This window comes from Neoarius graeffei, chromosome 13 (assembly GCF_027579695.1).
Source record: "Neoarius graeffei isolate fNeoGra1 chromosome 13, fNeoGra1.pri, whole genome shotgun sequence".
Lineage (NCBI taxonomy): Eukaryota > Metazoa > Chordata > Actinopteri > Siluriformes > Ariidae > Neoarius > Neoarius graeffei.
This window is the reverse complement of record NC_083581.1, coordinates 49,377,189-49,448,940: the sequence shown is the minus strand read 5'-3', so window position 1 is coordinate 49,448,940 and position 71,752 is coordinate 49,377,189. Positions and strand designations below refer to the sequence as shown.

The window sequence follows — 71,752 nt, the reverse complement described above, 5'->3', positions numbered from 1 at the left end:
GCAGCTTTGGGATAGGCAGTGGTAGTGGTGGCTTTGGGATAGGCAGTAGTAGTGGTGGCTTTGGGATAGGCAGTGGTAGTGGTGGCTTTGGGATAGGCAGTGGTAGCTTTGGCATTAGAAGTGGCCCCTATAAGATAGGTGCTGGTGGTAGCAGCGGCAGCTTTAGTTTGGGTGATGCCTTGGGTGGTGGCTTGTGTGGCGGTGGTACACTTGGTATTGCCTATGGCGGTGCCTCTGGAATCACTGCGCGTGGTGTTAGTGGATATTCCTTGTCTCGTCCTAGGCCACGTCTAAACATCCTGTGACCACCTAGCCCATCCATGGCAACCTCCAGATCCACGTTTTCCTTAACTGCCTTCAGTAATTAAAAAAAAAAAAAAAACCTCACTAATCGGCCACAGCCATAACACCACCATCTGTCATTCAATACCCCTTTCCCCACCATTACCACCACTCCTACCCATTTATCATGTCCAACCCATGCTATAGGTATTTATAGAGCATCTACTGACTCGTTTCAAATATGTTTACATGTGTCTCACACATAGCATATCATCTCAATGCAACATAAGAACAGTGGATGTTTTATATCTACAAAATGGTATTATGAGTTCAAGTGTGTAAAGAATAAAACAATTAAAGAGAGACAACAGAAGGAGCTTGTGTCTTTTTGATACCTGTCATTCTATTGCTAAAAAAAATTACTTGGCCAAAATATTTAAGTATAAAGGTTAGTTAAATTAGTTGGCACTCCATGCCTATGGGTTTCCGCATTTCTAACATACTCATGATGCAAAATGTGCAGTGAAATGCCCTGTACTCTCTCATGAACTGTAGTTATGTGATTTGACTTTTTCTTCTGACATCTGTTCTTCAATATTTATTTAAAAAAAAAAAACTTTACTGATGCAATTCAGTTGTGTTACATTTGTGTTACAAGGAAAGTAGAAGGAAAAAGACTCCAAACACTTAACCAAGTACCACATAGGTTTGAAATTACACATAAACACAAAGTTAAAGTGCTATTAAATAGCTTCAGAAGCCACTCACCAAGCATACCAGCTGTAAGGAAAGACCACTTGAAGTATGTAACAATGACTTATGGATCATCTCACTCAAAATGGTTATTTTACACGATGCAATCATTTGGTTGTGGATGAAAAATAAACCAGAAGTTTCTGGGGGTGAAAAAAGCAACCAGGAGAGGGTTTGGGGTGCACACCCATTAAGACCAAGTCATGTTTTATGCCATAGGCCTGCTTGTAACTCCCTTATAAGTGGCTGTCAAAGAAAAACAATACATGCTTAACACGACATACTGTACATCACAACAGCAATGTACATTATTGTCATAGTAATTTATTATTATTATTATTATTATTAGTAGTAGTAGTAGTAGTAATATTAATATTAGTATTATTAGTAGTATTAATGGTAGTAGTAGTACTTCAGTAGCATAATTACTCGTGCCACAATGTTTATTTTATGTGTTCACAGACTTTTATAGTGACTGCTTTGTAACTAGGTTTCTTTTACTATGGGATCCGCATTGATGTCAACATGTGTTACTCTTATAGAGTGTACTTTGAGATGTGTTTGCAGCGTTTTGATCACTGGAGCGCATTTTAAGCATAAAATGAGCTGTTATGCCAAACTGCTGGTGAAAATATTACAACAAGCTCCTGTTAGCTGTATTATAAATATCTATTTTGCATAAAACAGTTGTTCCCAACAGAGTTCCCAAGGAACCCTTAAAGATTAAAGAGCTGCTAGAGGCAACAACTTAATGCCTAAAGAAAAGTTCAGTGGAAGATTTACTGAAAAGCAATCATCTGTTTGTCTCTTTTGGAAATACAATTTTTAAATCTTAAAATGTTTTCCAGAAAATCTATAAGGCTGCTTTTGCTGGAGCATTATTTTTTCAGTTATGGCATTGAAATGTACTTGAAATCTGTGCTTATAATCAAAAGGATGTTTAATCGTTGCAATTCAAAAAGGCATCATGTTGGGTTTCATTGAGTTTTTGTAAACAGTGGCAGGAAAAGTATACGTCATATACAGTGCCTTGCAAAAGTATTCATCCCCCTTGGTGTTTATCCTGTTTTGTCGCATTACAAGCTGGAATTAAAATGGATTTTGGGGGGATTAGCACCATTTGATTTACACAACATGCCTACCACTTTAAAGGTGCACATTGTTTTTGTTTTTTTATTGTGACACAAACAATAATTAAGATGAAAAAACAGAAATCTGGAGTGTGCATAAGTATTCCCCCCCAAGCCAATACTTTATAGAGCCACCTTTTGCTACAATTACAGCTGCAAGTCTCTTGTGGTATGTCTCTATTAGCTTAGCACATCTAATCACTGGGATTTTTGCCCATTCCTCAAGGCAAAACTGCTCCAACTCCTTCAAGTTAGATGGGTTGCGTTGGTGTACAGCAATCTTCAAGCTATGCCACAGATTCTCGATTGGATTGAGGTCTGGGCTTTGACTAGGCCATTCCAACACATTTAAATGTTTCCCTTTAAACCACTCCAGTGTAGCTTTAGCAGTATGTTTAGGGTCATTGTTCTGCTAGAACGTGAACCTTCGTCCCAGTCTCAAACCTCTGGCTGACTCAAACAGGTTTTCCTCCAGAATTGCCCTGTATTTAATGCCATCCATCTTTCCTTCAGTCCTGACCAGCTTTCCTGTCCCTGCAGATGAAAAACATTCCCACAGCATGATGCTGCCACCACCATGCTTCATTGTAGGGATGGTGTTCTCAGGCTGTTGGGTTTGCACCACACATGGCGTTTCCCCATAATGGCCAAAAAGTTCAATTTTTGTCTCATTTGACCAGAGAATCTTCTTCCATGTGTCTGGGGAGTCTGCCACATGCTGTTGGGCAAACTCCAAACATGATTTTTTAAGCAATTACTTTTTTCTGGCCATTCTTCCATAAAGCCCCACTCTGTGGAGCGTATGGCTTAAAATGGTCCTATGGACAGATATTCCCATCTCCGCTGTGGCTCTTTGCAGCTCCCTCAGCATTTTCGGTGGTGTCTTTGTTGCATCTCTGATTAATGCCCTCCTTGCCTGGTCTGTGAGTTTTAATGGGCAGGCTTCTCTTGTCAGGTTTGTAGTGGTGCAATATTCTTTCCATTTTGCTATAATGGATTTAATGGTGCTCCCTGGGACATTCAAAGTTTGGGATATTTTTTATGACCCAACCCTGATCTATGCTTCTCCACAACTTTGTCTCTGATCTGTTTGGAGGCTCCTTGGTTTTCATGTTGCTTGGTTAGTAGTGTAGCAGAGTCAGGGTCCTTCCAGAACAGGTTGATTTATACAGACATCATGTGACAGATCATGTAACACTTTGATTGCACACAGGTGGATCTTAATCAACTAATTATGTGACTTATGAAGTGAATTGTGCCAGGGAACAGACAGGAGAGGAGATCAAATGCGCTCAAACCACAGTTTATTAGTAATAGGGAAAAGGGGAGTTGGAAGAATGTATGTGGGTGAAGTCCAGTGGCAGGAGAACTGAGAAGCAGGGATAGCTGGTGGTGACATCTGAGGTCTCCCATCCAAGTACTGACCAGGCCCAACCCTGCTTAGCAGCAGAGATGAGACAGGACCAGGTGTAGTCAGAGAGGTGTGGCTGTAGGGCTGACAGTGCTAGGGTTACAGGCAGTCTCCCAGCAAACAGTTCCTCAGCAGGCAGGAGATAGAGAGCAGGCTGGAACACAGAGTCACAAATCAGGTAGCAGGATAGGAGGCAGAAATGCAGGGTCAGGTTACCAGGACAGAAGAGTAGGACTCCAGGCAGGGTAGCTCACACCCGGCAGACGGAAAGGCAGGCGAGCAGCAGGGCTGGGCGAACTGGAGATCAGGCGTAGGTACAGGAGGGGCAGGCAAGAGGCAGAGTCGACAGAACAGAAGGCAGATCAGGTTACCGGGGCTGGAGAGCAGACAGAGTCAGACAGAACAGGAAATCTTCAGGAGTCAGAGTAGTAGGAACACAGAGCAGGTATCAGGCTGAGAGTTGCAGACGATCTGACACAGGAGCTAGGGAGAACTGCAGCTTAAATACACACGGGGGAGAGCAGGTGATCGGCAACAGCCAATGACAGTCACTGAAAGATAATAAGAGGAAGTGAGTGCGGGCGTGGCCGGTAATGCTGAGTGGAGATGTTACCTGAAGAGAGAAGCCCACAGGTAGGACCATGACAGAATTGGTTGGACCAGCTCTTATTTAGGGGTTTCATACGAAAGGGGGTGAATACTTATGCACACTCCAGATTTCTGTTTTTTCATCTTAATTATTGTTTGTGTCACAATAAAAAAAAGTGCACCTTTAAAGTGGTAGGCATGTTGTGTAAATCAAATGGTACTAACCCTCCAAAAATCCATTTTAATTCCAGCTTGTAATGCAACCAAGGGGGATGAATACTTTTGCAAGGTGCTGTACATCATCACAAAGACCAAGCTGTTAATCTGCTGTTCTCTTCCCATAGCAAACTGCTGCTTCTTTCTGGACCACAAACAATATTTACTTGCTCGTATGAATGCACAGAAATAAGAACATGTTTATAATATTGCTTAATATTAACTACGTCATTTTATAGGTGCCATCTATTGGGGGGGGCATGGTGTCAGTTCCCCTGACCCCCCCCCCCATCCGCACTATACAAAACAACTGAAAATTCATCATTTTAAAAACAATCAGCTAATATAATTCTCATGTCTATATCTACACCTGTTGTGTAGAAACATTATCATTGCAAGAGTGCCAAATCTGAGTACAGTATTAGTGAGTGTCCTTATTAAAAGACAGCGTTATTTAAGTTTTTGTTTTTATTGTGTAATTTTTTGCACCCCCAATATTTAACCCAATCAACACTCATGTCTCATTTACAGTGTATTATACTGTATAAAATCCTCCCCGAATTGTTAGAGGGTGTCCAAGATGGCTTTAGTAAATGATTAATTAATTATGTATGAATAGATTAAATGACCCCTGGTTTCATTTTTTTAGGTTTATCTACAACAACAACAACAACAATAATAATAATAATAATAATAATAATAATAATAATAATCTTTATTTATACAGGTGACACCCTTCAGCATAGCTGTTCTCCCAGGTGCCCCAATACAAAATAAAATACAAAATTATAATGAATAGGATAATTGCAACTATTTACAATATGAGATACGATATCAAAGAAGTATAACATACAATAATTACTCTATTAAAGTATATGCACTAGTAGGTATAGGTATATATACATGCTGCAGTGATGCTGGCATTTTTAAACACCTCAGTGTCAGTATTGGGTTGACAACGATGAAGGACTACAGGATGATTTACACAAACTGTGCATGGGAAAGATGAGCTGTAGTCTCTAACTGTACAAACCCCATTTCCAGAAAAGTTGGGATATTTTCTAAAATGCAATAAAAACAAAAATCTGTGATTTGTTAATCCATGTGAACCTTTATTGAATTAACAAAATACAAGGAAAAGATTTTCAACAGTTTTACTGACCAACTTAGTTGTATTTTGTAAATAGAAATGAAGTTAGAATTTGATGCCTGCAACACACTCAAAAAAGTTGGGACAGAGGCAAAATAAGACTGAAAAGTTGATAGGTTAATTGGTAACATGATTGGATATAAAAGGAGCAGCGCCAAAGGCTCAGCCTTTTCAAGCAAGGATGGGTCGTAGCTTACTCCTTTGTGCCAAACTCTGTGACAGAATTGTTCGTCAATTCAAAAAGAACATTTCTCAACACAAGATTGTAGAGAATTTAGGTCTTTCAAAATCTACAGTATATAATATTGTGAAACGATTCAGGGAATTTGGAAACATCTCAGTGCGTAAAGGGCAAGGACAGAAACCACTGTTGAATGTACGGTACATGACCTTCAAGCCCTCAGGCAGCACTGTCTCAGAAACCGTCATGCTCATATAGCAAATATAGCCACATTGACTCAGGAGTACTTCAGAAAACCGGTGTCACTTAACAGAGTCCACCGCTGCATCCAGAAATGCAACCTGAAACTGTATTATGCAAGGAGGAAGCCATTCATCAATTCTATACAGAAACGCCACTGATTTCTCTGGGCCCAAACTCATCTCAGATGGACCAAAAGACAGTGGAAACGTGTGCTGTGGTCAGGTAAGTCCACATTTCAACTTATTTTCAGGAAAACCGGATATTAAGTTCTCAGTGCAAAAGGTGAATATGACCATCCAGTTTGTTATCAGAGCAAAAGTGCAAAAGCCAGCATCTGTGATGGTATGGGGGGCATCAGTGCCCATGGCATGGGTGAGTGTGTGAAGGTACCATTGACACAGAGGCATTGATTGGGATTTTAGAGAGACATATGTTGCCATCAAGGTGACGACTCTTCCCGGGAAGTCCATGCTTATTTAAGTAGGACAATGCCAGGCCTCATTCTGCACAGGCTACAGCAGCATGGCTTTGCAGACACAGAGTACGTGTGCTTGACTGACCTGCTGCCAGTCCATTGTGTCTCCTATTGAGAATGTATGGCACATCATGAAGAGGAGAATCAGACAACAGTGCCCACAGACTGTACAGCTGAAGTCTTGTATCAAGAAAGAATGGACAAAAATTCCTACTGAAAAACTGCAAGAATTCATATCCTCAGATCCCATATGATTAAAAAGTGCTATTAAAAGGAAAGGTGATGTAATACAATGGTAATAATGCCTCTGTCCCAACGTTTTTGAGTGTGTTGCAGGCATCAAATCCTAACTCCATTTATGTTTACAAAATGCAATTAAGTTGGTCAGTAAAACTACCGAAAATCTTTTCTTTGTAAATTTTTTAGTTAAACAAAGGTTCACATGAAAATATCCCAAGTTTTCTGGAAATGGGTTTGCACATCTGCAACACTGACCAGTTAGGTGTGTCTAACAAAATGGCTGAAAATATCTGTATAACAACAGATGATCTACATTACAAAGTTCACCTCTATGGCAAAAAAAAAAAAAGAAAAAAAGGCAACTGACTGAATATTCATAGCTTCTTCAGCTTACACAAACATATTAATGTCCTCATGGCTTCTTGAGTTGTGTTTAATTTTATAAGTAATATATTCCTTTCAACGAATATGCAGTGGTTTATTTTTTTCCTGAAATGTAACTACAAGTATTGGAAAGCTACAGAGGAAAGCAGGTATTCATGTATCACACTTTTATTGCAACATATGCATTCCCAGGTCTGATGAGGTGTTATGTTGCAGTCTCTCTGGGATTGTCAGGGTCAAAGGTCATTATATCCATGTGTATAAGACCTGTAAGAAAAAACATCCCACCAAAATTAGCCTATGTAACAGATTTTTATGATTATTTTAGGTATTACTAAGCAGGGCTTCGAACCAGAATTTTTTTCCTATTGGTTTGTTCCGAACAGAAACGGAATTTTAACGTTTCCGGTTTTGGGTTCCACCATTAAATAGACGTTCCCGAACCGGTTAGAACAAAAAAATTTCGTTCCCGGAACGGTTAATTACGTTCCCTGTCAGCTGTTTAACAAATGGCTATAAAATTATGTCTCTGTCTCATCCAGCTTAAGCCAAATGTAGGCTAATTCTATTACAACCTTCATTAAATAAGACAAGAAATAATTCAAAACTATTATTTCAAATGTTGGCGATTTGGATTCTCAGTATGTCTTCCCATCTACACAAACAGAAAAAGTGCTAAAAATGAAAGATAATTCATTTAGTGCGTTACCAAAGGCTAGTCAGACCCTATACAGGGCTTTCCACAAGCGCCGGCTGCCGGCCATACAGCCGGCACACAATTAAGTCCAGCCGGCTACTTTAATGACTATTATTTTTGTAGCCCACAGGTTCTAAATATTAATTTTCGATTTTTTTTTTTTTAATTGAAGAAAAGTTTGGTAGTACAGAACCATTATGGTACATATTCTTCTTGTTTTATAGATTTTTTAACAAACAGAGAGTAAACAGACCCATCCAATGCCCACCCCTACTTCCCACACACACTGCCTTGTGATGACTGAAATAAAAAATAAAAAAAAAATGTGCACATAAGATGTATTAAGGTAGAAAATAAATAAATAAATAAAATGAGTAAGTAAATAAATTAATAAAACTTAAAATCAAAATAAGATATAGCACGTCTCGCTCCTAATGAAGATGTCTGAGGACATTGTGCATACACTCATGTATATGTGCAGTTACATGTGCAGTACATTAACTTATCTTATACACAGATGTATGTATAATTTTTATAGATGCTAATGCCGGGTCGCAATATGTGGTCTTAGGGGAGAGTGGGAAGGGTTTGAAAGTATGAGATCAATGGGTCCCACAATTTATGAAATGATTTTTTTGATCCTCTGATGAAGTATTTGATTTTTTCTAATTTTAGAAAAAGCATTAAGTCACTGAGCCAAGTTGATGCTTTTGGAGGGTGAGGGGATTTCCACTGTAAGACAAGCCTTCTACGAGCCAAAAGAGAGCCAAAAGCAAAAGCATTTACTTGCTTGGATGTCATTGGGATCTCAGGATCCACTATTCCAAAAATGGCAAGTTCTGCAGTGGGTTGTATATTGGTATCAAACGCCTCGTTCAAAGTTTTGCAGACATCTGACCAAAAGTCTATTAACTTTGGGCAGGACCAAAATGCATGAGTCATGTTAGCTGAAGGTGAATTACAGCGATCACACCTATCTTCAATGTCTGGATATATCTTGGACAACTTTGATTTGGTGTAGTATGTCCTGTGCAAAACTTTGAATTGTATTAAGCTCAGGCGTGCACAAGATGTTGTGCCGTTGACTGTATTTTGAGCATATTCCCAAATAGTGTCTGAAATTTCTGTTCCCAGTTCTTCCTCCCAGTCATTTTTGAATTTATCTAGTGTTACACATTGAATGGAAGAGATTAAATTGTAGATGGATGAAATTTGACCTTTGTGTACCATGTTGATCCCCAGAACCTTCTCCAGCCCTGATTCCACTGGCAAGTGTGGGAAAGTTGGGCTTAGTGTCCACATGAAATGTCGAACCTGGAGGTATCTAAAATAATCTGAACGTTGCAATTGGTATTTGCCAGCTATTTCAGTAAAACTACCAAAAATACCATCTATATAGAAATCAACACACCTATCCAAACCTTTCCTTTGCCATTCAGTAAATGTATGGTCTAGCTGGGCAGCTGGAAAGAGGTGGTTTTTACAGATTGGACTGTATAAGGAAAATTCTGTGAGTTTAAAATGTTGTCTAAACTGTGCCCATATTTTGAGAGTTGAGGTTACTATTGGGCTGGACGTAAAATGTGAGGGTGATAGTGGTAGTTTAGCCGTTATCAAAACAGAGAGTGAAGTGGATAGACAAGAATTTGCCTCGATTTGGCACCAGTCTGCGTCTGGGGTTTGAAACCAGTATATAACTTTGTGTATGTTACAAGCCCAGTAATAATATTTCAAGTTGGGAAGTGCTAGGCCGCCTACATCTCTGGGCCTTTCCAGAAGTTCCCTGCGAATTCTGGGGTTTTTACAGTCCCATAGAAATGAAGAGAGTAGCTTGTTCAGTGATTGAAAGAATGACTTAGGAAGGAAGATAGGAAGACACTGAAACAAATATAAGAATCTAGGGAGCACATTCATTTTTATGCAGTTCGCTCTACCTGCAAGTGATAATTGGAGTGCAGACCATCTTTTAATATCAGATTCTAGATTATTAATAAGAGGGGTAATGTTTTTGTTGAAGAGATCAGGAAAAGAACGGGTGATATTTATACCAAGGTATCTAAAGCCAGATTTTGATATGCGGAATGGAAGTTCACTGTCTGAAAGTTGAAGTGCCAAAGTATTGATGGGAAAACATTCACTTTTAGCTAGGTTTAATTTGTAACCAGAAAACACACCAAACTCTTTTAAAGAGTTGATAATAAAAGGAACACATCTGACTGGATCTGAAATGTACAGCAAAAGGTCGTCAGCATAGAGAGATAGCCTATGCTCAGTTCCCATTCTATGGATGCCCTGTATGTTAGTAGAAGATCTTAGCTTAATGGACAGGGGTTCAATCGCCAGTGCAAACAACAGAGGGCTAAGGGGGCACCCTTGTCGGGTGCCCCTTGACAAATGAAAGAATTGAGAGGCTACCCTGTTAGTCAGCACTGATGCTTTGGGTGAAGCGTATAACAGGTTGATCCAAGAGATAAATGTAGTACCAAAGCCAAATCTCTCTAATACAGCAAATAAGTAAGGCATTTCTATTCTATCAAAAGCTTTCTCTGCGTCCAGGGAGACAACCACCTCTGGCACCCCCCTGGACGCTGGGGAGTGAATAACATTAAGCAATTTCCTGATATTTACAAAAGGATGTCGGTTCCTCATAAAACCAGTCTGGTCCATTGAGATAATAGGAGATATGACTTTGTCTAATCTTAAAGCTAGGAGCTTAGCTAATATTTTAACGTCTGTATTTAAAAGAGAGATTGGTCGATAGGAACCACACTCAAGTGGATCCTTACCTGGTTTTAGAATGAGTGAGATGGAGGCCTCAGTAAGACTATGTGGAAGAGTGTTTTGTTCTAAAGAGTAATTATACATTTCTGACAAGATTGGAGCTAGCTTTGCACTAAACTTTTTATAAAATTCGACAGGGTAGCCGTCAGGACCTGGAGTTTTATTATTCTGCATGTTCTTAATGGCATCTGCAATTTCCTGTAATTGTAGAGGTTTATCTAACTCGTCTCTCGCAGCGTCTTCTAGAGAGGGGAATTCAAGGTCATCTAAAAACTCTTTCATGTTTGAGGTGTCTTGTGGGAATGTAGATGTATACAATTCTGAGTAGAATTCTTTGAAGGTGGCATTTATCTCCCTTGGGTCTATGGTTAATACTTGTGAAGATGTACGAATCTGTGGGATCAGGCGTGAGGCAGCTCTACTTTTTAATTGATAGGCCAAAAGACGGCTAGCTTTGTCACCATGCTCGTAGTAATGTCCTTTGGACCATAGCAGGTGCTTCTCAGTTCTTTCCAGGGATAACAAGTCATACTGAGTTTTCAGTTCAATTCTAACTTTGTTTAGCTCCGGTGTGGGGGTTATAGAATATTGGTGGTCTATTTTTTTAATTGCTGAAATAAGCTCTTTCTCCTTCCGCTTCTTTTCCTTATTACGTGAATGTGGAGTATGAAATGATCTCACCTCTTATGACAACTTTTAGTGTCTCCCACAGAGTAGATGGAGAAATTGAGTCACTTCTGTTGAATTCTAGAAACTCATCTATGGCCCCTGAAATGTGTTTGCAGAATTTATTATCAGCTAGTAGGGCAGTGTTTAATCTCCAGGTATTATGTTGTGTAAGATTTTGTGAAAATGTTATATCAAGGATTACAGGCGCGTGGTCGGACTCTACAATGGCCATATATTCAACTTTCTCAACAGCAGGGAGAAATGTTTTGTCAATAAAGAAATAGTCTATCCTGCTGTATGTGTGATGTACATTAGAATAAAAGGAAAAATCCTTTTTCTGGGGATATAAAAATCTCCATGGGTCCACACAACCAATCTTATGCGTTAAGTCAGAAAGTATTTGAGACATTTTAGATCGGGTAAGGGTTTTAGGACATGAGCGGTCCCATAGACGGGTCAATTACAGTATTAAAATCACCAGCTAGGATAAGCCTGTGTGTGTCCAAGTCTGGCATGAGGGAGAAAAGTTTAGAAATAAAGCTGCTGTCATCCCAGTTTGGGGCATACACATTTACAAGTATTATGGGGATGTTGAAGAGAGAACCTGGCACAATTAGAAATCTGCCTTGAGGATCACAGATTACTTTGGATGGAGTAAATAATATGCTTTTATGGATTAATATTGATACCCCGCGCGCTTTAGTAGTGAAGCTGGAGTGAAAGCTTTGACCAACCCAATTCTTCTTGAGTCTAATCTGATCTGCAGCTGTAATATGGGTCTCTTGCAAAAACGCGAGACCCACCTTTAACTTTTTTAAATGGGAAAAGACACGTGCTCTTTTAATTGGCCCATTGAGCCCTTTAACGTTCCAACTTATAAATCGTATTGGTGAAGAGGAAACATTACGCCCGACATTATGTGTATTACCATCAGACATATCCAAATAAGACATACAGGAGAAAAAATGGGAGGTAATGAGACGAGTCTATAACTAAATAAAATGTTTTCATGTATTTAAATGCACATAAGAAAAAATAAATCCCTTTGGCAGTGTGTCCCCTTTTAATAAAACAAAAACCTATCCAAGCCCCTGAAAGTGCCCTCCCCATCTTAAACAAACTATATACAATACCTATGTCTGTCATCTGAACAGAGACAAACTGCAGGCGTTGTTCTAATAATATCAGAGTCTTCCGATACATTCCAAACCGTCTTATAGGCTGTGGAGCAATGACCGTTAAACTGTCATTGAGTTGGAGTGGAGATTAATGACCATGGTTAACAAAGTAGTCGTAGAGTTCACCAAAATTATCGTGAAAGAAGAAAAAAAAAAAAAAAGGAGTGAAAAGGAGAGAGAGAGAGAGAAGGCCAACTAAAGTGCACTAACCCCACTGTCACATTAAGGCTGTGGAGTAGGTGGGCACACGTCATTAGAATTAAATTACAGTTACAAAAAAAAAAAAAATTATAGAGAGAATAGAAGGACCGGTAAGGCCTGATGTGTACCAAATATGTCATTACAGTCAGTAGGGTAGACATAAGCATGGCGAGTTTAAGTCAGAGTTCAAGCACTGCAGGTTACTGTCCCTCAACAGGCTGTAAACCAGAGCCTGGGTGTTGTCATTCTGTGGTACCTGGCGCCATAACCCGACGGTGATAGAATGTCTGTGCCTCCTCCGGTGTGTCGAAGTCCAGGGTGTCCCCTTCGAAGAACACACGTAGTGTGGCTGGAAACCGGAGTCGGAACTTTATCCCCTTTGAGTAAAGTGCGTGCTTGATGTCGTTGAATCCCTTCCGTTTCTTCGATACACTCGTGCTGAAGTCTGGGTAAATCCGAACAGTGACGTTCTTGTATTGCAAGGTGTTCTGCCTGGCAAAATTTAAGAGACGTTCCTTATCTTGAAACCGGTTAAAGCACACCAGGAATGTTCGTGGGTTTTGCGCAGCAGTCGCTGGGGCATTCCCTACTCGATGCGCTCTCTCCAAGACTGGCGCCGAGTCGAATAGGTTTTCGCCTGTGAGCTCCATCAGCATTTTGGACATAAATGCCACAGTGTCTTGGTTGCCTTCACTGCCTTCTAAAACATTTACGATTCTCAAATTGTGACGGCGTGAACGGTTTTCAAGACCTTCAATGCGATCGAGCAGTGCTGCATTCTGCTTTTGTAGAGAGTCAATGGCTAGCTCCGCTGCAGTGACTTTCTCGAAATTATCACCTGCTAAAGTTTCTACGTCGGTCAGGCGAGTTTGAAAACCATTCACCGTTTATCGCAAGGCGTCGACAGAAGCTTGTAGAGGTCCGATAGATTCCTGGATGAGACTGGAAATGTCCTCCTTTATGCTGGCACGTTGTTTAGACAGTTCTTGCACTAACTGGGTCATTGATATTCCTTCTTCTTGGGAGGGACGGTTAGCAGGAGACGCCATTGCAGCTAACTTGTTGGCGATTGTATTTCTTGTGTTCGGTGGAGCAGAATTCGGCTTCTGTCTTGAAGATTTGCTCATCATCTGTTTGTAACTAAAACGTATATACTCCTTTCCCCGTTAATAAAATTGGGTTTTATTGGCCACTGGACAGTTAATTTAAAAGTTACTTTCAAGCGTGGTCAGAGCTCCTCACCCTTGCTGCCTATCTATCCATGGCACCGGAAGCCACCTCTCATTAATTTTCGATTTTAATAAAATTAAATGTTCATCTAATGGACTGACAATGTCAAACTGAACCGCACTCATTTAAGTTGTGATTCACGCTGTTTGTACCGATAATAACCACAAATTCCCTGCCGACTTCGTTGATCCGCGGCCCCGACATGCGGTGTGCGCGTGCGTGCACTCGGCGGAGTTAATTTTGTGTTTAACACCCCCCCCCCCCCCCCCCCCCCCCCGGCTGGCTACTTATTTGTCATGGCTGGCTAGTATGAGCCTTAGTGGAAAGCCCCGTATGCATTGTTAGGCTAACAGAGGTTAACGTCATTTAATGTTCGCGAGCCTCTCATTAACGTGGACAAATATATTGATATCGTGTTTGAAATTGACATTTTTGAATAACGACAGACTGCAATATTTACCTCTTATTTAAGATGTGGAGACGTGATAGTAGTCCACCCTCCCACTCTCTCCATTCAGTCAGCGAACGTCACACAGGAAGTGAACCCCAGCGGGTCATAGAAACTTGCGCAGGAGAAGAATGACTTTTTTATTTGTAGGCTACGGAAACTTTGAGGAACGAAATAAAAACCGGTATTAACTGGTTACCATTATTTTTAATAAGTGTTTCTGTTCCAGAACATAAAAAATAATAAAGTTTCTCTTTTCGTTTCTGTTCCATGTGAAATAGAAAAAGTTCCCGGTTTTCGTTTTCGTTCCTTGAACCGGTTCAAAGCCCTGTTACTAAGTGCTAGATTTGAAGAAAAAATACAACTCTGATTCCAGAAAAGTTGGGACACTGTGTAAACTGTAAATAAAAACAGAATGCGATAATTTGCAAATCATGGAAGCCGTATATTTCATTGAAAATAGTACAAAGACAACATATCAAATATTGAAACTGAGAAATTTTATTGTTTTTTGAAAAATATATGCTCATTTTGAATTTGATGTCAGCAGCACATTTCAGAAAAGTTGGAACGGGCAACAAAAGTCTGAAAAAGTTGTGTAATGCTCAAAAAAAAAAAACAACAATTTGGTTAATTGGCAACAGGTCAGTGACATGACTGGGTGTAAAAAGAGCATCCCAGAGAGGTAGAGTCTCTCAGAAGTAAAGATGGGGAGGGGTTCACTGCTCTGTGAAAGACTGCGTGGGCAAACAGTGCAAAAAATTAAGAATAACGTTCCTCAATGTAAAATTGCAAAGACTTTGGGGATCAAATCATCTATGGTACATAATATCATGAAAAGATTCAGAGAATCTAGAGAAATCTCTGTATGCAAGAGACAAGGCTGAAAACTGACACTGGATGCCTGTGCTCTTCAGAGCCTCAGGTGACACTCCATTAAAAGCAGGCACATGTCTGTAGTGGAAATCACTGTATGGGCTCAGGAACACTTCAGAAAACCATCGTCTGTGAAAACAGTTTGTTACTACATCCACAAATGTAAGTTAAAACCAGATATAAACAATATCCAGTTACACCTCCACCTTCTCTGGGCCCAATATTCCAGTGCACTGAAATATTAGCCCCTATAAAATAGTCATGGTGTGAGTGATTTTCTCTAAATATGAGGCTCTTTGCATGCAGTTCACGCCATTGTCACATCAACCACTAAATAACCTGGTGTGCCTAGAAGTAGGGAATAATAACTTGTCTGAGTGAACAGAAACCAATCTGTCTTAATGGATATTAGACTACATGAGAGAGCGAGATTGCATGCACTGTTATTGTCTGAAAGGCCTTCATTAAATATAAGCCTATTCAAAATTCCTACTGTTGTTTAAAACAGATTGCAATAAAGCCTGCAAAATATTTCTACTTGAAAAAAGTTTACCAAGAATATAAATGTATGAAAACTGACTTTCTCTAGTGTATATGATGCAGCAGGGTGTGTCAAAGACTCCTTCCCTCATAAACCATCTTACCTGTTGAACATGACACATGTTTACGCCAACCTGCTCAGAGGAGATGGGGAGGATGTGCCAGAGGCAGTGTGGGAGGGACTATGACTCCTCCTGCTTGCAGCATAGACTTTAAAAAGCTGTCCACCTCCACAGAGAAGGCACTCAGAAGGAATAGCCTCTTAGTAAGCTCTCTAGCTTACTCTCCATTTTCTCATTCTATCACCAGCAGCCATGAGCATCAAGCTCAGCAACACCTCCTTATCATCCAGGGGAAGCACTGAACATGGCTACAGAAGTGGCTTTATCGGAAAGCGCTTCTCCAGCCAGTCCTATACTGCACCCAGCAGCTCCAGGATAAGCTATGGTGGTGGCTTCCGCTACGGTGGTGTCAGTGCTGGTGGTGGTCGTGGCATTACCGCTAGCTCAGGCTATAGCCTAGGCAGCAGTGCAGGAGGTTTCAGAAAAAGCTATGGTACAGCTCTTGGAACTAGTTTAGCTGCAAGTGGTGTCTATGGTGCAGGTGGTGGTTTCAGTAGATATGTTGGTTATGGTGCAGGTGATGGTTTCGGTCGAGGAGGTAGTTTCAGTGGAGGTGGTTCTTTCGGTGCAGGTGGTGTTTTAGGTGGAGGTGCTAGTTTAGGTCCAGGATTAGGATTTGGAGGATTAGATGGAGGACCAGGACAAGGTGGGTTCGGCATCGATCCAGGTTTTGTGGCACCCCCAATCACTGCTGTCACAGTCAACCCAAGCCTCCTTGTCCCCCTTAACTTGGAGATTGACCCCGCCATCCAGGACGTCCGCACAAAAGAGAAAGAGGAGATCAAGACACTCAACAACCGTTTTGCCTCCTTTATCGACAAGGTGGGTCTTCTGCTTTCTCAATGCCTTGTGCACATTGTTGGTGTAACTTATTTTTTATACATAGATCTTAGGGAATTGCACAGTGGTGCCCATTCCACTGAAATTCATTCAGATAACAGTATAGTCTCAGAGGAGGCCATTCATACATTTCAGAATGACTGTCAGAGGTTTAATGTCATTCTTATTAAGTCTTTCACAGCCAGTAGCCTAGATTTGGGAAATCTGGCCTTGCTGTGTTTAAATAGATGAAATCTTAAATGAAAAAAAAAAAAGTTTAATTTGAATTGGATGTAATTTGTGCAAGACTAGGTGATTTTGCTGAAATATGTCTCTAACAACAACAGTTTATATTCAGTGAGGGTCTAGCTTGGAAACCTTAGCCCATGCTGCTCTAAATGAGTGCATGGATCAAGTTATCCATCTACACTGTTGGAGGAACTATATGTAAGTGTGTCTGGGTGGGGTAGGGGGGAGTGAGGTGATCTATGTGTTTTGGATGCAGTGTTGCAAAACTACTTAATTTTAGAGGTTTCTCTTAAAGGGAGTGGCAGAAGCACCTATGCGTTATGTTGCACAGAACTGTGCATGACCAGTACATGCAGGCAAACCTGTCCATTAAATACCGTGTCAGGATTTTTACAGTGTGGTTATGGATCCTGTTCACAATTTTCATTGGTCCTGGTAAGATCCATTTCCATAATTTGATGAAGCTTAATTCATAAAAGCCTGAAGGCATTTATTATAATATCCATATTATTACAACTTTGCAGAGTTCAAAGCCACATTTTTTTCAGCTTTGAATACCCAAAACTACTGTAATTGTCAATATAAGCCTAAGCCCTTGTCGTAAAGAGTGTCTCATTGTGCCTGTTTAGGCCTGGCAATATTGTTACCAAAGGGCACCTAGGGCGCTTGCTAAGGAGCTTTGCCAGGGATGTGCTAAAATCATACGCCAGATAGACAAAATATGGGCTGAGGACAACAGTGATCACTTCTGCCTTAACCATTCTAGACTGTTTGATGGCTCACAGCCAGAGACAGTGGGTTAGAAATGAGCTAGTATTTTGAAGATATATCAGTGAGCAAAAATCCCCTTAGAAATCATTAATCCTTTTCTAAATATTTGAATCCATTTATATATGGGGTCACCATTTCTGTAGGTGCGTTTCCTGGAGCAGCAGAACAAGATGTTGGAGACCAAGTGGAATCTTCTTCAGGAACAGACAATATCACGTACCAACATTGATGGCATGTTCCAGACCTACATTGCCAACCTGCGCAGACACTTGGATAACCTTGGAAATGAGAATATTAAGCTGGAGGGAGATCTGAAGAACATGCAGGGCCTGGTGGAGGACTACAAAAACAAGTAAGTTATTTAAACTGTGCCTTGCTGATGCTCGTGAAATTGGGTATGTCATATTTGCATTATTTCATGGGTTGAATTTTTCACTCGTTTCTTTGTAGGTATGAAGATGAAATCAACAAGCGTGCTGTTGCAGAGAACGATTTTGTTCTCCTAAAGAAGGCAAGAACCTTTATTATTCTCTTTGTGCAATTTTATTCAAATGTTGAAGCATACCTTATTTTAAATCATACCTGTCTTCCACTAGGATGTCGATGGAACCTACATACAAAAGGTTGAGCTTGAAGCTAAAGTTGATGCATTACAGGATGAGATCAACTTTCTCAGAGCTGTGTATGATGCGGTAAGAGAACGATCCCATTACATTTTCACTGTGATCAAAAGTCTGTGCAGTGCGTGCACTTGTTTTATAAAAGCGAGAACTCAGGTGTTGTAAAATATTTCACATTTGGTGCCTTACACTTTCAGGAACTGCTGGAGCTTCAGGGACAGATCAAAGACACATCGGTTGTTGTCGAGATGGACAACAGTCGCAAGCTGGACATGGATGCCATTGTGTCTGAGGTCCGTGCTCAGTATGAGGAAATTGCCAGTCGCACTCGCAGTGAGACTGAGACATGGTACAAGCAGAAGGTAAGAGACTTTGGACACTGGGAAAAATAATTATTAAGATAATTATATTAAGAGCCACTGAGTATGTACTTTTCTTTATCTCATTTACCAGTTTGAGGAAATGCAGACATCTGCTGGCTACTATGGTGGCGATCTTCAGAGCACCAAGGTTGAGCTTACAGAACTCAACCGCCTGATCACACAACTCCAGACTGAAATTGAGACAGTCAAGGGACAGGTGAGCTATGGTCTTAGCGTTTCTGGTTCAGGTGTCTAACTTAGTTGGGCAAAATTAAAGTTCATACTGATACTCTCACAAAATTCTACTCTGGGGGAATACATGCTTCTCAGATAGCTGTTTCAATTGTAGACGGTTTCTTCGTTTTCTTTTTTTTTTGCAGCGTACCAGCCTGGAGACACAGATAACAGAGGCTGAGGAACAAGGTGAGCTGGCAGTGAAAGATGCCAGACTACGTATTAAGGAACTCGAAGTAGCCCTGTATAATGCTAAGGAGGACATGGCCCGACAAGTTCATGAATACCAGGAGCTTATGAATGTCAAACTGGCCCTGGACATTGAAATCGCCACCTACAAAAAACTCCTGGAAGGAGAAGAGACTAGGTCAGTCATTTGATAAGAAGATATTATTCCTTAAAACTGCATGCTTGATTTGTCTCTAAAGTGCATGGTTTGAATCCATCCACAGGATTGCCACTGGTGGTGGAACTGCAACGATCCATATTCAGAAAGTTAGCAGTGGTGTTGGTATGTGTTATATAAATATTTTTTGTACTAATATTCACTTGATTTTAAGAAATACATCTATATTTCATTACATGTATCAGGAAAGTCCAGATCGGGAAACCCATTTTTTAATGCATGTTTTGTATTTTGTTTTTTTCCAGGCTCTGGATACAGTGGCAGTTTTGGCTACGGCGGGGGTACTGGCCTGGGCAGTGGCAGCTTTGGGATAGGCAGTGGTAGTGGCTGCTTTGGGATAGACAGTGGTAGTGGTGGCTTTGGGATAGGCAGTGGTAGTGGTGGCTTTGGGATAGGCAGTGGTAGCTTTGGCATTAGAAGTGGCCCCTATAAGATAGGTGCTGGTGGTAGCAGCGGCAGCTTTAGTTTGGGTGATGCCTTGGGTGGTGGCTTGGGTGGCGGTGGTACACTTGGTATTGCCTATGGCGGTGCCTCTGGAATCACTGCGCGTGGTGTTAGTGGATATTCCTTGTCTCGTCCTAGGCCACGTCTAAACATCCTGTGACCACCTAGCCCATCCATGACAACCTCCAGATCCACGTTTTCCTTAACTGCCTTCAGTAATTAAAAAAAAAAAAAAAACCTCACTAATCGGCCACAGCCATAACACCACCATCTGTCATTCAATACCCCTTTCCCCACCATTACCACCACTCCTACCCATTTATCATGTCCAACCCATGCTATAGGTATTTATAGAGCATCTACTGACTCGTTTCAAATATGTTTACATGTGTCTCACACATAGCATATCATCTCAATGCAACATAAGAACAGTGGATGTTTTATATCTACAAAATGGTATTATGAGTTCAAGTGTGTAAAGAATAAAACAATTAAAGAGAGACAACAGAAGGAGCTTGTGTCTTTTTGATACCTGTCATTCTATTGCTAAAAAAAATTACTTGGCCCAAATATTTAAGTATAAAGGTTAGTTAAATTAGTTGGCACTCCATGCCTATGGGTTTCCGCATTTCTAACATACTCATGATGCAAAATGTGCAGTGAAATGCCCTGTACTCTCTCATGAACTGTAGTTATGTGATTTGACTTTTTCTTCTGACATCTGTTCTTCAATATTTATTTAAAAAAAAAAAACTTTACTGATGCAATTCAGTTGTGTTACATTTGTATTACAAGGAAAGTAGAAGGAAAAAGACTCCAAACACTTAACCAAGTACCACATAGGTTTGAAATTACACATAAACACAAAGTTAAAGTGCTATTAAATAGCTTCAGAAGCCACTCACCAAGCATACCAGCTGTAAGGAAAGACCACTTGAAGTATGTAACAATGACTTATGGATCATCTCACTCAAAATGGTTATTTTACACGATGCAATCATTTGGTTGTGGATGAAAAATAAACCAGAAGTTTCTGGGGGTGAAAAAAGCAACCAGGAGAGGGTTTGGGGTGCACACCCATTAAGACCAAGTCATGTTTTATGCCATAGGCCTGCTTGTAACTCCCTTATAAGTGGCTGTCAAAGAAAAACAATACATGCTTAACACGACATACTGTACATCACAACAGCAATGTACATTATTGTCATAGTAATTTATTATTATTATTATTATTATTATTATTAGTAGTAGTAGTAATATTAATATTAGTATTATTAGTAGTATTAATGGTAGTAGTAGTACTTCAGTAGCATAATTACTCGTGCCACAATGTTTATTTTATGTGTTCACAGACTTTTATAGTGACTGCTTTGTAACTAGATTTCTTTTACTATGGGATCCGCATTGATGTCAACATGTGTTACTCTTATAGAGTGTACTTTGAGATGTGTTTGCAGCGTTTTGATCACTGGAGCGCATTTTAAGCATAAAATGAGCTGTTATGCCAAACTGCTGGTGAAAATATTACAACAAGCTCCTGTTAGCTGTATTATAAATATCTATTTTGCATAAAACAGTTGTTCCCAACAGAGTTCCCAAGGAACCCTTAAAGATTAAAGAGCTGCTAGAGGCAACAACTTAATGCCTAAAGAAAAGTTCAGTGGAAGATTTACTGAAAAGCAATCATCTGTTTGTCTCTTTTGGAAATACAATTTTTAAATCTTAAAATGTTTTCCAGAAAATCTATAAGGCTGCTTTTGCTGGAGCATTATTTTTTCAGTTATGGCATTGAAATGTACTTGAAATCTGTGCTTATAATCAAAAGGATGTTTAATCGTTGCAATTCAAAAAGGCATCATGTTGGGTTTCATTGAGTTTTTGTAAACAGTGGCAGGAAAAGTATACGTCATATACAGTGCCTTGCAAAAGTATTCATCCCCCTTGGTGTTTATCCTGTTTTGTCGCATTACAAGCTGGAATTAAAATGGATTTTGGGGGGATTAGCACCATTTGATTTACACAACATGCCTACCACTTTAAAGGTGCACATTGTTTTTGTTTTTTTATTGTGACACAAACAATAATTAAGATGAAAAAACAGAAATCTGGAGTGTGCATAAGTATTCCCCCCCAAGCCAATACTTTATAGAGCCACCTTTTGCTACAATTACAGCTGCAAGTCTCTTGTGGTATGTCTCTATTAGCTTAGCACATCTAATCACTGGGATTTTTGCCCATTCCTCAAGGCAAAACTGCTCCAACTCCTTCAAGTTAGATGGGTTGCGTTGGTGTACAGCAATCTTCAAGCTATGCCACAGATTCTCGATTGGATTGAGGTCTGGGCTTTGACTAGGCCATTCCAACACATTTAAATGTTTCCCTTTAAACCACTCCAGTGTAGCTTTAGCAGTATGTTTAGGGTCATTGTTCTGCTAGAACGTGAACCTTCGTCCCAGTCTCAAACCTCTGGCTGACTCAAACAGGTTTTCCTCCAGAATTGCCCTGTATTTAATGCCATCCATCTTTCCTTCAGTCCTGACCAGCTTTCCTGTCCCTGCAGATGAAAAACATTCCCACAGCATGATGCTGCCACCACCATGCTTCATTGTAGGGATGGTGTTCTCAGGCTGTTGGGTTTGCACCACACATGGCGTTTCCCCATAATGGCCAAAAAGTTCAATTTTTGTCTCATTTGACCAGAGAATCTTCTTCCATGTGTCTGGGGAGTCTGCCACATGCTGTTGGGCAAACTCCAAGCATGATTTTTTAAGCAATTACTTTTTTCTGGCCATTCTTCCATAAAGCCCCACTCTGTGGAGCGTATGGCTTAAAATGGTCCTATGGACAGATATTCCCATCTCCGCTGTGGCTCTTTGCAGCTCCCTCAGCATTTTCGGTGGTGTCTTTGTTGCATCTCTGATTAATGCCCTCCTTGCCTGGTCTGTGAGTTTTAATGGGCAGGCTTCTCTTGTCAGGTTTGTAGTGGTGCAATATTCTTTCCATTTTGCTATAATGGATTTAATGGTGCTCCCTGGGACATTCAAAGTTTGGGATATGTTTTATGACCCAACCCTGATCTATGCTTCTCCACAAAGTTTGTCTCTGATCTGTTTGGAGGCTCCTTGGTTTTCATGTTGCTTGGTTAGTAGTGTAGCAGAGTCAGGGTCCTTCCAGAACAGGTTGATTTATACAGACATCATGTGACAGATCATGTAACACTTTGATTGCACACAGGTGGATCTTAATCAACTAATTATGTGACTTATGGAGTGAATTGTGCCAGGGAACAGACAGGAGAGGAGATCAAATGCGCTCAAACCACAGTTTATTAGTAATAGGGAAAAGGGGAGTTGGAAGAATGTATGTGGGTGAAGTCCAGTGGCAGGAGAACTGAGAGGCAGGGATGGCTGGTGGTGACATCTGAGGTCTCCCATCCAAGTACTGACCAGGCCCGACCCTGCTTAGCAGCAGCGATGAGACAGGACCAGGCGTAGTCAGAGAGGTGTGGCTGTAGGGCTGACAGTGCTAGGGTTACAGGCAGTCTCCCAGCAAACAGTTCCTCAGCAGGCAGGAGATAGAGAGCAGGCTGGAACACAGAGTCACAAATCAGGTAGCAGGATAGGAGGCAGAAATGCAGGGTCAGGTTACCAGGACAGAAGAGTAGGACTCCAGGCAGGGTAGCTCACACCCGGCAGACGGAAAGGCAGGCGAGCAGCAGGGCTGGGCGAGCTGGAGATCAGGCGTAGGTACAGGAGGGGCAGGCAAGAGGCAGAGTCGACAGAACAGAAGGTAGATCAGGTTACCGGGGCTGGAGAGCAGACAGAGTCAGACAGAACAGGAAATCTTCAGGAGTCAGAGTAGTAGGAACACAGAGCAGGTATCAGGCTGAGAGTTGCAGACGATCTGACACAGGAGCTAGGGAGAACTGCAGCTTAAATACACACGGGGGAGAGCAGGTGATCGGCAACAGCCAATGACAGTCACTGAAAGATAATAAGAGGAAGTGAGTGCGGGCGTGGCCGGTAATGCTGAGTGGAGATGTTACCTGAAGAGAGAAGCCCACAGGTAGGACCATGACAGAATTGGTTGGACCAGTTCTTATTTAGGGGTTTCATACGAAAGGGGGTGAATACTTATGTACACTCCAGATTTCTGTTTTTTCATCTTAATTATTGTTTGTGTCACAATAAAAAAAAAGTGCACCTTTAAAGTGGTAGGCATGTTGTGTAAATCAAATGGTACTAACCCTCCAAAAATCCATTTTAATTCCAGCTTGTAATGCAACCAAGGGGGATGAATACTTTTGCAAGGTGCTGTACATCATCACAAAGACCAAGCTGTTAATCTACTGTTCTCTTCCCATAGCAAACTGCTGCTTCTTTCTGGACCACAAACAATATTTACTTGCTCGTATGAATGCACAGAAATAAGAACATGTTTATAATATTGCTTAATATTAACTACTTCATTTTATAGGTGCCATCTATTGGGGGGGGGCATGGTGTCAGTTCCCCAGACCCTCCCCCCCATCCGCACTATACAAAACAACTGAAAATTCATCATTTTAAAAACAATCAGCTAATATAATTCTCATGTCTATATCTACACCTGTTGTGTAGAAACAGTATCATTGCAAGAGTGCCAAATCTGAGTACAGTATTAGTGAGTGTCCTTATTAAAAGACAGTGTTATTTAAGTTTTTGTTTTTATTGTGTAATTTTTTGCACCCCCAATATTTAACCCAATCAACACTCATGTCTCATTTACAGTGTATTATACTGTATAAAATCCTCCCCGAATTGTTAGAGGGTGTCCAAGATGGCTTTAGTAAATGATTAATTAATTATGTATGAATAGATTAAATGACCCCTGGTTTCATTTTTTTAGGTTTATCTACAACAACAACAACAACAACAATAATAATAATAATAATAATAATAATAATAATAATCTTTATTTATATAGGTGACACCCTTCAGCATAGCTGTTCTCCCAGGTGCCCCAATACAAAATAAAATACAAAATTATAATGAATAGGATAATTGCAACTATTTACAATATGAGATACGATATCAAAGAAGTATAACATACAATAATTACTCTATTAAAGTATATGCACTAGTAGGTATAGGTATATATACATGCTGCAGTGATGCTGGCATTTTTAAACACCTCAGTGTCAGTATTGGGTTGACAACGATGAAGGACTACAGGATGATTTACACAAACTGTGCATGGGAAAGATGAGCTGTAGTCTCTAACTGTACAAACCCCATTTCCAGAAAAGTTGGGATATTTTCTAAAATGCAATAAAAACAAAAATCTGTGATTTGTTAATCCATGTGAACCTTTATTGAATTAACAAAATACAAGGAAAAGATTTTCAACAGTTTTACTGACCAACTTAGTTGTATTTTGTAAATATAAATGAAGTTGGCACGGTGGTGTAGTGGTTAGCGCTGTCGCCTCACAGCAAGAAGGTCCTGGGTTCGAGCCCCGGGGCCGGCGAGGGCCCTTCTGTGTGGAGTTTGCATGTTCTCCCCGTGTCCGCGTGGGTTTCCTCCGGGTGCTCCGGTTTCCCCCACAGTCCAAAGACATGCAGGTTAGGTTAACTGGTGACTCTAAATTGACCGTAGGTGTGAATGTGAGTGTGAATGGGTGTCTGTGTGTCAGCCCTGTGATGACCTGGCGACTTGTCCAGGGTGTACCCCGCCTTTCGCCCGTAGTCAGCTGGGATAGGCTCCAGCTTGCCTGCGACCCTGTAGAAGGATAAAGCGGCTAGAGATAATGTGTGTGAATGTGTAAATGAAGTTAGAATTTGATGCCTGCAACACACTCAAAAAAGTTGGGACAGAGGCAAAATAAGACTGAAAAGTTGATAGGTTAATTGGTAACATGATTGGATATAAAAGGAGCAGCGCCAAAGGCTCAGCCTTTTCAAGCAAGGATGGGTCGTAGCTTACTCCTTTGTGCAAACTCTGTGACAGAATTGTTCGTCAATTCAAAAAGAACATTTCTCAACACAAGATTGTAGAGAATTTAGGTCTTTCAAAATCTACAGTATATAATATTGTGAAACGATTCAGGGAATTTGGAAACATCTCAGTGCGTAAAGGGCAAGGACAGAAACCACTGTTGAATGTACGGTACATGACCTTCAAGCCCTCAGGCAGCACTGTCTCAGAAACCGTCATGCTCATATAGCAAATATAGTCACATTGACTCAGGAGTACTTCAGAAAACCGGTGTCACTTAACAGAGTCCACCGCTGCATCCAGAAATGCAACCTGAAACTGTATTATGCAAGGAGGAAGCCATTCATCAATTCTATACAGAAACGCCACTGATTTCTCTGGGCGCAAACTCATCTCAGATGGACCAAAAGACAGTGGAAACGTGTGCTGTGGTCAGGTAAGTCCACATTTCAACTTATTTTCAGGAAAACCGGATATTAAGTTTTCAGTGCAAAAGGTGAATATGACCATCCAGTTTGTTATCAGAGCAAAAGTGCAAAAGCCAGCATCTGTGATGGTATGGGGGGCATCAGTGCCCATGGCATGGGTGAGTTGCATGTGTGTGAAGGTACCATTGACACAGAGGCATAGATTGGGATTTTAGAGAGACATATGTTGCCATCAAGGTGACGACTCTTCCCGGGAAGTCCATGCTTATTTAAGTAGGACAATGCCAGGCCTCATTCTGCACAGGCTACAGCAGCATGGCTTTGCAGACACAGAGTACGTGTGCTTGACTGACCTGCTGCCAGTCCATTGTGTCTCCTATTGAGAATGTATGGCACATCATGAAGAGGAGAATCAGACAACAGTGCCCACAGACTGTACAGCTGAAGTCTTGTATCAAGAAAGAATGGACAAAAATTCCTACTGAAAAACTGCAAGAATTCATATCCTCAGATCCCATATGATTAAAAAGTGTTATTAAAAGGAAAGGTGATGCAATACAATGGTAATAATGCCTCTGTCCCAACGTTTTTGAGTGTGTTGCAGGCATCAAATCCTAACTCCATTTATGTTTACAAAATGCAATTAAGTTGGTCAGTAAAACTACCGAAAATCTTTTCTTTGTAAATTTTGTAGTTAAACAAAGGTTCACATGAAAATATCCCAGGTTTTCTGGAAATGGGTTTGCACATCTGCAACACTGACCAGTTAGGTGTGTCTAACAAAATGGCTGAAAATATCTGTATAACAACAGATGATCTACATTACAAAGTTCACCTCTATGGCAAAAGAAAAAAGAAAAAAAAAGGCAACTGACTGAATATTCATAGCTTCTTCAGCTTACACAAACATATTAATGTCCTCATGGCTTCTTGAGTTGTGTTTAATTTTATAAGTAATATATTCCTTTCAACGAATATGCAGTGGTTTATTTTTTTCCTGAAATGTAACTACAAGTATTGGAAAGCTACAGAGGAAAGCAGGTATTCATGTATCACACTTTTATTGCAACATATGCATTCCCAAGTCTGATGAGGTGTTATGTTGCAGTCTCTCTGGGATTGTCAGGGTCAAAGGTCATTATATCCATGTGTATAAGACCTGTAAGAAAAAACATCCCACCAAAATTAGCCTATGTAACAGATTTTTATGATTATTTTAGGTATTACTAAGCAGGGCTTCGAACCAGAATTTTTTTCCTATTGGTTCGTTCCGAACAGAAACGGAATTTTAACGTTTCCGGTTTTGGGTTCCACCATTAAATAGACGTTCCCGAACCGGTTAGAACAAAAAAATTTCGTTCCTGGAACGGTTAATTACGTTCCCTGTCAGCTGTTTAACAAATGGCTATAAAATTATGTCTCTGTCTCATCCAGCTTAAGCCAAATGTAGGCTAATTCTATTACAACCTTCATTAAATAAGACAAGAAATAATTCAAAACTATTATTTCAAATGTTGGCGATTTGGATTCTCAGTATGTCTTCCCATCTACACAAACAGAAAAAGTGCCAAAAATGAAAGATAATTCATTTAGTGCGTTACCAAAGGCTAGTCAGACCCTATACAGGGCTTTCCACAAGCGCCGGCTGCCGGCCATACAGCCGGCACACAATTAAGTCCAGCCGGCTACTTTAATGACTATTATTTTTGTAGCCCACAGGTTCTAAATATTAATTTTTGATTTTTTTTTTTTAATTGAAGAAAAGTTTGGTAGTACAGAACCATTATGGTACATATTTTTCTTGTTTTATAGATTTTTTAACAAGCAGAGAGTAAACAGACCCATCCAATGCCCACCCCTACTTCCCACACACACTGCCTTGTGATGACTGAAAAAAAAAAAAATGTGCACATAAGATGTATTAAGGTAGAAAATAAATAAATAAATAAAATGAGTAAGTAAATAAATTAATAAAACTTAAAATCAAAATAAGATATAGCACGTCTCGCTCCTAATGAAGATGTCTGAGGACATTGTGCATACACTCATGTATATGTGCAGTTACATGTGCAGTACATTAACTTATCTTATACACAGATGTATGTATAATTTTTATAGATGCTAATGCCGGGTCGCAATATGTGGTCTTAGGGGAGAGTGGGAAGGGTTTGAAATTATGAGATCAATGGGTCCCACAATTTATGAAATGATTTTTTTGATCCTCTGATGAAGTATTTGATTTTTTCTAATTTTAGAAAAAGCATTAAGTCACTGAGCCAAGTTGATGCTTTTGGAGGGTGAGGGGATTTCCACTGTAAGACAAGCCTTCTACGAGCCAAAAGAGAGCCAAAAGCAAAAGCATTTACTTGCTTGGATGTCATTGGGATCTCAGGATCCACTATTCCAAAAATGGCAAGTTCTGCAGTGGGTTGTAAATTGGTATCAAACGCCTCGTTCAAAGTTTTGCAGACATCTGACCAAAAGTCTATTAACTTTGGGCAGGACCAAAATGCATGAGTCATGTTAGCTGAAGGTGAATTACAGCGATCACACCTATCTTCAATGTCTGGATATATCTTGGACAACTTTGATTTGGTGTAGTATGTCCTGTGCAAAACTTTGAATTGTATTAAGCTCAGGCGTGCACAAGATGTTGTGCCGTTGACTGTATTTTGAGCATATTCCCAAATAGTGTCTGAAATTTCTGTTCCCAGTTCTTCCTCCCAGTCATTTTTGAATTTATCTAGTGTTACACATTGAATGGAAGAGATTAAATTGTAGATGGATGAAATTTGACCTTTGTGTACCATGTTGATCCCCAGAACCTTCTCCAGCCCTGATTCCACTGGCAAGTGTGGGAAAGTTGGGCTTAGTGTCCGCATGAAATGTCGAACCTGGAGGTATCTAAAATAATCTGAACGTTGCAATTGGTATTTGCCAGCTATTTCAGTAAAACTACCAAAAATACCATCTATATAGAACTCAACACACCTATCCAAACCTTTCCTTTGCCATTCAGTAAATGTATGGTCTAGCTGGGCAGCTGGAAAGAGGTGGTTTTTACAGATTGGACTGTATAAGGAAAATTCTGTGAGTTTAAAATGTTGTCTAAACTGTGCCCATATTTTGAGAGTTGAGGTTACTATTGGGCTGGACGTAAAATGTGAGGGTGATAGTGGTAGTTTAGCCGTTATCAAAACAGAGAGTGAAGTGGATAGACAAGAATTTGCCTCGATTTGGCACCAGTCTGTGTCTGGGGTTTGAAACCAGTATATAACTTTGTGTATGTTACAAGCCCAGTAATAATATTTCAAGTTGGGAAGTGCTAGGCCGCCTACATCTCTGGGCCTTTCCAGAAGTTCCCTGCGAATTCTGGGGTTTTTACAGTCCCATAGAAATGAAGAGAGTAGCTTGTTCAGTGATTGAAAGAATGACTTAGGAAGGAAGATAGGAAGACACTGAAACAAATATAAGAATCTAGGGAGCACATTCATTTTTATGCAGTTCGCTCTACCTGCAAGTGATAATTGGAGTGCAGACCATCTTTTAATATCAGATTCTAGATTATTAATAAGAGGGGTAATGTTTTTGTTGAAGAGATCAGGAAAAGAATGGGTGATATTTATACCAAGGTATCTAAAGCCAGATTTTGATATGCGGAATGGAAGTTCACTGTCTGAAAGTTGAAGTGCCAAAGTATTGATGGGAAAACATTCACTTTTAGCTAGGTTTAATTTGTAACCAGAAAACACAAAACTCTTTTAAAGAGTTGATAATAAAAGGAACACATCTGACTGGATCTGAAATGTACAGCAAAAGGTCATCAGCATAGAGAGATAGCCTATGCTCAGTTCCCATTCTATGGATGCCCTGTATGTTAGTAGAAGATCTTAGCTTAATGGACAGGGGTTCAATCGCCAGTGCAAACAACAGAGGGCTAAGGGGGCACCCTTGTCGGGTGCCCCTTGACAAATGAAAGAATTGAGAGGCTACCCTGTTAGTCAGCACTGATGCTTTGGGTGAAGCGTATAACAGGTTGATCCAAGAGATAAATGTAGTACCAAAGCCAAATCTCTCTAATACAGCAAATAAGTAAGGCATTTCTATTCTATCAAAAGCTTTCTCTGCGTCCAGGGAGACAACCACCTCTGGCACCCCCCTGGACGCTGGGGAGTGAATAACATTAAGCAATTTCCTGATATTTACAAAAGGATGTCGGTTCCTCATAAAACCAGTCTGGTCCATTGAGATAATAGGAGATATGACTTTGTCTAATCTTAAAGCTAGGAGCTTAGCTAATATTTTAACGTCTGTATTTAAAAGAGAGATTGGTCGATAGGAACCACACTCAAGTGGATCCTTACCTGGTTTTAGAATGAGTGAGATGGAGGCCTCAGTAAGACTATGTGGAAGAGTGTTTTGTTCTAAAGAGTAATTATACATTTCTGACAAGATTGGAGCTAGCTTTGCACTAAACTTTTTATAAAATTCGACAGGGTAGCCGTCAGGACCTGGAGTTTTATTATTCTGCATGTTCTTAATGGCATCTGCAATTTCCTGTAATTGTAGAGGTTTATCTAACTCGTCTCTCGCAGCGTCTTCTAGAGAGGGGAATTCAAGGTCATCTAAAAACTCTTTCATGTTTGAGGTGTCTTGTGGGAATGTAGATGTATACAATTCTGAGTAGAATTCTTTGAAGGTGGCATTTATCTCCCTTGGGTCTATGGTTAATACTTGTGAAGATGTACGAATCTGTGGGATCAGGCGTGAGGCAGCTCTACTTTTTAATTGATAGGCCAAAAGACGGCTAGCTTTGTCACCATGCTCGTAGTAATGTCCTTTGGACCATAGCAGGTGCTTCTCAGTTCTTTCCAGGGATAACAAGTCATACTGAGTTTTCAGTTCAATTCTAACTTTGTTTAGCTCCGGTGTGGGGGTTATAGAATATTGGTGGTCTATTTTTTTAATTGCTGAAATAAGCTCTTTCTCCTTCCGCTTCTTTTCCTTATTACGTGAATGTGGAGTATGAAATGATCTCACCTCTTATGACAACTTTTAGTGTCTCCCACAGAGTAGATGGAGAAATTGAGTCACTTCTGTTGAATTCTAGAAACTCATCTATGGCCCCTGAAATGTGTTTGCAGAATTTATTATCAGCTAGTAGGGCAGTGTTTAATCTCCAGGTATTATGTTGTGTAAGATTTTGTGAAAATGTTATATCAAGGATTACAGGCGCGTGGTCGGACTCTACAATGGCCATATATTCAACTTTCTCAACAGCAGGGAGAAATGTTTTGTCAATAAAGAAATAGTCTATCCTGCTGTATGTGTGATGTACATTAGAATAAAAGGAAAAATCCTTTTTCTGGGGATATAAAAATCTCCATGGGTCCACACAACCAATCTTATGCGTTAAGTCAGAAAGTATTTGAGACATTTTAGATCGGGTAAGGGTTTTAGGACATGAGCGGTCCCATAGACGGGTCAATTACAGTATTAAAATCACCAGCTAGGATAAGCCTGTGTGTGTCCAAGTCTGGCATGAGGGAGAAAAGTTTAGAAATAAAGCTGCTGTCATCCCAGTTTGGGGCATACGCATTTACAAGTATTATGGGGATGTTGAAGAGAGAACCTGGCACAATTAGAAATCTGCCTTGAGGATCACAGATTACTTTGGATGGAGTAAATAATATGCTTTTATGGATTAATATTGATACCCCGCGCGCTTTAGTAGTGAAGCTGGAGTGAAAGCTTTGACCAACCCAATTCTTCTTGAGTCTAATCTGATCTGCAGCTGTAATATGGGTCTCTTGCAAAAACGCGAGACCCACCTTTAACTTTTTTAAATGGGAAAAGACACGTGCTCTTTTAATTGGCCCATTGAGCCCTTTAACGTTCCAACTTATAAATCGTATTGGTGAAGAGGAAACATTACGCCCGACATTATGTGTATTACCATCAGACATATCCAAATAAGACATACAGGAGAAAAAATGGGAGGTAATGAGACGAGTCTATAACTAAATAAAATGTTTTCATGTATTTAAATGCACATAAGAAAAAATAAATCCCTTTGGCAGTGTGTCCCCTTTTAATAAAACAAAAACCTATCCAAGCCCCTGAAAGTGCCCTCCCCATCTTAAACAAACTATATACAATACCTATGTCTGTCATCTGAACAGAGACAAACTGCAGGCGTTGTTCTAATAATATCAGAGTCTTCCGATACATTCCAAACCGTCTTATAGGCTGTGGAGCAATGACCGTTAAACTGTCATTGAGTTGGAGTGGAGATTAATGACCATGGTTAACAAAGTAGTCGTAGAGTTCACCAAAATTATCGTGAAAGAAGAAAAAAAAAGGAGTGAAAAGGAGAGAGAGAGAGAGAGAGAGAGAGAGAGAGAGAGAGGCCAACTAAAGTGCACTAACCCCACTGTCACATTAAGGCTGTTGAGTAGGTGGGCACACGTCATTAGAATTAAATTACAGTTACAAAAAAAAAAATTATAGAGAGAATAGAAGGACCGGTAAGGCCTGATGTGTATTTACAGTCAGTAGGGTAGACATAAGCATGGCGAGTTTAAGTCAGAGTTCAAGCACTGCAGGTTACTGTCCCTCAACAGGCTGTAAACCAGAGCCTGGGTGTTGTCATTCTGTGGTACCTGGCGCCATAACCCGACGGTGATAGAATGTCTGTGCCTCCTCCGGTGTGTCGAAGTCCAGGGTGTCCCCTTCGAAGAACACACGTAGTGTGGCTGGAAACCGGAGTCGGAACTTTATCCCCTTTGAGTAAAGTGCGTGCTTGATGTCGTTGAATCCCTTCCGTTTCTTCGATACACTCGTGCTGAAGTCTGGGTAAATCCGAACAGTGACGTTCTTGTATTGCAAGGTGTTCTGCCTGGCAAAATTTAAGAGACGTTCCTTATCTTGAAACCGGTTAAAGCACACCAGGAATGTTCGTGGGTTTTGCGCAGCAGTCGCTGGGGCATTCCCTACTCGATGCGCTCTCTCCAAGACTGGCGCCGAGTCGAATAGGTTTTCGCCTGTGAGCTCCATCAGCATTTTGGACATAAATGCCACAGTGTCTTGGTTGCCTTCACTGCCTTCTAAAACATTTACGATTCTCAAATTGTGACGGCGTGAACGGTTTTCAAGACCTTCAATGCGATCGAGCAGTGCTGCATTCTGCTTTTGTAGAGAGTCAATGGCTAGCTCCGCTGCAGTGACTTTCTCGAAATTATCACCTGCTAAAGTTTCTACGTCGGTCAGGCGAGTTTGAAAACCATTCACCGTTTCTCGCAAGGCGTCGACAGAAGCTTGTAGAGGTCCGATAGATTCCTGGATGAGACTGGAAATGTCCTCCTTTATGCTGGCACGTTGTTTAGACAGTTCTTGCACTAACTGGGTCATTGATATTCCTTCTTCTTGGGAGGGACGGTTAGCAGGAGACGCCATTGCAGCTAACTTGTTGGCGATTGTATTTCTTGTGTTCAGTGGAGCAGAATTCGGCTTCTGTCTTGAAGATTTGCTCATCATCTGTTTGTAACTAAAACGTATATACTCCTTTCCCCGTTAATAAAATTGGGTTTTATTGGCCACTGGACAGTTAATTTAAAAGTTACTTTCAAGCGTGGTCAGAGCTCCTCACCCTTGCTGCCTATCTATCCATGGCACCGGAAGCCACCTCTCATTAATTTTCGATTTTAATAAAATTAAATGTTCATCTAATGGACTGACAATGTCAAACTGAACCGCACTCATTTAAGTTGTGATTCACGCTGTTTGTACCGATAATAACCACAAATTCCCTGCCGACTTCGTTGATCCGCGGCCCCGACATGCGGTGTGCGCGTGCGTGCACTCGGCGGAGTTAATTTTGTGTTTAACACCCCCCCCCCGGCTGGCTACTTATTTGTCATGGCTGGCTAGTATGAGCCTTAGTGGAAAGCCCCGTATGCATTGTTAGGCTAACAGAGGTTAACGTCATTTAATGTTCGCGAGCCTCTCATTAACGTGGACAAATATATTGATATCGTGTTTGAAATTGACATTTTTGAATAACGACAGACTGCAATATTTACCTCTTATTTAAGATGTGGAGACGTGATAGTAGTCCACCCTCCCACTCTCTCCATTCAGTCAGCGAACGTCACACAGGAAGTGAACCCCAGCGGGTCATAGAAACTTGCGCAGGAGAAGAATGACTTTTTTATTTGTAGGCTACGGAAACTTTGAGGAACGAAATAAAAACCGGTATTAACTGGTTACCATTATTTTTAATAAGTGTTTCTGTTCCAGAACATAAAAAATAATAAAGTTTCTCTTTTCGTTTCTGTTCCATGTGAAATAGAAAAAGTTCCCGGTTTTCGTTTTCGTTCCTTGAACCGGTTCAAAGCCCTGTTACTAAGTGCTAGATTTGAAGAAAAAATACAACTCTGATTCCAGAAAAGTTGGGACACTGTGTAAACTGTAAATAAAAACAGAATGCGATAATTTGCAAATCATGGAAGCCGTATATTTCATTGAAAATAGTACAAAGACAACATATCAAATATTGAAACTGAGAAATTTTATTGTTTTTTGAAAAATATATGCTCATTTTGAATTTGATGTCAGCAGCACATTTCAGAAAAGTTGGAACGGGCAACAAAAGTCTGAAAAAGTTGTGTAATGCTCAAAAAAAAAAAACAACAATTTGGTTAATTGGCAACAGGTCAGTGACATGATTGGGTGTAAAAAGAGCATCCCAGAGAGGTAGAGTCTCTCAGAAGTAAAGATGGGGAGGGGTTCACTGCTCTGTGAAAGACTGCGTGGGCAAACAGTGCAAAAAATTAAGAATAACGTTCCTCAATGTAAAATTGCAAAGACTTTGGGGATCAAATCATCTATGGTACATAATATCATGAAAAGATTCAGAGAATCTAGAGAAATCTCTGTATGCAAGAGACAAGGCTGAAAACTGACACTGGATGCCTGTGCTCTTCAGAGCCTCAGGTGACACTCCATTAAAAGCAGGCACATGTCTGTAGTGGAAATCACTGTATGGGCTCAGGAACACTTCAGAAAACCATCGTCTGTGAAAACAGTTTGTTACTACATCCACAAATGTAAGTTAAAACCAGATATAAACAATATCCAGTTACACCTCCACCTTCTCTGGGCCCAATATTCCAGTGCACTGAAATATTAGCCCCTATAAAATAGTCATGGTGTGAGTGATTTTCTCTAAATATGAGGCTCTTTGCATGCAGTTCACGCCATTGTCACATCAACCACTAAATAACCTGGTGTGCCTAGAAGTAGGGAATAATAACTTGTCTGAGTGAACAGAAACCAATCTGTCTTAATGGATATTAGACTACATGAGAGAGCGAGATTGCATGCACTGTTATTGTCTGAAAGGCCTTCATTAAATATAAGCCTATTCAAAATTCCTACTGTTGTTTAAAACAGATTGCAATAAAGCCTGCAAAATATTTCTACTTGAAAAAAGTTTACCAAGAATATAAATGTATGAAAACTGACTTTCTCTAGTGTATATGATGCAGCAGGGTGTGTCAAAGACTCCTTCCCTCATAAACCATCTTACCTGTTGAACATGACACATGTTTACGCCAACCTGCTCAGAGGAGATGGGGAGGATGTGCCAGAGGCAGTGTGGGAGGGACTATGACTCCTCCTGCTTGCAGCATAGACTTTAAAAAGCTGTCCACCTCCACAGAGAAGGCACTCAGAAGGAATAGCCTCTTAGTAAGCTCTCTAGCTTACTCTCCATTTTCTCATTCTATCACCAGCAGCCATGAGCATCAAGCTCAGCAACACCTCCTTATCATCCAGGGGAAGCACTGAACATGGCTACAGAAGTGGCTTTATCGGAAAGCGCTTCTCCAGCCAGTCCTATACTGCACCCAGCAGCTCCAGGATAAGCTATGGTGGTGGCTTCCGCTACGGTGGTGTCAGTGCTGGTGGTGGTCGTGGCATTACCGCTAGCTCAGGCTATAGCCTAGGCAGCAGTGCAGGAGGTTTCAGAAAAAGCTATGGTACAGCTCTTGGAACTAGTTTAGCTGCAAGTGGTGTCTATGGTGCAGGTGGTGGTTTCAGTAGATATGTTGGTTATGGTGCAGGTGATGGTTTCGGTCGAGGAGGTAGTTTCAGTGGAGGTGGTTCTTTCGGTGCAGGTGGTGTTTTAGGTGGAGGTGCTAGTTTAGGTCCAGGATTAGGATTTGGAGGATTAGATGGAGGACCAGGACAAGGTGGGTTCGGCATCGATCCAGGTTTTGTGGCACCCCCAATCACTGCTGTCACAGTCAACCCAAGCCTCCTTGTCCCCCTTAACTTGGAGATTGACCCCGCCATCCAGGACGTCCGCACAAAAGAGAAAGAGGAGATCAAGACACTCAACAACCGTTTTGCCTCCTTTATCGACAAGGTGGGTCTTCTGCTTTCTCAATGCCTTGTGCACATTGTTGGTGTAACTTATTTTTTATACATAGATCTTAGGGAATTGCACAGTGGTGCCCATTCCACTGAAATTCATTCAGATAACAGTATAGTCTCAGAGGAGGCCATTCATACATTTCAGAATGACTGTCAGAGGTTTAATGTCATTCTTATTAAGTCTTTCACAGCCAGTAGCCTAGATTTGGGAAATCTGGCCTTGCTGTGTTTAAATAGATGAAATCTTAAATGAAAAAAAAAAAAGTTTAATTTGAATTGGATGTAATTTGTGCAAGACTAGGTGATTTTGCTGAAATATGTCTCTAACAACAACAGTTTATATTCAGTGAGGGTCTAGCTTGGAAACCTTAGCCCATGCTGCTCTAAATGAGTGCATGGATCAAGTTATCCATCTACACTGTTGGAGGAACTATATGTAAGTGTGTCTGGGTGGGGTAGGGGGGAGTGAGGTGATCTATGTGTTTTGGATGCAGTGTTGCAAAACTACTTAATTTTAGAGGTTTCTCTTAAAGGGAGTGGCAGAAGCACCTATGCGTTATGTTGCACAGAACTGTGCATGACCAGTACATGCAGGCAAACCTGTCCATTAAATACCGTGTCAGGATTTTTACAGTGTGGTTATGGATCCTGTTCACAATTTTTATTGGTCCTGGTAAGATCCATTTCCATAATTTGATGAAGCTTAATTCATAAAAGCCTGAAGGCATTTATTATAATATCCATATTATTACAACTTTGCAGAGTTCAAAGCCACATTTTTTTCAGCTTTGAATACCCAAAACTACTGTAATTGTCAATATAAGCCTAAGCCCTTGTCGTAAAGAGTGTCTCATTGTGCCTGTTTAGGCCTGGCAATATTGTTACCAAAGGGCACCTAGGGCGCTTGCTAAGGAGCTTTGCCAGGGATGTGCTAAAATCATACGCCAGATAGACAAAATATGGGCTGAGGACAACAGTGATCACTTCTGCCTTAACCATTCTAGACTGTTTGATGGCTCACAGCCAGAGACAGTGGGTTAGAAATGAGCTAGTATTTTGAAGATATATCAGTGAGCAAAAATCCCCTTAGAAATCATTAATCCTTTTCTAAATATTTGAATCCATTTATATATGGGGTCACCATTTCTGTAGGTGCGTTTCCTGGAGCAGCAGAACAAGATGTTGGAGACCAAGTGGAATCTTCTTCAGGAACAGACAATATCACGTACCAACATTGATGGCATGTTCCAGACCTACATTGCCAACCTGCGCAGACACTTGGATAACCTTGGAAATGAGAATATTAAGCTGGAGGGAGATCTGAAGAACATGCAGGGCCTGGTGGAGGACTACAAAAACAAGTAAGTTATTTAAACTGTGCCTTGCTGATGCTCGTGAAATTGGGTATGTCATATTTGCATTATTTCATGGGTTGAATTTTTCACTCGTTTCTTTGTAGGTATGAAGATGAAATCAACAAGCGTGCTGTTGCAGAGAACGATTTTGTTCTCCTAAAGAAGGCAAGAACCTTTATTATTCTCTTTGTGCAATTTTATTCAAATGTTGAAGCATACCTTATTTTAAATCATACCTGTCTTCCACTAGGATGTCGATGGAACCTACATACAAAAGGTTGAGCTTGAAGCTAAAGTTGATGCATTACAGGATGAGATCAACTTTCTCAGAGCTGTGTATGATGCGGTAAGAGAACAATCCCATTACATTTTCACTGTGATCAAAAGTCTGTGCAGTGCGTGCACTTGTTTTATAAAAGCGAGAACTCAGGTGTTGTAAAATATTTCACATTTGGTGCCTTACACTTTCAGGAACTGCTGGAGCTTCAGGGACAGATCAAAGACACATCGGTTGTTGTCGAGATGGACAACAGTCGCAAGCTGGACATGGATGCCATTGTGTCTGAGGTCCGTGCTCAGTATGAGGAAATTGCCAGTCGCACTCGCAGTGAGACTGAGACATGGTACAAGCAGAAGGTAAGAGACTTTGGACACTGGGAAAAATAATTATTAAGATAATTATATTAAGAGCCACTGAGTATGTACTTTTCTTTATCTCATTTACCAGTTTGAGGAAATGCAGACATCTGCTGGCTACTATGGTGGCGATCTTCAGAGCACCAAGGTTGAGCTTACAGAACTCAACCGCCTGATCACACAACTCCAGACTGAAATTGAGACAGTCAAGGGACAGGTGAGCTATGGTCTTAGCGTTTCTGGTTCAGGTGTCTAACTTAGTTGGGCAAAATTAAAGTTCATACTGATACTCTCACAAAATTCTACTCTGGGGGAATACATGCTTCTCAGATAGCTGTTTCAATTGTAGACGGTTTCTTCGTTTTCTTTTTTTTTTGCAGCGTACCAGCCTGGAGACACAGATAACAGAGGCTGAGGAACAAGGTGAGCTGGCAGTGAAAGATGCCAGACTACGTATTAAGGAACTCGAAGTAGCCCTGTATAATGCTAAGGAGGACATGGCCCGACAAGTTCATGAATACCAGGAGCTTATGAATGTCAAACTGGCCCTGGACATTGAAATCGCCACCTACAAAAAACTCCTGGAAGGAGAAGAGACTAGGTCAGTCATTTGATAAGAAGATATTATTCCTTAAAACTGCATGCTTGATTTGTCTCTAAAGTGCATGGTTTGAATCCATCCACAGGATTGCCACTGGTGGTGGAACTGCAACGATCCATATTCAGAAAGTTAGCAGTGGTGTTGGTATGTGTTATATAAATATTTTTTGTACTAATATTCACGTGATTTTAAGAAATACATCTATATTTCATTACATGTATCAGGAAAGTCCAGATTGGGAAACCCATTTTTTAATGCATGTTTTGTATTTTGTTTTTTTCCAGGCTCTGGATACAGTGGCAGTTTTGGCTACGGCGGGGGTACTGGCCTGGGCAGTGGCAGCTTTGGGATAGGCAGTGGTAGTGGTGGCTTTGGGATAGGCAGTAGTAGTGGTGGCTTTGGTATAGGCAGTGGTAGTGGTGGCTTTGGGATAGGCAGTGGTAGCTTTGGCATTAGAAGTGGCCCCTATAAGATAGGTGCTGGTGGTAGCAGCGGCAGCTTTAGTTTGGGTGATGCCTTGGGTGGTGGCTTGGGTGGCGGTGGTACACTTGGTATTGCCTATGGCGGTGCCTCTGGAATCACTGCGTGTGGTGTTAGTGGATATTCCTTGTCTCGTCCTAGGCCACGTCTAAACATCCTGTGACCACCTAGCCCATCCATGGCAACCTCCAGATCCACGTTTTCCTTAACTGCCTTCAGTAATTAAAAAAAAAAAAAAAACTCACTAATCGGCCACAGCCATAACACCACCATCTGTCATTCAATACCCCTTTCCCCACCATTACCACCACTCCTACCCATTTATCATGTCCAACCCATGCTATAGGTATTTATAGAGCATCTACTGACTCGTTTCAAATATGTTTACATGTGTCTCACACATAGCATATCATCTCAATGCAACATAAGAACAGTGGATGTTTTATATCTACAAAATGGTATTATGAGTTCAAGTGTGTAAAGAATAAAACAATTAAAGAGAGACAACAGAAGGAGCTTGTGTCTTTTTGATACCTGTCATTCTATTGCTAAAAAAAATTACTTGGCCAAAATATTTAAGTATAAAGGTTAGTTAAATTAGTTGGCACTCCATGCCTATGGGTTTCCGCATTTCTAACATACTCATGATGCAAAATGTGCAGTGAAATGCCCTGTACTCTCTCATGAACTGTAGTTATGTGATTTGACTTTTTCTTCTGACATCTGTTCTTCAATATTTATTTAAAAAAAAAAACTTTACTGATGCAATTCAGTTGTGTTACATTTGTGTTACAAGGAAAGTAGAAGGAAAAAGACTCCAAACACTTAACCAAGTACCACATAGGTTTGAAATTACACATAAACACAAAGTTAAAGTGCTATTAAATAGCTTCAGAAGCCACTCACCAAGCATACCAGCTGTAAGGAAAGACCACTTGAAGTATGTAACAATGACTTATGGATCATCTCACTCAAAATGGTTATTTTACACGATGCAATCATTTGGTTGTGGATGAAAAATAAACCAGAAGTTTCTGGGGGTGAAAAAAGCAACCAGGAGAGGGTTTGGGGTGCACACCCATTAAGACCAAGTCATGTTTTATGCCATAGGCCTGCTTGTAACTCCCTTATAAGTGGCTGTCAAAGAAAAACAATACATGCTTAACACGACATACTGTACATCACAACAGCAATGTACATTATTGTCATAGTAATTTATTATTATTATTATTATTATTAGTAGTAGTAGTAGTAATATTAATATTAGTATTATTAGTAGTATTAATGGTAGTAGTAGTACTTCAGTAGCATAATTACTCGTGCCACAATGTTTATTTTATGTGTTCACAGACTTTTATAGTGACTGCTTTGTAACTAGATTTCTTTTACTATGGGATCCGCATTGATGTCAACATGTGTTACTCTTATAGAGTGTACTTTGAGATGTGTTTGCAGCGTTTTGATCACTGGAGCGCATTTTAAGCATAAAATGAGCTGTTATGCCAAACTGCTGGTGAAAATATTACAACAAGCTCCTGTTAGCTGTATTATAAATATCTATTTTGCATAAAACAGTTGTTCCCAACAGAGTTCCCAAGGAACCCTTAAAGATTAAAGAGCTGCTAGAGGCAACAACTTAATGCCTAAAGAAAAGTTCAGTGGAAGATTTACTGAAAAGCAATCATCTGTTTGTCTCTTTTGGAAATACAATTTTTAAATCTTAAAATGCTTTCCAGAAAATCTATAAGGCTGATTTTGCTGGAGCATTATTTTTTCAGTTATGGCATTGAAATGTACTTGAAATCTGTGCTTATAATCAAAAGGATGTTTAATCGTTGCAATTCAAAAAGGCATCATGTTGGGTTTCATTGAGTTTTTGTAAACAGTGGCAGGAAAAGTATACGTCATATACAGTGCCTTGCAAAAGTATTCATCCCCCTTGGTGTTTATCCTGTTTTGTCGCATTACAAGCTGGAATTAAAATGGATTTTGGGGGGATTAGCACCATTTGATTTACACAACATGCCTACCACTTTAAAGGTGCATATTGTTTTTGTTTTTTTATTGTGACACAAACAATAATTAAGATGAAAAAACAGAAATCTGGGGTGTGCATAAGTATCCCCCCCCCCCCCCAGGCCAATACTTTATAGAGCCACCTTTTGCTACAATTACAGCTGCAAGTCTCTTGTGGTATGTCTCTATTAGCTTAGCACATCTAGTCACTGGGATTTTTGCCCATTCCTCGAGGCAAAACTGCTCCAACTCCTTCAAGTTAGATGGGTTGCGTTGGTGTACAGCAATCTTCAAGTTAGCCACAGATTCTCGATTGGATTGAGGTCTGGGCTTTGACTAGGCCATTCCAACACATTTAAATGTTTCCCTTTAAACCACTCCAGTGTAGCTTTAGCAGTATGTTTAGGGTCATTGTTCTGCTACACCGTGAACCTTCGTCCCAGTCTCAAACCTCTGGCTGACTCAAACAGGTTTTCCTCCAGAATTGCCCTGTATTTAATGCCATCCATCTTTCCTTCAGTCCTGACCAGCTTTCCTGTCCCTGCAAATGAAAAACATTCCCACAGCATGATGCTGCCACCACCATGCTTCATTGTAGGGATGGTGTTCTCAGGCTGTTGGTTTTGCACCACACATGGCGTTTCCCCATAATGGCCAAAAAGTTCAATTTTTGTCTCATTTGACCAGAGAATCTTCTTCCATGTGTCTGGGGAGTCTGCCACATGCTGTTGGGCAAACTCCAAACGTGATTTTTTAAGCAATTACTTTTTTCTGGCCATTCTTCCATAAAGCCCCACTCTGTGGACCGTATGGCTTAAAGTGGTCCTATGGACAGATATTCCCATCTCCGCTGTGGCTCTTTGCAGCTCCCTCAGCATTTTCGGTGGTGTCTTTGTTGCATCTCTGATTAATGCCCTCCTTGCCTGGTCTGTGAGTTTTAATGGGCAGGCTTCTCTTGTCAGGTTTGTAGTGGTGCAGTACTCTTTCCATTTTGCTATAATGGATTTAATGGTGCTCCCTGGGACATTCAAAGTTTGGGATATTTTTTATGACCCAACCCTGATCTATGCTTCTCCACAACTTTGTCTCTGATCTGTTTGGAGGCTCCTTGGTTTTCATGTTGCTTGGTTAGTAGTGTAGCAGAGTCAGGGTCCTTCCAGAACAGGTTGATTTATACAGACATCATGTGACAGATCATGTAACACTTTGATTGCACACAGGTGGATCTTAATCAACTAATTATGTGACTTATGAAGTGCCAGGGAACAGACAGGAGAGGAGATCAAATGCGCTCAAACCACAGTTTATTAGTAATAGGGGAAAGGGGAGTTGGAAGAATGTGTGTGGGTGAAGTCCAGTGGCAGGAGAACTGAGAGGCAGGGATGGCTGGTGGTGACATCTGAGGTCTCCCATCCAAGTACTGACCAGGCCCAACCCTGCTTAGCAGCAGAGATGAGACAGGACCAGGCGTAGTCAGAGAGGTGTGGCTGTAGGGCTGACAGCGCTAGGGTTACAGGCAGTCTCCCAGCAAACAGTTCCTCAGCAGGCAGGAGATAGAGAGCAGGCTGGAACACAGAGTCACAAATCAGGTAGCAGGATAGGAGGCAGAAATGCAGGGTCAGGTTACCAGGACAGAAGAGTAGGACTCCAGGCAGGGTAGCTCACACCCGGCAGACGGAAAGGCAGGCGAGCAGCAGGGCTGGGCGAGCTGGAGATCAGGCGTAGGTACAGGAGGGGCAGGCAAGAGGCAGAGTCGACAGAACAGAAGGCAGATCAGGTTACCGGGGCTGGAGAGCAGACAGAGTCAGACAGAACAGGAAATCTTCAGGAGTCAGAGTAGTAGGAACACAGAGCAGGTATCAGGCTGAGAGTTGCAGACGATCTGACACAGGAGCTAGGGAGAACTGCAGCTTAAATACACACGGGGGAGAGCAGGTGATCGGCAACAGCCAATGACAGTCACTGAAAGATAATAAGAGGAAGTGAGTGCGGGCGTGGCCGGTAATGCTGAGTGGAGATGTTACCTGAAGAGAGAAGCCCACAGGTAGGACCATGACAGAATTGGTTGGACCAGCTCTTATTTAGGGGTTTCATACGAAAGGGGGCGAATACTTATGCACACTCCAGATTTCTGTTTTTTCATCTTAATTATTGTTTGTGTCACAATAAAAAAAAAGTGCACCTTTAAAGTGGTAGGCATGTTGTGTAAATCAAATGGTACTAACCCTCCAAAAATCCATTTTAATTCCAGCTTGTAATGCAACCAAGGGGGATGAATACTTTTGCAAGGCGCTGTACATCATCAGAAAGACGAAGCTGTTAATCTGCTGTTCTCTTCCCATAGCAAACTGCTGCTTCTTTCTGGACCACAAACAATATTTACTTGCTCGTATGAATGCACAGAAATAAGAACATGTTTATAATATTGCTTAATATTAATTACGTCATTTTATAGGCGCCATCTATTAGGGGGGCATGGTGTCAGTTCCCCAGACCCCCCCCCCCCATCCGCACTATACAAAACAACTGAAAATTCATCATTTTAAACACAATCAGCTAATATAATTCTCATGTCTATATCTACACCTGTTGTGTAGAAAGAGTGCCAAATCTGAGTACAGTATTAGTGAGTGTCCTTATTAAAAGACAGTGTTATTTAAGTTTTTGTTTTTATTGTGTAATTTTTTGCACCCCCAATATTTAACCCAATCAACACTCATGTCTCATTTACAGTGTATTATACTGTATAAAATCCTCCCCGAATTGTTAGAGGGTGTCCAAGATGGCTTTAGTAAATGATTAATGAATTATGTATGAATAGATTAAATGACCCCTGGCTTAATTTTTTTAGGCTTATCTACAACAATAACAACAACAACAACAACAACAACAATAATCTTTATTTATACAGGTGACACCCTTCAGCATAGCTGTTCTCCCAGGTGCCCCAATACAAAATAAAATACAAAATTATAATGAATAGGATAATTGCAACTATTTACAATATGAGATACGATATCAAAGAAGTATAACATACAATAATTACTCTATTAAAGTATATGCACTAGTAGGTATAGATATATATACATGCTGCAGTGATGCTGGCATTTTTAAACACCTCAGTGTCAGTATTGGGTTGACAACGATGAAGGACTACAGGATGATTTACACAAACTGTGCATGGGAAAGATGAGCTGTAGTCTCTAACTGTACGAACCCCATTTCCAGAAAAGTTGGGATATTTTCTAAAATGCAATAAAAACAAAAATCTGTGATTTGTTAATCCATGTGAACCTTTATTGAATTAACAAAATACAAGTACAAAATACGAGTTCACTGCTGCAACCAGAAATGCAACCTGAAACTGTATTATGCAAGGAGGAAGCCATTCATCAATTCTATACAGAAACGCCGCTGATTTCTCTGGGCCCAAACTCCTCTCAGATGGACCAAAAGACAGTGGAAACGTGTGCTGTGGTCAGGTAAGTCCACATTTCAACTTGTTTTCAGGAAAACCGGATATTAAGTTCTCAGTGCAAAAGGTGAATATGACCATCCAGTTTGTTATCAGAGCAAAAGTGCAAAAGCCAGCATCTGTGATGGTATGGGGGGCATCAGTGCCCATGGCATGGGTGAGTTGCATGTGTGTGAAGGTACCATTGACACAGAGGCATTGACTGGGATTTTAGAGAGACATATGTTGCCATCAAGGTGACGACTCTTCCCGGGAAGTCCATGCTTATTTGAGTAGGACAATGCCAGGCCTCATTCTGCACAGGCTACAGCAGCATGGCTTTGCAGACACAGAGTACATGTGCTTGACTGACCTGCTGCCAGTCCATTGTGTCTCCTATTGAGAATGTATGGCACATCATGAAGAGGAGAATCAGACAACAGTGACCACAGACTGTACAGCTAAAGTCTTGTATCAAGAAAGAATGGACAAAAATTCCTACTGAAAAACTGCAAGAATTCATATCCTCAGATCCCATATGATTAAAAAGTGCTATTAAAAGGAAAGGTGATGTAATACAATGGTAATAATGCCTCTGTCCCAACGTTTTTGAGTGTGTTGCAGGCATCACATCCTAACTCCATTTATGTTTACAAAATGCAATTAAGTTGGTCAGTAAAACTACCGAAAATCTTTTCTTTGTAATTTTTTTTAGTTAAACAAAGGTTCACGTGAATTAACAAATCACAGATTTTTGTTTTTATTGCATTTTGGAAAATATCCCAAGTTTTCTGGAAATGGGTTTGCACATCTGCAACACTGACCAGTTAGGTGTGTCTCACAAAATAGCTGAAAATATCTGTATAACAACAGATGATCTACATTACAAAGTTCACCTCTATGGCAAAAAAAAAGAAAAAAAAGGCAACTGACTGAATATTCATAGCTTCTTCAGCTTACACAAACACATTAATGTCCTCATGGCTTCTTGAGTTGTGTTTAATTTTATAAGTAATATATTCCTTTCAACGAATATGCAGTGGTTTATTTTTTTTCCTGAAATGTAACTACAAGTATTGGAAAGCTACAGAGGAAAGCAGGTATTCATGTATCACACTTTTATTGCAACATATGCATTCCCAGGTCTGATGAGGTGTTATGTTGCAGTCTCTCTAGGATTGTCAGGGTCAAAGGTCATTATATCCATGTGTATAAGACCTGTAAGAAAAAAACCCCCCACCAGAATTAGCCTATATACCAGATTTTTATGATTATTTTAGGTGTTACTAAGTGCTAGATTTGAAGAAAAAATACAACTCTGATTCCAGAAAAGTTGGGATGCTGTGTAAACTGTAAATAAAAACAGAATGCGATAATTTGCAAATCATGGAAGCCGTATATTTCATTGAAAATAGTACAAAGACAACATATCAAATATTGAAACTGAGAAATTTTATTGTTTTTTGAAAAATATATGCTCATTTTGAATTTGATGTCAGCAGCACATTTAAGAAAAGTTGGAACGGGCAACAAAAGTCTGAAAAAGTTGTGTAATGCTAAAAAAAAAAAACCAATTTGGTTAATTGGCAACAGGTCAGTGACATGATTGGGTATAAAAAGAGCATCCCAGAGAGGCTGAGTCTCTCAGAAGTAAAGATGGGGAGGGGTTCACCGCTCTGTGAAAGACTGCATGGGCAAACAGTGCAACACATTAAGAATAATGTTCCTCAATGTAAAATTGCAAGGATTTTGGGGATCACATCATCTATGGTACATAATATCATGAAAAGATTCAGAGAATCTAGAGAAATCTCTGTATGCAAGAGACAAGGCTGAAAACTGACATTGGATGCCTGTGATCTTCAGAGCCTCAGGCGACACTGCATTAAAAGCAGGCACATGTCTGTAGTGGAAATCACTGTATGGGCTCAGGAACACTTCAGAAAACCATTGTCTGTGAAAACAGTTCGTTACTACATCCACAAATGTAAGTTAAAACCAGATATAAATAATATCCAGTTACACCTCCACCTTCTCTGGGCCCGAGCTCTTTTACGATGGACTAAGGCGAAGTGGAAAATTGTCTCAAAGCCTGATGAATCAAAAGTTGAAATTCTTCTTAGAAATCATGGACACCATGTCCTCCAGGCTAAAGAGGAGAGGGACCATCCGGCTTGTTATCAGTGTACAGTTCAAAAGCCAGCATTTGTGATGGTATGAGGGGGCATTAGTGCACATGACATGGGTAGTTTGCACATCTGGGAAGGCATCATTAATGCTGAATGATATATACACGTTTCAGAGCAATATGCTGCCATACAGACAAAATCATTTCCAGGGAAGGTCTTCCTTCCTTCAGCAAGACAATGGCAAACTGCTTTCTGCACATATTAAAACTACGTGACTCTGTAGTAAAAGAGTCCTGGTACTAAACTGGCCTGCCTGCAGTCCGGATCTGTCTCCCATTTAAAACATTTGGCATATTATGAAGTGCAAAATCCGACAAAAGAGACCCTGAACTGTTGAGCAACTGAAATTGTATATCAGGTATGAATGGGACAACATTTCTCTTTCAAACCTACAGCAATTGGTCTCCTCAGTTCCCAAACATTTACAGAGTGTTGTTAAAAGTAGAGGTGATACAACACAGTGGTAAACATGCCCCTGTCCCAACTTTTTGAAATGTGTTGCTGACATCAAATTCAAAATGAGCATATATTTTTCAAAAAACAAAATTTCTCAGTTTCAACATTTGATATGTTGTCTTTGTTCTATTTTCAATGAAATATAGGGTTTCCATGATTTGCAAATTATCGCATTCTGTTTTTATTTATAGTTTACACAGTGTCCCAACTTTTTTGGAATTGGAGTTGTATGTGCTGCAGTCTGTGTGTGTGTGTATTCTCACTCTTCCACTCGCTAATAGCCAGCTCCAGGCTCTCAAATGAGTCGTCATAAGGAGGAGAATTGGGTTCGTTTTCTGGGTCATGAAACTCAGAGAGGTAGGGGTGAGACAGTCCGTCTTTAGCTGTCAGTCTGACTTCTGGGTCCAACATCAGAGTCTTCTCAAGCAAATTCACAGCTTGACATTAAAAAAAAAAATAAATTAACATTACGGCTATGGGGGCGGCACAGTGGTGTAGTGGTTAGCATTATCGCCTCACAGAAAGAAGGTCCTGGGTTCAACCCCAGCGGCTGGCAAGGGCCTTTCTGTGTGGCGTTTGCATGTTCTCCCCGTGTCTGTGTGGGTTTCCTCCGGGTGCTCCGGTTTCCCCCACAATCCAAAGACATACAGGTTAGGTTAACTGGTGACTCTAAATTGACCGTAGGTGTGAATGGTTGTGTGTCTTTATGTGTTAGCCCTGCAATGACCTGGCGACTTGTCCAGGGTGTACCCCACCTCTCGCCCATAGTCAGCTGGGACAGGGTCCAGCTTGCCTGCGACCCCGTAGAACAGGATAAGCGTCTACAGATAATGGATGGATTACGGTTATGGACATTCCAGTAAAACATTCATTTTATACACACAGCATTCAGGTGAAAGAGTATTTTTGTGTATGTTAATGTTTTCCATTACTGACACGTCACGACAGTTAACATGAACAATCCATGAACTTTAGCATTAATACACCATATTCAATATTAAATAAGTAAGACTTGTATTAATTAATTTTAATTCGGTAACACGCCAAATATTCAACTGCAAGATTCAGCGTTAGTACCATCAACGAGTAAAATTAATGCTACAATGGCACCATAATTTTGTTAACATTTAAACATCAACTACATACATGTGTTAAATTACTTTGTTAACATTACTCATGGATTATAACAGTAATGTTGATGTTTATGGTTTGTCCACGTTAACTACTGCACAAAACAGTACTAGTTAAAGGACCCTTATTTTCCTCACCTACAATCCTACCACCAGAGGTTCCTGTATCATTCAGTAATAAACTAAATCCACAGTTCCCAAACTGAGGTCCGCCCAGTCATGTGTCTCAGATTTGTACTTCATTTGGTTGTGCACCATCTAGTGTACAAGGACTGAAGTGATAACTGGAACAATGGCCATATAACTTACATTTCCCGACATTACTTTTGTTTCATTCAAAATTTGTCCTTCATTTCCATAAATATAGATATATGTAATGTAGCTTATGAGTGCAGAGGCAGAGACAGACCATTGGAATCCATGGATGGGAAGACATCTCTGAGAACTTTCTTTTTCTGGACTGGGAGAGACTGGACATACGACCTTGCCTGCAACCAGATGGTTAATTTCATTTTTAGTTTCAAACAGAAAGCAGAGTAGATGATGACAGGACAGCTCTAACATCATGAAATCAAGCGTTAAAATAAAATCAGCCTCAAAAAACATTACTGTTAACTGAATTAAGCGTAATGGATTCCTACATCTTTGCTCTGCATTTTCTGCACCAGTGATGAGTGTGGCGTTCCCGTCAGATGGAGGATCATGTTCAGCTGGTCCATACCTAGGTAATAAGATTAAGGAACCTGTAGATAGGGTTTAAAATGGGGCAACTTAGGGGAAGAGAGCTTTACCACCTTCAGCATATGTGAACCACAAGCCAGTACTATAATCTGATGAAAATATACATTATTGCATAATGGAGATAAAGATGCAATACAGTTTTACACTGCTTTCTAAAGAAATGCTTTCATTTCATACGTATTCCATTAAGAAACACTGTTAATAGTGTATAATCGATTGTTTTGCTAGTTTATAGGTTTTATAGTATTGTGCAGTTGTGCGGGGTGGGTTTCCCAAAAGCCACTTAATGCTAAGAGCGTCTTAACTAGGAGAGAGAGCGTTCATTGTGCTGCTCGCGCTACCATTTAACGATTATCTTTGTGCTACGATGCTTTTGGGAAACTCAGGCCAGATTGAAAACAATCCTAAGAAATTTTTAAATAAGCACTCAGGAGAGAAACAGGTAAATCAGATTTTAAAAAACGTATTTATCAGTGGTGAAACACTATGAAAACCTTTACCATACTCAAAAGCACTTTTTCTGTCCTGAAGTGTGTTTTTGTATGGATCCCAACCAGAAGTAAAGTTATAACATTTTAAAGTGTAATTACCCTCAAAAGTGAACAGGGGACAATCACAATGAAATATTTCATTTTTAACATAATCGACTTATGGAAAAACATGACTTCGAAATTAATATTATAAATGTACTCTTGGAAATTAGATGTCACTTTGATTATCAACATAATCCACATTAGGCTCTGTCCCATCACCTGAACTAAATACCACTCACAGCATTTAAACACAAGCATCATCATCATCATCATCATCATCATCATCATCTCTTCACTTGACGGAACGCTATTCATGCTAGCTTTAGTGAGGAATCACTGATTAATTCAATTGATCCCATCAGTTCTATCCTGTTGGTTAAAATCCTTGCTATTCATCTTGAACACAGGAGCATCAGAAACAATTTGGCACTTGGTACCTGATGACAAACTGAACTGATTCCACATATATCCACTTCATTTTGGTATGTCTGTCTGGGCCTGCTGTTAGTGTGTGTGTGTGTGTGTGTGTGTGTGTGTGTGTGTGTGTGTGTGTGTGTGTGTGTGTGTGTGTGTGTGTGTGTGTGAGAGAGAGAGAGAGAGAGAGAGAGTTTTGTGTTTCTGCCCCTGCCATTCAAGCACTGACGCCTGTCTGCTCTCACATTCCTACACATTTTACCCTCTGTCTTGCGGGAACCAAGACAGAAGTTCCCATAAATTTGGGGCAGGACACAATAAATATAGCTTTTCCAATGTGGTTCCTTATCACAACTGATCAAGATGGTCAAAAGATTCTCTGCTCAGATGGACTTGCAAATGATTTTGGAAGAGAGAGAAGCTTTTGATGATGATGATGATGATGATGATGATGATAATGATGTAGAGGAAGACGTTTCAGAACGTGAGGATCACATTTCTGAAAATTCAGAATCTGACAGTGACTTTGAAGAAGAGGATGAGATGGAGCATCAGCCAGTCCCAAAATGAAGGCGAGCATGGGGATGATGTGTTGTATAGACTGACATGGTTACTGTATGTGTTCAGCTTGTGTTGTGTAAACTGAACTGAATGGGTTAAATTTCTAAAGAAATTCAAAGAAATAAAAATCAGTTGTTATGAAAAACCTTGCTTCATTTGTAAATTTGAAGATAAACATCTTTTTTTCCACTCATATCTTGACTGTAATTGATTTTCTTTTTGCAAGAAGGCCCAGGTTCAAGCCCCGTGGCTGGCAAGGGCCTTTCTGTGCGGAGTTTGCATGTTCTTCCTGTGTCCGCGTGGGTTTCCTCCGGGTGCTCCGGTTTCCCCCACAGTCCAAAGACATGCAGGTTAGGTTAACTGGTGACTCTAAATTGACCGTAGGTGTGAATGTGAGTGTGAATGGTTGTCTGTGTCTATGTGTCAGCCCTGTGATGACCTGGCGACTTGTCCAGGGTGTACCCCGCCTTTCGCCCGTAGTCAGCTGGGATAGGCTCCAGCTTGCCTGCGACCCTGTAGAACAGGATAAAGTGGCTAGAGATAATGAGATGAGATGAAATTTTTTAAAATAATTTTGACTGTTTTCTAGAATTCAGCCTTAGCGACATCTAATGGGTTTTTCCAGGGCACCACACATTGTACTAAATTATGGTATTTTCACACCAAATGCAGTGACAGTGTTAAAATTCACTCTGGCTGCCATGCCAATGATGCTGTCCAAGTTGGACGCTCTGTGATGTCGATGAAATAGGCAGCTACCAGTTCATTTGGAATGCTTTGTCTTGCAAGCTTCATTTAAAAGGGCTGCAAAGCAAACAGACATCAGCCGGTATCTTTGTGCCAACTGACCACAAGTGGGATGTAAATTAAACTCATGAGATCTTTTAAATGTGAGAACTCATGTGGTAAGATATCGATAGATAAAGGAAAATAATGAACAATTGTGATTAAGTTTGGTAAGAAAATAAAGTAATAACATAAACTAATTAAAGCCATTTGTGTGATGTTAAGTGCTAAGTCAAATTTCAACATGCAGTTTCTTTTTTTATGTCCCTGTATGCAAACAGGGACACATCATATGTCAATGACAATGGTTTGAATGGAACCCAAATTTACACAACTGTCTTCTCTAGTATTTTCTAGAGTGGAGCACTTCTAAATTCTGACTGATTGCCACCGAACCATGTAATAGCTCATTACCATAAAGCTGCCTGGACTTCAACTTTATTCTGACACTCACCACCGAGAATCACTGGCTCACAAAGAAAATTAATGGCTTCTGGTTGTCTGGATGCTCTCACTGTGTTTGGTGTGAACATAGGTATAGGGCCGTCCTTTTTAACTCCTACTTGTAGCTACCCACACTGAATAACCACATTAGTCATGTAATTTGGTATGCAGAACTAATACAAAGTTGTTCACTGGGATACAAATGTAAAAGGTAAAGTAAGGATACTGTCATTTCCTGGGAAAAGCACCTCACCGGTGATCATCTCAGCCAGGATGCAACCAGCAGACCATATGTCAACTACACACAAAACAGAATTGAGATCACATGGGACACTGATCCCAGTTAACTGTACAGACTTCAACCTTCTAGCTTGCGTTATTTTACTACATTAGTTTGAAAGCAATGGCGGTGATATCATATCCAAGATAACATTGTGTGTTAAAAACACTCAGTTTTAGACTTGAGTAAAGCAGAAACTGCCCAGAAATCCACACAAGGATCTCTTATACTATTTATATATTTTGAAGGATCACATAAGAACTAAAAGAGCCAAAGGTCACCTGTTTGAGTATAACGCATCCAGTTGAAAATGATTTCAGGAGCTCTGTACCACCGTGTCACAACATAGCCAGTCATCTCCATCTCTGCATGTCTCGCCAGTCCAAAGTCCAATATCTGTGGTTGTGTGTGTGGATAAGAGTTCAGGTGAGACAGCAAGAGAAATCATTAGTTCAATAGACATTTACGTAACCACAAAAACATCCTGCAATGTAGTGTTCTACAGTATGTCATTTACCTTTAATTCACAGTTTTCATCAACAGCAAGGTTGCTTGGCTTCAGGTCCTAGAGAAGAAGTGTTGAAATTCAAAATGTTGTCTATGACACTGTACCGAACTGAAATAAAATGAAATTAAGGTTCTCTTAAATTATTTTCTGCAGTGGTTAACACAGACAAACCCTAAACTTCACTATTAATAAAACATAAGTAATAATTAACAATTATTCACCGAAGGTGAAGTGAATATCGGCAAATAATTACCGAGACAAAGTCGAGGTTATTATTCACCAATATTCACTGAGCCTGAGGCAGATAACTGTTTTAGCATAAATACACCGGTGATTTATTTTTTTAAAAATTGTATTTAAAAAAATAATTTCAAGCGTCAAAAGCAGCATGCAAATGTAATACGCACAGACTTGTGTGACTTATCTATACCAAGTCTCATAAAATATTTTGTTTTGAAATGGATAAAATAAATCACAATCCCACCTAACCTTTGAATAGTTTTAGATTAAACTTTGTAGCATCTTTAGTGCTTCAAGGAACAGCATTTTCTTTCATAATTTATAATTCTTCCTCTTGTACGGTGACAAAGCGATTGGCCGCCATGCTGCCAAGTCACTTGAGGTGATTATTGAGAAATAGTCTGAATTTTTCAACCAATCAGCGCACGCAATTTTCTATAATCAACTGCATATTTATACCAAAAAAGATATAAAACATAGCAGGGCATGGTGTTATAGGAAAACACCACGTGGCATTAATGTAAACCTCTGGTTAGAATTACAGCTGGCACTACTGTGTTGATATTGAAAACTGGGGGAAAAAAAAGAAAAAAGAATCAACACTTCTGATCAGTAAGATTGAGAATTTAACAGTGCTCTGGTACAAATCCACTTTAATAATAGGACTACAGTATCCATCCTACAACACAGAATGGTACTTATATATAAACTTATATCAACTTGAAAATGGATGACTTGAACAAATTTCACATTTCTAATCATTACCTCCGCCAAGGAGGTTATGTTTTCGGTAGCATTGGTTTGTTTGTTGGTTTGTCTGTTAGCAACATTACGGAAAAAGTTATGAACGGATTGCTCTGAAATTTTTTCCAGAGGTGTGACTGGGCACAAGTAACAATCCATTAAATTTTAGCGGTGATCCGGATCACCTTCTGGATCCCAGATTTTTTTAAAGGTCCCATGGCATGAAATTTTCACTTTCTAAGTTTTTTTAACGTTAAAATGAGTTCCTCTGACCTTCTTAAGTCACCCCAGTGGCTAGAAATTTCATAATGTGTAAACCAAACTATGCCCAACATTTGAGAATGGCGTGTCAAAACGGCGCGTTGATAAGCTCTTCCCTTTACTACGTCAGCAAGGGAGATGATCCCCACGCCCCCCCCGGATTCCCACCCACTGTATGGATTGCCCCGCCCAGTTGTAGTGAGGAGACCATAGAGGACACAACAACATGGCATCACCTAAGCGAGCAAAACATGGAAATTGCGCTGTACATGGATGTGACAACACAGAAAAGAGTCTGTTTTTACTGCCGACAGGAGAGCCCCTGAAGACGCAGTGGCTTAATTTTATTTATTTCAATAATACGCCGTCGAGTCTACCTAAGACGGTGTATGTTTGTCGGAAGCATTTTCCTGAGGAATGTTTCCACAACTTGGGACAGTACAGGGCAGGTTTTGCACATCAACTGTTACTGAAGCCTGGGTCCGTACCAAGCATCCCTGCCGCATCAGCCACAAACAGCGAACAAGTAAGTGTTTAACTGGTCGTTTTGCTGTGTTTTAAAATCGGTGCATTAGCCTAGCAATGGCTACATTAGCTGTGCAGCTAACCGCTTCCTGCAGTTAGCCAGGTAATCTGCGCTACAAAACTAAAGAGCATGCAGCATGCTCTGTTAAACTGAGTTTAGTCTGGAAATTGACTGTAACTTATGAGCTTATGTTTGACTATTGCTCCGCAATGCATGTCTTCTGTTGGATAAGCGATATGTTGCTGTAGTTGCTGCTTCTATCCTCTTTGGTTATGGAGTGCGTGTTCAAGCCTAGGGTATTATACGTTCGTAAACTACCACTCCGAACACTCTCACTCTCTGTTCTCTGTGTCACGTTGAGTTTACGAAAGGAGTCCGAGGGAGAACGGGGTTTTGTCTTAGCAGCGTGGCTACAGGCGCTGATAGCAGCGAGTATGTGTGTGTACAGCTTGGTCAAGCCCCTCCCCCTCCCCCCATGGCCCGCCCCCACCCTCTACCCTTCCCCGCCTCCTGCTTCTCATTAGCAAAACGACGCACTGGGAAAAGCGCTGAAATGGGGCTTTCTCCCAGGAGGCTATATTTACGTGCCGAGGGTTCATTTCGAGAAAGGCTGCGGATATAACATCCGGAAGCCTCCACGAGCCCGTTTAAAGCATCAACAAACCACCATGCCATGGGACCTTTAAAGGATTCTTGGAGGAGGTCTGCACTCTCCGAGTGCTTTTCTAGTTGTAATTGCTAATGTCAGGATGGACAGGATGTGAGTTGCATTGTTCATACCCGATGAATGATCCCAGCAGAATGTATATACTAAAGAGAAAGATTTCAGTTACTATGCAGTTAGTTTAAAACCAGAAAAAAAAATCACAAATATTTTATTGTTTGCTGTAGTGAACAGTGTAATATCAAAAAGACAAAAAGTATTTGAGAGCCCAGACCTTCAGCCCTCTGAGTAGCTGGTAGAACAAATAGACAATGACTTTTTCAGTGAGCCTCCTCCTCTTCATTATGTGGTCAAGATCCTGAGCCAAAAATGGCATTACTAAGTAGCTATGAAGAACACACACATACACACATTTTATTTATATATATTACATATAAGATTACTATTGCAACAACACATGTAAGTAATTGTCGTGGCAATATTGGGTTTTTGATTAATTCTTTGAGCTGTTCTTTTTCTGCGGTAGAATGATTGTACAAAAGGCATTTTGAACAAAAAGAAGAATTTGATGCACACATTAGAATTTATTTTGGGTTTTCTTAAATTAATATAGGGTCAAAATTATATATACACAAGGTCAAAAATATACATACAACCCACCTGATATTTGGTTAAATGTCCCTTAGCATGTTTCTCTTTGACCAGATGCTTTTGATAGCCATTAACAAACTTCTGGCAGAGGTCTGGTTGGATATTTGACTACTCTTCTTGGCAGAATTAGAAGAGTTCAATTAAATTTGTGTGTTCCCTGGCACAGTCCAGGGCTTTTCTCAAAGTGCGGACACACTTCGCTCCGCTGCACTGTGTGATGTCAACGCTGCGCTGTCACTTATGCACCAAATAAATAAATAAATAAATTCTTGGGTTTCAGTCACGTGACTTTTGTTAGCAATTTCATTTCCAGTAAAACAGCTGGTGGTCTAGCAAACCAAAACGGCTGCCGTAGTGCAAACAACTAGCGATAACTTATCAGAGTATGCTCGGAATCTAGAAGCCACTGCTCGCTTTAGATATAGTCAGAAGATTGCTATGTGCAATGGAATAGAGCCCTATAGTCTGGGAAAGAAGGATTTGTCATATGATCTCGAAAACTACCCTTCAGTCGAGTTCCCCGACATCTCGAACTATCTGGTGTTGCAGACGTCCTTCTACACCACAAAACAGATGAAAGTGTGGAAGAGTATGGAGGCTTACAAATGTTTTGTATGTGGCTGGGTAAAGGACCTCGGTATCAAGTCACTGCTGAATGAATCCTGTATTGTTTTTGCCTGTGTATGGCTTTTTTAAGCTATACAACAAAGCGCTGCAAGTTGAAATGCAAACAAACAACAGTTTGCTTGATTCTGACTTGTGTTGGCTCTTATCTCTCAGGTAAATCATTCACAAACATCATCAGAAACCCCTTTAAAGACCTGAATCTTAGTTGAACAAGATGGAGAAGTGATCACGGCGCATTGTAACTGTATGGCTGGGCAAGAATTTTATCGCGACCTTTATGCATATGCACATAGCAAGAAAAGTACCTGGTAAACACTAAGGACATAGCTGAGAGGGATATACAAACCTTTCAGGAAATCATCACTGCAAACTCGAGCATGCTTTGACTCGGCTCCCTTCGAGTTCAGTGAGACGTTCAAAAGCCACCTTTCTCGAGGTCTTTTTGTGAAATCCTGTGTTTGTTCACTCTTTTTTAATAGTTCATGGGGAACCCTGAAGAAACTTCTATCAGTTTCATGGTTTGATCAGTTCGAACAACCTAAAACAGTGCAAGCGTAAGGCATTTTTCATGAGAGCAGTGCACCTTCTCCATACAAACGCTTTGTCAGATGAGCTTTGGTAGACCACCAGCTAAAGTTTTGAATAACTAATGAGGTGGATGTAGACCCCGAAGCCGCCGCCAGGCGCCGCTAAAACCGCCATTTAGAATTTGAGCCGCCGCCAGCCAATAATTTTGTAAGCCAATTTGAGCCGCTATCTAATAAAATTTGGCTGAGCCACTAAGAATTGTGTACATCAAATAATGGGTTTATCCACATCATGAGCTACAAGAAAAGTGACACAAACATGATCAACTGTACACACTAGTAGTAACACAATAGAGACGTATAGGCATACACTGTAGAGATTTAGAACTGATATCACAGCACAGAGAGCCACCACAAGCTTGCCGTTGTGACTACCTGTCTGGCTTCCCGCCCCTCACACCGTTACCACGATACACTGGGGAACCCGGGAACCCACCCAGAGCATCAGTCGACTCCGATATCGACGAGATGGCTGCATTCTTTGCCGCTGCTGAGGGAAAGTGTAAAGGTATTTTTTTGTTTGTTTGTTTGCACGTCCAGGTTTTTCCGGGATTGTCCCGGTTTTTTTGTGGAAAATGGAAAATGTCCAGGAAAATGGAATAACCTTCCCGGGACACGTTTTGTCCTGGTTTTTTACTTCCTCACATTATCCCCCATTGAAATAAACACAAATCATTAATGTTTCTCGCAGCCACTTAACATATTAATAGTTTTCACGTAAGCGGGCATATTGTAGGCAGCTACTTGTGCGGCCTCACCGAATGTTTGCGCACGCAGCCAGTCGCCGTTGCTAGGTGATCGTGGTCAATACAACGGCGGCCGCGCGAAATCAAAGATACTGGAATACCGTAATACCAAACAATAGGTGAGAGTTCCCTTGGTCGGTGCGCGAATAGGCTGGCTGTCTACTTCCTATGTTCTGATTATGATAAAGGCTGGTTCTAAAGCCTGGGCCAGTTTCATCAATAAATGAATCATTAAATAAATCATTAAATATATCAAAAAAGAATGCCTGAACACTGGCGTGAGAAATGAATAAATCAGTTGTCCCAATAACATAGCACCTCTCTCTTGTGATTAAAACAAAGGATTAGGGCTATTTGGTATGATACGGTAGTCTAACTTTTAAAGTTCAGTTCTCCAGAGAAAAGGCTAAAACAACAACGAAGCAGACTGAGAGAAATTATATTGATTATATTTGTATTATTTTGATTTGGAAACGGAATGGGAGGAGAGACAGACGATGAGGGAGTCGGACAGAATGAAGTAGAAGATCCGGTACCTGTCAAAAAGAAAAAAATATATTGTTAAAAAAAATATTGGCGTCCAAATAAGATCATTCCTATATGAAATTATTTTTTGTAATAATATTTGTGGTAGTGCCCATTTAAGGGTTAAGAAGACAAAATGAATTTTAACTAAACGCCTAACTGCACCAGTTGAACTGTTTTATTTTTAAACGTGAACATTCACATAAGGCATAAGGCATTGTAGATGTGCGTGTCCGCAGCCCTCAACCCCCGCGCTCGTACGTGCGCGCAGGCGCGGCCGCCGACCGATGTGTCCCGGTTTTTTACAACTCAGATGTGGCAACCCTATTCACATACTTCGAGATTGATTAAAAAAAAAAGTACTCCACCACTCTACTTTCATCATAGTAAGATAGCTGCCAGTCCTTCACTGGTCATTGCTAGTGAGAGTAGATAGCTAGATGCCTTCCTCGAACAATCCAGATTAGCTTATTATTAGCATTGAACTACAATCTTGCTAGATTTATATTTACAATGAAGTAAGAGACCAGGGGACCTGTGGTAATTTGCTATTTATTCCCCCCATTTGTTTGATCCGTTCGCCCGGATATATGCCACACAGTGACGTCCAGTATCAGCCATTTGTAGCCATAAACATTTTGGTGGCTGCAGCAGCCATTAAGGTTTTGGCTGAGTCAGCTAGCCAGCCAATAATTTCATCAGCCAGCCATTATCCTGAAAACAAACGGCTTCGGGGTCTAGGTGGATGTGATGTCACGTGAAACCCAAGAATACCATAAACTGAACAATGCAGAGTACTTTCCACACCTAAATATCTCCTATTCCCCTTTGAAAATGACTAATTACTGTAGAAACAGGAAGATATTGTAATATATAGGTCTAGACTATCCTGGTACTCAACCCAGAAGCGAAAATAAAGGGTTTCGCTGTATGCATTAACTGCCATTCACAACCATCCATAAAACCATGTTCTCGGTGCTGGTCACTAGATGGTGCTGTTGAGTGATTTGACCTCGATTCTGTTTGTGGCTTTGGAAAATGAAGAGGTGTTCTATATTGTTCAATATTATGCATTTTTTGTGGTGCAATAAAATTAATTATTTCTTTCATGGTGCAGTTTCCATCTAATCCTGCGCTCTGATTGGCTGGCGAGCGGGTCCGTATCCTACGATACGGACCCCAGTTACGGACCCCAGTTATGGAACTCTGGCGACTCACTCGTTCACAACAACAGAAAACATAGTAGCATTTTTTTGTCAACATTTATCTTTTTTTATAAGATTTCTTTATAAGCTTATCAAAAATCTTATAAATTTTTGCCAGCATTTCTCAGAAGAGGGCGGCACGGTGGTGTAGTGGTTAGCGCTGTTGCCTCACAGCAAGAAGGTCCGAGTTCGAGCCCCGTGGCCAGCGAGGGCCTTTCTGTGTGGAGTTTGCATGTTCTCCCTGTGTCCGCGTGGGTTTCCTCCAGGTGCTCCGGTTTCCCCCACAGTCCAAAGACATGCAGGTTAGGTTAACTGGTGACTCTAAATTGACTGTAGGTGTGAATGTGAATGGTTGTCTGTGTCTATGTGTTAGCCCTGTGATGACCTGGCGACTTGTCCAGGGTGTACCCCGCCTTTCACCCGTAGTCAGCTGGGATAGGCTCCAGCTTGCCTGCGACCCTGTAGAAGGATAAAGCGGCTAGAGATAATGAGATGATGAGATTTCTCAGAAGAGGGCAGCACGGTGGTGTAGTGGTTAGCGCTGTCGCCTCACAGCAAGAAGGTCCGGGTTCGAGCCCCGTGGCCAGCGAGGGCCTTTCTGTGTGGAGTTTGCATGTTCTCCCTGTGTCCGCGTGGGTTTCCTCCGGGTGCTCCGGTTTCCCCCACAGTCCAAAGACATGCAGGTTAGGTTAACTGGTGACTCTAAATTGACCGTAGGTGTGAATGTGAATGGTTGTCTGTGTCTATGTGTCAGCCCTGTGATGACCTGGCGACTTGTCCAGGGTGTACCCCGCCTTTCGCCCGTAGTCAGCTGGGATAGGCTCCAGCTTGCCTGCGACCCTGTAGAACAGGATAAAGCGGCTAGAGATGAGATGAGATTTCTCAGAAGAGCATTAATTTTACAGCATGGATAGCGATAACGACAGCATTCACAGTGAAAGCGAGTTTTACTACCCTGAGGAAGAAGAAATAAAAGAAAACATTTCAGGAGAAAGCTAAAAACTGGTAACTGTTGCTAATGCCAAGCAAAAACATGGCTGAATCCTGAATGACTCCTATTTGTATAAATAGGGGACTACATAGGCGGCAAAATGTAGTTTTTTTCCTGGAATGGAAGTGCACTTGTATACTGAGGAGGAAGCCATTTGCATTACAGCCGTGAATGAGGATTCAAAATGGCGGCTCGCCTTGGCTCGGTTTTCCCTTTCGGGCGCTCTCGTTTTCTGTTAGAATTTGGTAAAGAAAAAAATAAATATATTATTTACCAGCTTAAGGTCAATCTGTATGGTGAAATACCGTGACCTCGGCCTTGAATACTGACCTAAGCCCAGAGGGCCTCGCTCAGTACTTTCAAGACCTCAGTCACGGTATTTCATGATACGGACCTCCCAGCTGGTAAATAACATATATATATATTTCTCTGAACTGACTGTTTCCAGTGTCTCTCATCTCATTATCTCTAGCTGCTTTATCCTGTTCTACAGGGTTGCAGGCAAGCTGGAGCCTATCCCAGCTGACTATGGGCGAAAGGCGGGGTACACCCTGGACAAGTCGCCAGGTCATCACAGGGCTGACACATAGACACAGACAACCATTCACACTCACATTCACACCTAGGGTCAATTTAGAGTCACCAGTTAACCTAACTTGCATGTCTTTGGACTGTGGGGGAAACCGGAGCACCCGGAGGAAACCCACACGGACACGGGGAGAACATGCAAACTCCGCACAGAAAGGCCCTCGCTGGCCACGGGGCTTGAACCTGGACCTTCTTGCTGTGAGGCGACAGCGCTAACCACTACACCACCGTGCCGCCCTCGTTTCCAGTGTTTTCATTTCAAATCTAATTTTGCCCTTTAAATTTTGCCCCTTGCATATTTGACAAGGTAATAAACAGCAAATTTAATAATGCTGAATTGTGCCTAAATCAGCCCTAGATGCCACCAGAATGCACCATTTGAAGTCTCTAATTTAAAATTTTTATGGCTGGGCTCTGCATTAGTAGCACCACTCTGATAATTTTTTTTTTTCTGGGGAAAGCCCTGCAGTCCACATATTTTCAATAGGGTTGAGGTCAGGACTTGTTTTAAGCTTAATCGTAGCCTGATTTATCCATTACACAGCCAGTTTTGGTGTGTGTTTTGGGTCATTTTCCTGTTGGAAACCCAACCATCTACCTGACAGTTTGAAGTTATAAAGAAGAATTCTGAGGTTCTTCATGATTCCATCCACTAGCATCAAAACAGCCCCAGAGAATGATGCTACCACCATTGTGCTTAAAAGATGGTACAGTGTTCCTCTGTAGCTCTGGTAACTCAATCTTTGTCTCATTTGACAATAAAACTTTCTTCCAAAAGGCCGTTTCTTTGTCTATGTGGTTAGCTGCAAACTTTAGTGGAGCTTTAAGGTGTTGGTTTTGGAGCAGAGGCTTCTCTCTTGGACGACAGTCCATAGCGATGTAAAACTCGCTTGACTGTAGACAATAACACTGGTGTTCCAGCAGCTTCCAGTTCATGGCAGGCCTGTTCCTTGGTGGTTCCTAGGTTGCTCCTGACCATCCGAACCAATTTCCTTTCAGCTGAGGTTGACAATTTCAGTCTTCTTCCAGCAAAGTAACTTCACAAAGTAGCTACACCACACAATACTTTGTACTTATATACAAGTTTTCTTGAACTGATGATCTTGAAATGTGCAGTTTTTTAGAAATGACGTTCATGAGTTGTGAAAATCCTTGTTCTTTCTGAATCTATGATCTGCACTGATCTCCTTGGACTTTCCCATTGTACTGTTTGTTGATCAATCAAATCAGTGTTGTCAAACAAAACCTTTTTATGTTGGCACAGAGAACCTACCAGCTGTAGTCAATCATGATCACTAACAGGAAGTTAAAAGGCCTGGGCCTTGGCAAGTTAAAAGACATTTTGGACCTTTCAGCACCACTGAATTAATAAACTAATTGGGCATATGTAACTTTTTGACCCTGTATGCATAATTTTGACCCTGTTTGGAGTTCAGAAAACCTAAAATAAATTAAAACTTGTGCACCAAATTCTTGTTTTTTTTTTTTTTAATTAAAGATGTACAGTACCAGTCAAAAGTTTGGATACACTTACTCGTTCATAGTAATGAGTGTGTCCAAACTTTTGACTGGTATTGTATGTTGTAAAATCATTCCTCCACAGAAAAAGAACAGTTCAAAAATCATTGAAAGCTCAATATTTTCATTGTCTGTGTATGTAAACTTTTGACCACAATGGTATATATACACAACATTGCACTACATGACAAAAAGTTTGTGGACACCTGAAAATTCAAAACACAGATTTATTCCCCATTTACTGTTATAATAACCTTCAGTCTTCTGGGCTTTCCACTAGATTTTGGAATCAAGAAGAAGAAGACGACATTTAAATGAAAGCACTTTCTGTAGCCTGCACAATTATACCCCCAGCACACACCACAAAACCCCCAACACACACCACAAACACACACTTTTCAGCTATTTAACTTGTCATGACAAGCAGAGAATTTCTGCTCAGGTATGAGTTCTGCTTATCTTGCTACTTACAAAGTCTGGAATTTGTCCAGGGAGGAGTCAGGAGTGAAAACATCCAGAAGGCAGATCACCTTTTTGAACAATCAATAATATATAAATGAATAAACTTGAGTGTGCTGCCAAATTTAACCCCTCAATCCTAGTTGATTATTGAGATTAGTCAGTAATTACAATGAAAGTAACAGAAAAAATGTGTAGTTACAAGAATGAATAATTTAGGTATGGACCTACCAAAGGGTTCTGTAAGTTAAATGGATTGATACATGTTGCTTTAGAAAATCTGACTTAGTGACTGCAATCTGTATTTAGAAAGTAAATCAATCTACATTCTTATGTAAACATTACCAATACTACTTGACAAGTTAACTTTACGTTTTATAAATTTTGGGTAATAATACAGTTATTATAATGCTTACAAGCTTTGTTATGGGTTCAATAAGAGTTTGTGACTCACATTGTCATGCTGGATGTGGCGTAACAATCTGAGTTCTCTGTAGGCCCGCTTTGCATGGATCAGAGACTGGAACGGTCTGTATAGCTTTTTAATGGCCACCTTCTCCTTTGTTTTCTGGTCAATAGCAGAGCTATATACACATACACAATGAAGACAATAAGTGGTTGGAAAAGATGAAAAGAATTATTTTTTTCGCAGTCCGGTTTCCATCAAAGCCTGCGCTCTGATTGGCTGGTGAACGGGTCTGCATCCTACGGTACGGACCCCAGTTACGGACCTCTGGCAACTCGCTCGTTCACAACAACAACAAACATAGCAGCAATTTTTGTCAACATTTATTTTCGCATTTTTCAGGAGAATAGCATTAATTTTACAGCATGGATAGTGATTCAAGATTCAAGATTTTTTATTTGTCATATACACAATAACAGACACAGCGGTTTATTATTGGATAATGAAATTCTTATTTTGCAACTGCCCGACCAAACTACACTTACCAAAATAAAAAGAAATATACATATAAAATATGAAATATAAAATATAAAGTGCATATGGAATGTAAAATATAAAGGTAGAGTGAAAAATGAAGATAACATTTAAAAAAATAGGAGAGGCAAACAAACAATGTGCAAACATGGAGGTAGATATACTGTGCAATGTCTTTAAAAAAAGACATTGCACAGTATGATAACGACAGTGTTCACAGCGAAAGCGAGTTTTACTACCCTGAGGAAGAAGAAATAAAACATTTCAGGAGAAAGCTAAAAACCTGTAACTGTTGCTAACACCGAGCAAAAACATAGCTGAATCCTGAAAGAGTCAATTTTGTATAAATAGAGGAGTACATAGGTGGCAAAATTTAGATTTTTTCCTGCCATGGAAGTGCACTTGTATACCAAGGAGGAAGCCATTTGCATTACAGCCGTGAATGAGGATTCAAAATGGCGGCTCGTCTCAGCTCGGTTTTCCCTTTCGGGTGCTCTCGTTTTCTGTTAGAATTTGGTAAAGAAAAAAATAAATATATTATTTACCAGCTTAAGGTACCGTGAGGTAAATACCATGACCTCGGTCAGTACTTTCAAGACCTCAGTCACAGTATTTCATGATACGGATCTCCCAGCTGGTAAATAACATACTAGTATATTCAAAAAAGGAGATCCATCTTGAGCATTTCCAGTGCTTGTTCGGCTGAGGAAACAAAAGTGGATTATTTCAATAAAAAGACATGTCTGTGACATGCGTATACATTTACATCCAGAATTATTGGCACCCTCTGTAAAGATAGGTGAAAAGGTTATGGAAAAATATCTTTGTGGTTAATTAATCTCACACTAAAACTACAAGAGAAATCTAACCTTTAATTGTAGCATCTCATCTCATTATCTCTAGCCACTTTATCCTGTTCTACAGGGTCACAGGCAAGCTGGAGCCTATCCCAGCTGACTACGGGCGAAAGGCGGGGTACACCCTGGACAAGTCGCCAGGTCATCACAGGGCTGACACATAGACACAGACAACCATTCACACTCACATTCACACCTACGGTCAATTTAGAATCACCAGTTAACCTAACCTGCATGTCTTCGGACTGTGGGGGAAACCGGAGCACCTGGAGGAAACCCACACGGACACGGGGAAAATATGCAAACTCTACACAGAAAGGCCCTCGCCGGCCACGGGGCTCGAACCCGGACCTTCTTGCTGTGAGGCGACAGCGCTAACCACTACACCACCGTGCCGCCCTAATTGTAGCATTCATAAGAAAATAAATATATCAAATATAGTTTTGAACAAAACTGCATGTAATATAAGGCAGATAACTCAACCTTATGTGTCTAACAAAACAATAAAAGATGCAAAAAAAAGTTGGAATAATTCTTTAATTGGCATCTAAAGTCTCTAAAGTGAGGGATGTCCAGGAGAAGGAGACGGAGAAACAGTTAGGATATGTTCACACAGAAAGTGCACAGCAAAGTGGCCCAAATCCAATTTACAGACCAAATCCAATTTTCGTTAAGCTGTTCACACTATGTTTTCAATGTGGTCTTTTTCTGACATTAGTCTGAACAGATCATGCTCCTGAACTGACCCATATGCACAAAGTAACAATGTGTCATGTGATGCAGTCAAGCTCATCGTAAAGAGGGCATATTATTCAGCCATGGCCACGTCTTTGTTTTATGTGTATCATTCCTTTAAATTTTGCTTTAAAACTTTTAAGTTTCCTGTGGCACTGCAGCCAGATTCTCCTGGAGAAGCATTCAGCTATTTCTTTTGAAATCTATATAAACATGGAGTGGCTGCGATATGTGCCTTCTAATTTTGCTTGTACAGCAGCATGACCCCAAATGTTTATGAGGTCCATTACTTCATTATCCTATCACTGAAATCCTGCTTCATTGTTATCATCCATTTTTCCTTCTCAGTAATGCAAAATCATGATAAATGTCAAGTTGGATTGATGTAAAAGTCATATGAATTCCACTCTACCCATTCAAACTGAGATCGCATTGCCACGTACAACCCCGATTCCAAAAAAGTTGGGACAAAGTACAAATTGTAAATAAAAACGGAATGCAATAATTTACAAATCTCAAAAACTGATATTGTATTCACAATAGAACATAGACAACAGATCAGATGTCGAAAGTGAGACATTTTGAAATTTCATGCCAAATATTGGCTCATTTGAAATTTCATGGTAGCAAAACATCTCAAAAAAGTTGGGACAGGGGCAATAAGAGGCTGGAAAAGTTAAAGGCACAAAAAAGGAACAGCTGGAGGACCAAATTGTAACTCATTAGGTCAATTGGCAATAGGTCATTAACATGACTGGGTATAAAAAGAGCATCTTGGAGTGGCAGTGGCTCTCAGAAGTAAAGATGGGAAGAGGATCACCAATCCCCTAATTCTGCGCCGACAAATAGTGGAGCAATATCAGTGAGGAGTTCGACAGTGTAAAATTGCAAAGAGTTTGAACATATCATCATCTACAGTGCATAATATCATCAAAAGATTCAGAGAATCTGGAAGAATCTCTGTGCGTAAGGGTCAAGGCCGGAAAACCATACTGGGTGCCCGTGATCTTCGGGCCCTTAGACGACACTGCATCACATACAGGCATGCTTCTGTATTGGAAATCACAAAATGGGCTCAGGAATATTTCCAGAGAACGTTATCTGTGAACACAATTCACCGTGCCATCCGCCGTTGCCAGCTAAAACTCTATAGTTCAAAGAAGAAGCCGTATCTAAACATGATCCAGAAGCACAGCCGTCTTCTCTGGGCCAAGGCTCATTTAAAATAGACTGTGGCAAAGTGGAAAACTGTTCTGTGGTCAGACAAATCAAAATTTGAAGTTCTTTATGGAAATCAGGGACGCCGTGTCATTCGGACTAAAGAGGAGAAGGACGACCCAAGTTGTTATCAGTGCTCAGTTCAGAAGCCTGCATCTCTGAAGGTATGGGGTTGCATTAGTGCATGTGGCATGGGCAGCTTACACATCTGAAAAGACACCATCAATGCTGAAAGGTATATCCAGGTTCTAGAGCAACATATGCTCCCATCCAGACGACGTCTCTTTCAGGGAAGACCTTGCATTTTCCAACATGACAATGCCAAACCACATACTGCATCAATTACAGCATCATGGCTGCGTAGAAGAAGGGTCCGGGTACTGAACTGGCCAGCCTGCAGTCCAGATCTTTCACCCATAGAAAACATTTGGCACATCATCAAATGGAAGATACGACAAAAAAGACCCAAGACAGTTGAGCAACTAGAATCCTACATTAGACAAGAATGGGTTAACATTCCTATCCCTAAACTTGAGCAACTTGTCTCCTCAGTCCCCAGACGTTTACAGACTGTTGTAAAGAGAAAAGGGGATGTCTCACAGTGGTAAACATGGCCTTGTCCCAACTTTTTTGAGATGTGTTGTTGTCATGAAATTTAAAATCACCTAATTTTTCTCTTTAAATGATACATTTTCTCAGTTTAAACATTTGATATGCCATCTATGTTCTATTCTGAATAAAATATGGAATTTTGAAACTTCCACATCATTGCATTCCGTTTTTATTTACAATTTGTACTTTGTCCCAACTTTTTTGGAATCAGGGTTGTATCTGCTGATATGACATATCTGATTTCAGTACCACAGTGAAAGTGGCCCGAATCAAAATTGGAAATGTCAGACGTGGTTCAGCGTGGTTTTTGCTGTTCACACAGCCATGTGAGTTACAAATCTGTGTCACATTTGAAGAAAAAGATTGGATTTGGACAATTTTTTGCTGCTCTCTGAGCATAGCCTTTCCATAGTGTAGGACAGAAAGCAGGTGTGAACAGGAAGCAGCTTTTTTATTTCCAGGAGTTAGTCAGGGCAATTGTGCATGAGTCCATGGATCCAAGCTATACACTATAACAAAGGGTTAGGCTGCAATTTATGTTACAAGACAAAGCTAGGCTGCTAATTAAAAAAAATCCTTTCACATCAGTAAGGGAAGCCAAGTGTGCTCTGTTATCACACCTGAAATTTCAGTGTTACATTTATAAAAATCTTAAAGTGCATATCCTGGACCAAGTTCATGTTTTTTTATATGAAAGTATGTCCCTTTACACACTCATCCAGAAGGGTAATTTTGCACAAGGCCATCTGTCTACAGCAGAAAAAAATAAAATAACAAAATGTGTCTGGAAAAATCCCAATGGAGTCTGGAGCCAGATTCGTGACGTCACGTGCGGATCTGCCAGCAGGCTGAGAGAGCTTGCGTGGGTTCAGTGCACAGTCTGTGTAGACCAAGTTTAGCAGCTAGCGATTTTGCATTGAAACATGGAATTGTCGCCTGAGCTTCTAAACCCATGGATTCATCCATCAATGCTCATCTATCCATTGTTACATAAATCATATTTTTTCTAATTACTATTATGTATTTATATATTTCTTCATTTAGAAGAGTACTGGCTACTGTAGGAGAAAGATTTCATAAGCTACACACATGGAATCGGCTAAGCAGGGCTGTATATACATTTAATGTGTTTGACAGGTCCCAAGATCTCAAGCCCTGACACGCAGATCCCTTGATACATGTGAAGTAAGTGTATTATCGCCCAGCGCTTTCGTGTTGTTTACTTTTGTGTGTGTCAATAAATAACATTATCCATGTACCACACAAACACAGGAACACCTAATTTAGAGTATAATCTCTCTTATTTCTTACCCTGGCAACAGTCGACTTGTGAATCGCCGATTTTCTTGGTCTTTTTCTCGGCTCTGCTTTGGTCCTCGGCTTTTTCTGGGTGCCTCGCACGAAGCGCTCCCATTTCTCTCTCATTGTCCGGTCTTTTGGGAAACGATGAGTACTAATCCCGTCAAGATTGGTGTTGCTACACCCTCCGACGATACATCTGTTAACCATTTTAATAATTACGTGATAACGTTGAAGAAATTTGCAGAAAACCACCAGGTCGTTTTCTCATAAACAAACCAGCACTGACGTAGGATTCAGAAGGAGGCGTCCCGCACGTGATGTCACGAAAATCAATGTTTGCCAGGAAATCCAAATGCCAAGTTTTTTCAGAGGCGGACCAATTCGCCTCAAATGGCTTGATTTCAACTGAATTTTTCTGGTATTGCGCAAGGTAAAAAAAAATTGCACAAAATGCAAAATGTGACAGATATTTGACCAGAGTTTAATATAAAATAAAATAATTACATTGATCTTGCTCCTGAATTTACCCGTGATATGCACTTTAAGGGGAATGTAAAATGATATCAAATGTGTTTAGCTGATAAACTGATTATTTTCAACAAACAACAGGGACGTCATCGAAGCCCGTATGGCTACTTGCTGAAACTTGTTGCTGTTCTTCTGGTATGTAACACAACACACAAGGCTCTACATCATGGAAACTTATGAACAAACAAACAAAGAAATAAATAAATACCATTTGCAAGTCTGGTGGATTTACCTTTATAGTCATGACAAAAAGAACAGAAAAGAAATCATGCAGGTTATAAGGTAAACCACTGGCTAAGCAAACAAAACATGGTGTTCTTCATAACATGCAGAGCCAACATGTTTGTTTTTACAGTCTTTTATTAGCTGATAATTATATCCTGTATATAATACGATAACGTAAAACAGGTGCAAAGTATGCGCACATGTTGCACACCTGAACTGTCAGTTGTGTTAGTTAAGATCCTAATTGTCAGTTTCTCTTACCACACTGTCCCATAAGCCCCCGAACCAATGGGATTTACTGCTGTATAGCGGTCTGGAATTTCCCATGAGGTTTTTTGGACCTCCAGTCGGTGGAAGCCCACTCTCAGAGAGGAAGCCATGAAATTGTAAAGTAATAATAGCTAATAACAGTCAGTCAGTATTCTCAGTAAGACCACTTGCTGAGCGCTGTGTGACTGAGCTCCGTTTCTGAGGCCCTTGAGCTCTCAGGTTAGCGGCGGAGAAACGCCCACCTCAGAAAGCGCCTCAGCATGGTCATGTGGTTTCATTTACAATCCCAAACCACTCCCTCTGTCCTACACAGGTGTCCTACATGAGGTGTGTAAATACTGGGGGTTTGTACCACTACAGGTCTTGTCAAACACGGAGCCATTTAAAACTCAGACTATATTACATTTAATGAATAGTAATTACACAGTAATTAATAATAACACAGTAATTACACAGTAATTAATAATACACAGTAATGAGATTGGGCACCCTATTTTTTAAGCACAAACTTTGTTAAAGATATTTCTTTTTCAGCATATTACATAACAGGCCATTTTTCAGACAAGAAAAATGAAGTTGAAGCTGAGTTTTGCTGCAAAAATAAGAAGCAAGTGTGACAGTCAAAGTGTCCAGAAGAACTGTGACTTGTTCTGCAAGATGCTCAGTAAAACCTACAGCACACTTCCTTATCAAACTGCACTAACTGTACTCACCGTCACACCCAATACTGTTTCATTTATTACTGTTTACTGCTCTTTATAGTATTTTATTGCGGACACATTGAATTTCATTTAAAGCTAGAAGAGCACACGGTAGTGTATACCTCTGCCAAGCCACATGTTATCAACATCAAAATCAAATAACTTGAACCAAGGATAATACTAACGCTGTACAGCAAGTTTCATCAACATCCGTTCAGTATTTTTTTAGTTATGTTGGAAAAGGACAAAAAAAATGCTGGATCCACATACATATCCAGATTTCTATCAAAATCTAAGCAATTATTCCTTGGCCCATGGCCCAGCTTTCCTCAAAATGTCATCAAAATCTGTTCACTACTTTTTGAGTTACACTGGGAAAAGAGAAACAAACATACAAACAAATGAAAACTTGCGGAAATCACAAAGAAACGTAAATTATGGCCAATTAGGTGTTTTTACAAGATTTGACCTTGGTGACCTTGATCTTTGACCCTGACCCACCAAAAACTAATGATCACTTTGTGTGACCCTCATGAGTTTTCCTGTGCATTTCGGTGAAGATTGGTCAAGAAATGATGACACGAGAGCACCAACAAACAAACGGACAAACAGACAGATCAACATACTTGCAAAAATCTCCGATTTTCGCAAGTAACAAAGGGAGGCAAAAACATAACCTCCTCCAGCAAAGTTGATGGGGGCAAAAATAGTACTCTCAGGTACAATTAGTGTAGTTTTAGTGCAGTTTTATAAGGAAATTAGTTGGAAAGTTTTACAGAGCATCTTGCAGAACAGTTCTTCTGGACCCTTGGACTGTCACGCTTGCTTCTTACACAGGGTGTTTCAAAAAATCTGATATCATTTCACAATGTAATAACTTTGCCAATTCTTGTTTAATTGACCTCAAA

At 40.5% G+C, this 71,752-nt stretch overlaps 4 protein-coding genes across 5 annotated transcripts in view; 3 read left to right on the top strand and 1 right to left on the bottom strand.

Annotated features, from left to right (window-relative positions):
• LOC132896843 (keratin, type II cytoskeletal cochleal-like) overlaps positions 1-655 on the top strand; it is a 4,296-nt gene extending 3,641 nt beyond the window's left edge. Inside the window, exon 9 of the mRNA XM_060937950.1 lies at positions 1-655. This exon is cut by the window's left edge and continues 54 nt beyond it. Coding sequence (XP_060793933.1) covers positions 1-305 — 305 coding nt within the window. The 3' untranslated portion in view covers positions 306-655.
• Positions 656-15,906: 15,251 nt separating this feature from the next.
• LOC132896842 (keratin, type II cytoskeletal cochleal-like) lies at positions 15,907-20,210 on the top strand. The gene is made up of 9 exons (XM_060937949.1): positions 15,907-16,617; positions 17,778-17,986; positions 18,085-18,145; positions 18,231-18,326; positions 18,452-18,616; positions 18,708-18,833; positions 18,997-19,217; positions 19,303-19,361; positions 19,502-20,210. Exons 1-9 carry the CDS (start codon positions 15,988-15,990, stop codon positions 19,858-19,860), a joined length of 1,926 nt encoding a protein of 641 aa, XP_060793932.1. The 5' UTR covers positions 15,907-15,987; the 3' UTR covers positions 19,861-20,210.
• A 15,610-nt stretch (positions 20,211-35,820) lies between these two features.
• LOC132896839 (keratin, type II cytoskeletal cochleal-like) lies at positions 35,821-40,124 on the top strand. The gene is made up of 9 exons (XM_060937947.1): positions 35,821-36,532; positions 37,693-37,901; positions 38,000-38,060; positions 38,146-38,241; positions 38,367-38,531; positions 38,623-38,748; positions 38,912-39,132; positions 39,218-39,276; positions 39,417-40,124. Exons 1-9 carry the CDS (start codon positions 35,903-35,905, stop codon positions 39,773-39,775), a joined length of 1,926 nt encoding a protein of 641 aa, XP_060793930.1. The 5' UTR covers positions 35,821-35,902; the 3' UTR covers positions 39,776-40,124.
• A 4,386-nt stretch (positions 40,125-44,510) lies between these two features.
• On the bottom strand, positions 44,511-70,377 carry zgc:171775 (STKc_p38 domain-containing protein). 2 transcript variants are annotated; one of them, XM_060937948.1, is made up of 12 exons: positions 70,135-70,376; positions 63,911-64,040; positions 63,469-63,527; positions 55,834-55,945; positions 55,676-55,705; positions 53,134-53,181; positions 52,898-53,012; positions 52,563-52,634; positions 49,499-49,578; positions 49,267-49,345; positions 47,991-48,164; positions 44,511-46,300 (listed from the first exon to the last, which is right to left on the bottom strand). In XM_060937948.1, the coding sequence occupies exons 1-12, from the start codon at positions 70,251-70,253 to the stop codon at positions 46,239-46,241; spliced, it is 1,080 nt and encodes a 359-aa protein (XP_060793931.1). In that variant the 5' UTR covers positions 70,254-70,376; the 3' UTR covers positions 44,511-46,238. The 2 variants fall into 2 exon arrangements, 1 of the variants encoding a protein (XP_060793931.1); XR_009656183.1 differs by lacking the exon at positions 44,511-46,300 and having other exon boundaries at positions 48,077-48,164; positions 48,996-49,345; positions 70,135-70,377.
• Between the last annotated feature and the right edge of the window lie 1,375 nt (positions 70,378-71,752).

Coding starts and splice junctions, on each gene's coding strand:
- LOC132896839 (XM_060937947.1), top strand. CDS start 35,903: ATGAGCATCAAGCTCAGCAACACCTCCTTATCATCCAGGGGAAGCACT. Junction 38,242..38,366: donor TCAGAGCTGTGTATGATGCG/GTAAGAGAACAA, acceptor TTACACTTTCAG/GAACTGCTGGAGCTTCAGGG. Junction 39,133..39,217: donor CTGGAAGGAGAAGAGACTAG/GTCAGTCATTTG, acceptor ATCCATCCACAG/GATTGCCACTGGTGGTGGAA.
- zgc:171775 (XM_060937948.1), bottom strand. CDS start 70,253: ATGGCTTCCTCTCTGAGAGTGGGCTTCCACCGACTGGAGGTCCAAAAA. Junction 55,706..55,833: donor AGCTACTCAGAGGGCTGAAG/GTCTGGGCTCTC, acceptor CTTTCTCTTTAG/TATATACATTCTGCTGGGAT. Junction 49,346..49,498: donor AGAAAATGCAGAGCAAAGAT/GTAGGAATCCAT, acceptor ATCTGGTTGCAG/GCAAGGTCGTATGTCCAGTC.
- LOC132896842 (XM_060937949.1), top strand. CDS start 15,988: ATGAGCATCAAGCTCAGCAACACCTCCTTATCATCCAGGGGAAGCACT. Junction 16,618..17,777: donor TTGCCTCCTTTATCGACAAG/GTGGGTCTTCTG, acceptor CCATTTCTGTAG/GTGCGTTTCCTGGAGCAGCA. Junction 17,987..18,084: donor GTGGAGGACTACAAAAACAA/GTAAGTTATTTA, acceptor GTTTCTTTGTAG/GTATGAAGATGAAATCAACA.